Here is a 66,975-nt window from a genome sequence, read left to right on the forward strand (position 1 = left end):
TGTCAGAGAGTGATAGAGAGTGTCAGAGATTGATAGAGAGTGATAGTGAGTTTCAGAGAGTGTCAGAGAGTGTCTGAGAGTGTCAGAGAGTGATAGAGAGTGATAGAGAGTGTCAGAGAGTGTCAGAGAATGTCAGAGAGTGTCAGAGAGTGATAGAGAGTGATAGAGAGTGTCAGAGAGTGTCTGAGAGTGTCAGAGAGTTTCAGAGAGTGATAGAGAGTGTCTGAGAGTGTCAGAGAGTGTCAGAGAGTGACAGAGAGTGATAGAGTGTGTCTGAGAGTGTCAGAGAGTGTCAGAGAGTGATAGAGAGTGTCAGAGAGTGTCAGAGAATGTCAGAGAGTGTCTGAGAGTGTCTGAGAGTGTCAGAGAGTGATAGAGAGTGATAGAGAGTGTCAGAGAGTGTCAGAGAGTGATAGAGAGTGATAGAGAGTGTCAGAGAGTGTCAGAGAGTGATAGAGAGTGTCAGAGAGTGTCAGAGAGTGTCAGAGAGTGTCAGAGAGTGATAGAGAGTGATAGAGAGTTTCAGAGAGTGTCAGAGAGTGTCTGAGAGTGTCAGAGAGTGATAGAGAGTGATAGAGAGTGTCAGAGAGTGTCAGAGAGTGATAGAGAGTGTCAGAGAGTGTAAGAGAGTGATAGAGAGTGATAGAGAGTGTCAGAGAGTGTCAGAGAGTGATAGAGAGTGTCAGAGAGTGATAGAGAGTGTCAGAGAGTGTCAGAGAGTGATAGAGAGTGATAGAGAGTTTCAGAGAGTGTCAGAGAGTGTCAGAGAGTGATAGAGAGTGATAGAGAGTGTCAGAGAGTGTCAGAGAATGTGAGAGAGTGATAGAGAGTGATAGAGAGTGTCAGAGAGTGTCAGAGAGTGATAGAGAGTGTCAGAGAGTGTCAGAGAGTGATAGAGAGTGTCAGAGAGTGTCAGAGAGTGTCAGAGAGTGTCAGAGAGTGATAGAGAGTGATAGAGAGTTTCAGAGAGTGTCAGAGAGTGTCTGAGAGTGTCAGAGAGTGATAGAGAGTGATAGAGAGTGTCAGAGAGTGTCAGAGAGTGATAGAGAGTGTCAGAGAGTGTAAGAGAGTGATAGAGAGTGATAGAGAGTGTCAGAGAGTGTCAGAGAGTGATAGAGAGTGTCAGAGAGTGATAGAGAGTGTCAGAGAGTGTCAGAGAGTGATAGAGAGTGATAGAGAGTTTCAGAGAGTGTCAGAGAGTGATAGAGAGTGTCAGAGAGTGACAGAGAATGTCAGAGAGTGATAGTGAGTGTCTGAGAGTGTCTGAGAGTGTCAGAGAGTGATAGAGAGTGTCAGAGAGTGTCAGAGAATGTCAGAGAGTGATAGAGAGTGTCAGAGAGTGTCAGAGAGTGATAGAGAGTGATAGAGAGTTTCACAGAGTGTCAGAGAGTGTCTGAGAGTGTCAGAGAGTGATAGAGAGTGATAGAGAGTGTCAGAGAGTGTCAGAGAATGTCAGAGAGTGATAGTGAGTGTCTGAGAGTGTCAGAGAGTGTCAGAGAGTGATAGAGAGTGATAGAGAGTGTCAGAGAGTGTCTGAGAGTGTCAGAGAGTGATAGAGAGTGATAGAGAGTGTCAGAGAGTGTCTGAGAGTGTCAGAGAGTGACAGAGAGTGATAGAGTGTGTCTGAGAGTGTCAGAGAGTGTCAGAGATTGATAGAGAGTGTCAGAGAGTGTCAGAGAGTGATAGAGAGTGTCAGAGAGTGTCAGAGAGTGATAGAGAGTGATAGAGAGTGTCAGAGAGTGTCAGGGAGTGATAGAGAGTGATAGAGAGTTTCAGAGAGTGTCAGAGAGTGTCTGAGAGTGTCAGAGAGTGATAGAGAGTGATAGAGAGTGTCAGAGAGTGTCAGAGAGTGATAGAGAGTGATAGAGAGTGTCAGAAAGTGTCAGAGAGTGATAGAGAGTGTCAGAGAGTGTCAGAGAGTGTCAGAGAGTGTCAGAGAGTGATAGAGAGTGATAGAGAGTTTCAGAGAGTGTCAGAGAGTGTCTGAGAGTGTCAGAGAGTGATAGAGAGTGATAGAGAGTGTCAGAGAGTGTCAGAGAGGGATAGAGAGTGTCAGAGAGTGTCAGAGAATGTCAGAGAGTGATAGTGAGTGTCAGAGAGTGTCAGAGAATGTCAGAGAGTGATAGTGAGTGTCTGAGAGTGTCAGAGAGTGTCAGAGAGTGATAGAGAGTGATAGAGAGTGTCAGAGAGTGTCTGAGAGTGTCTGAGAGTGTCAGAGAGCGATAGAGAGTGATAGAGTGTGTCAGAGAGTGTCTGAGAGTGTCAGAGAGTTTCAGAGAGTGATAGAGAGTGTCTGAGAGTGTCAGAGAGTGATAGAGTGTGATAGAGAGTGTAAGAGAGTGTCTGAGAGTGTCAGAGAGTGATAGAGAGTGTCAGAGAGTGTCTGGGAGTGTCAGAGAGTGATAGAGAGTGTCAGAGAGTGATAGAGAGTGTCAGAGAGTGTCTGAGAGTGTCAGAGAGTGATAGTGAGTGTCAGAGAGTGATAGAGAGTGTCAGAGAGTTTCAGAGAGTGATAGAGAGTGTCTGAGAGTGTCAGAGAGTGTCAGAGAGTGACAGAGAGTGATAGAGTGTGTCTGAGAGTGTCAGAGAGTGTCAGAGATTGATAGAGAGTGTCAGAGAGTGTCAGAGAGTGATAGAGAGTGTCAGAGAGTGTCAGAGAGTGATAGAGAGTGATAGAGAGTGTCAGAGAGTGTCAGGGAGTGATAGAGAGTGATAGAGAGTTTCAGAGAGTGTCAGAGAGTGTCTGAGAGTGTCAGAGAGTGATAGAGAGTGATAGAGAGTGTCAGAGAGTGTCAGAGAGTGATAGAGAGTGATAGAGAGTGTCAGAAAGTGTCAGAGAGTGATAGAGAGTGTCAGAGAGTGTCAGAGAGTGTCAGAGAGTGTCAGAGAGTGATAGAGAGTGATAGAGAGTTTCAGAGAGTGTCAGAGAGTGTCTGAGAGTGTCAGAGAGTGATAGAGAGTGATAGAGAGTGTCAGAGAGTGTCAGAGAGGGATAGAGAGTGTCAGAGAGTGTCAGAGAATGTCAGAGAGTGATAGTGAGTGTCAGAGAGTGTCAGAGAATGTCAGAGAGTGATAGTGAGTGTCTGAGAGTGTCAGAGAGTGTCAGAGAGTGATAGAGAGTGATAGAGAGTGTCAGAGAGTGTCTGAGAGTGTCTGAGAGTGTCAGAGAACGATAGAGAGTGATAGAGTGTGTCAGAGAGTGTCTGAGAGTGTCAGAGAGTTTCAGAGAGTGATAGAGAGTGTCTGAGAGTGTCAGAGAGTGATAGAGAGTGATAGAGAGTGTCAGAGAGTGTCTGAGAGTGTCAGAGAGTGATAGAGAGTGTCAGAGAGTGATAGAGAGTGATAGAGAGTGTCAGAGAGTGTCTGAGAGTGTCTGAGAGTGTCAGAGAGCGATAGAGAGTGATAGAGTGTGTCAGAGAGTGTCTGAGAGTGTCAGAGAGTTTCAGAGAGTGATAGAGAGTGTCTGAGAGTGTCAGAGAGTGATAGAGAGTGATAGAGAGTGTCAGAGAGTGTCTGAGAGTGTCAGAGAGTGATAGAGAGTGTCAGAGAGTGTCTGGGAGTGTCAGAGAGTGATAGAGAGTGTCAGAGAGTGATAGAGAGTGTCAGAGAGTGTCTGAGAGTGTCAGAGAGTGATAGTGAGTGTCTGAGAGTGTCAGAGAGTGTCAGAGAGTGACAGAGAGTGATAGAGTGTGTCTGAGAGTGTCAGAGAGTGTCAGAGATTGATAGAGAGTGTCAGAGAGTGTCAGAGAGTGATAGAGAGTGTCAGAGAGTGTCAGAGAGTGATAGAGAGTGATAGAGAGTGATAGAGAGTGTCAGAGAGTGTCAGGGAGTGATAGAGAGTGATAGAGAGTTTCAGAGAGTGTCAGAGAGTGTCTGAGAGTGTCAGAGAGTGATAGAGAGTGATAGAGAGTGTCAGAGAGTGTCAGAGAGTGTCAGAGAGTGATAGAGAGTGTCAGAAAGTGTCAGAGAGTGATAGAGAGTGTCAGAGAGTGTCAGAGAGTGTCAGAGAGTGTCAGAGAGTGATAGAGAGTGATAGAGAGTTTCAGAGAGTGTCAGAGAGTGTCTGAGAGTGTCAGAGAGTGATAGAGAGTGATAGAGAGTGTCAGAGAGTGTCAGAGAGGGATAGAGAGTGTCAGAGAGTGTCAGAGAATGTCAGAGAGTGATAGTGAGTGTCAGAGAGTGTCAGAGAATGTCAGAGAGTGATAGTGAGTGTCTGAGAGTGTCAGAGAGTGTCAGAGAGTGATAGAGAGTGATAGAGAGTGTCAGAGAGTGTCTGAGAGTGTCTGAGAGTGTCAGAGAGCGATAGAGAGTGATAGAGTGTGTCAGAGAGTGTCTGAGAGTGTCAGAGAGTTTCAGAGAGTGATAGAGAGTGTCTGAGAGTGTCAGAGAGTGATAGAGAGTGATAGAGAGTGTCAGAGAGTGTCTGAGAGTGTCAGAGAGTGATAGAGAGTGTCAGAGAGTGATAGAGAGTGATAGAGAGTGTCAGAGAGTGTCTGAGAGTGTCTGAGAGTGTCAGAGAGCGATAGAGAGTGATAGAGTGTGTCAGAGAGTGTCTGAGAGTGTCAGAGAGTTTCAGAGAGTGATAGAGAGTGTCTGAGAGTGTCAGAGAGTGATAGAGAGTGATAGAGAGTGTCAGAGAGTGTCTGAGAGTGTCAGAGAGTGATAGAGAGTGTCAGAGAGTGTCTGGGAGTGTCAGAGAGTGATAGTGAGCGTCAGAGAGTGATAGAGAGTGTCAGAGAGTGTCTGAGAGTGTCAGAGAGTGATAGTGAGTGTCAGAGAGTGATAGTGAGTGTCTGAGAGTGTCAGAGATTGATAGTGAGTGTCAGAGAGTGATAGTGAGTGTCTGAGAGTGTCAGAGATTGATAGTGAGTGTCTGAGAGTGTCAGAGAGTGTCAGAGAGTGACAGAGGGTGATAGAGTGTGTCTGAGAGTGTCAGAGAGTGTCAGAGAGTGACAGAGAGTGATAGAGAGTGATAGAGAGTGACAGAGAGTGTCAGAGAGTGACAGAGAGTGATAGAGAGTGATAGAGAGTGTCAGAGACTGTCAGAGAGTGTCAGAGAGTGATAGTGAGTGTCTGAGAGTGTCAGAGAGTGATAGTGAGTGTCTGAGAGTGTCAGAGAGTGTCCTAGAGTGACAGAGAGTGATAGAGTGTGTCTGAGAGTGTCAGAGAGTGTCAGAGAGTGATAGAGAGTGATAGAGAGTGATAGAGAGTGTAAGAGACTGTCAGAGAGTGTCAGAGAGTGATAGTGAGTGTCTGAGAGTGTCAGAGAGTGATAGAGAGTGATAGAGAGTGTCAGAGAGTGATAGAGAGTGATAGAGAGTGTCAGAGAGTGATAGAGAGTGATAGAGAGTGTCAGAGAGTGTCAGAGAGTGATAGAGAGTGATAGAGAGTGTCAGAAAGTGTCAGAGAGTGATAGAGAGTGTCAGAGAGTGTCAGAGAGTGTCAGAGAGTGTCAGAGAGTGATAGAGAGTGATAGAGAGTTTCAGAGAGTGTCAGAGAGTGTCTGAGAGTGTCAGAGAGTGATAGAGAGTGATAGAGAGTGTCAGAGAGTGTCAGAGAGGGATAGAGAGTGTCAGAGAGTGTCAGAGAATGTCAGAGAGTGATAGTGAGTGTCAGAGAGTGTCAGAGAATGTCAGAGAGTGATAGTGAGTGTCTGAGAGTGTCAGAGAGTGTCAGAGAGTGATAGAGAGGTTGATAGAGAGTGTCAGAGAGTGTCTGAGAGTGTCTGAGAGTGTCAGAGAGCGATAGAGAGTGATAGAGTGTGTCAGAGAGTGTCTGAGAGTGTCAGAGAGTTTCAGAGAGTGATAGAGAGTGTCTGAGAGTGTCAGAGAGTGATGGAGAGTGATAGAGAGTGTCAGAGAGTGTCTGAGAGTGTCAGAGAGTGATAGAGAGTGTCAGAGAGTGATAGAGAGTGATAGAGAGTGTCAGAGAGTGTCTGAGAGTGTCTGAGAGTGTCAGAGAGCGATAGAGAGTGATAGAGTGTGTCAGAGAGTGTCTGAGAGTGTCAGAGAGTTTCAGAGAGTGATAGAGAGTGTCTGAGAGTGTCAGAGAGTGATAGAGAGTGATAGAGAGTGTCAGAGAGTGTCTGAGAGTGTCAGAGAGTGATAGAGAGTGTCAGAGAGTGATAGAGAGTGTCAGAGAGTGTCTGAGAGTGTCAGAGAGTGATAGTGAGTGTCAGAGAGTGATAGTGAGTGTCTGAGAGTGTCAGAGATTGATAGTGAGTGTCTGAGAGTGTCAGAGAGTGTCAGAGAGTGACAGAGGGTGATAGAGTGTGTCTGAGAGTGTCAGAGAGTGTCAGAGAGTGACAGAGAGTGATAGAGAGTGATAGAGAGTGACAGAGAGTGTCAGAGAGTGACAGAGAGTGATAGAGAGTGATAGAGAGTGTCAGAGACTGTCAGAGAGTGTCAGAGAGTGATAGTAAGTGTCTGAGAGTGTCAGAGAGTGATAGTGAGTGTCTGAGAGTGTCAGAGAGTGTCAGAGAGTGACAGAGAGTGATAGAGTGTGTCTGAGAGTGTCAGAGAGTGTCAGAGAGTGATAGAGAGTGATAGAGAGTGATAGAGAGTGTCAGAGACTGTCAGAGAGTGTCAGAGAGTGATAGTGAGTGTCTGAGAGTGTCAGAGAGTGTCAGAGAGTGTCAGAGAGTGATAGAGAGTGATAGAGAGTGATAGAGAGTGTCAGAGACTGTCAGAGAGTGTCAGAGAGTGATAGTGAGTGTCTGAGAGTGTCAGAGAGTGACAGAGAGTGATAGAGAGTGTCAGAGAGTGTCAGAGAGTGATAGAGAGTGATAGAGAGTGTCAGAGAGTGTCAGAGAGTGATAGAGAGTGATAGAGAGTTTCAGAGAGTGTCAGAGAGTGTCTGAGAGTGTCAGAGAGTGATAGAGAGTGATAGAGAGTGTCAGAGAGTGTCAGAGAGTGATAGAGAGTGATAGTGAGTGTCAGAGAGTGTCAGAGAGTGATAGAGAGTGTCAGAGAGTGTCAGAGAGTGTCAGAGAGTGTCAGAGAGTGATAGAGAGTGATAGAGAGTTTCAGAGAGTGTCAGAGAGTGTCTGAGAGTGTCAGAGAGTGATAGAGAGTGATAGAGAGTGTCAGAGAGTGTCAGAGAGTGATAGAGAGTGTCAGAGAGTGTAAGAGAGTGATAGAGAGTGTCAGAGAGTGTCAGAGAGTGTCTGAGAGTGTCAGAGAGTGATAGAGAGTGTCAGAGAGTGTCAGAGAGTGATAGAGAGTGATAGAGAGTTTCAGAGAGTGTCAGAGAGTGTCTGAGAGTGTCAGAGAGTGATAGAGAGTGATAGAGAGTGTCAGAGAGTGTCAGAGAATGTCAGAGAGTGATAGTGAGTGTCAGAGAGTGTCTGAGAGTGTCAGAGAGTGATAGAGAGTGTCAGAGAGTGTCAGAGAGTGATAGAGAGTGATAGAGAGTTTCAGAGAGTGTCAGAGAGTGTCTGAGAGTGTCAGAGAGTGATAGAGAGTGATAGAGAGTGTCAGAGAGTGTCAGAGAATGTCAGAGAGTGATAGTGAGTGTCAGAGAGTGTCAGAGAATGTCAGAGAGTGATAGTGAGTGTCTGAGAGTGTCAGAGAGTGTCAGAGAGTGTCAGAGAGTGATAGAGTGTGTCAGAGAGTGTCAGAGAGTGATAGAGAGTGATAGAGAGTGTCAGAGAGTGTCAGAGAATGTCAGAGAGTGATAGTGAGTGTCTGAGATTGTCAGAGAGTGATAGAGAGTGATAGAGAGTGTCAGAGAGTGTCTGAGAGTGTCAGAGAGTGATAGAGAGTGATAGAGAGTGTCAGAGAGTGTCAGAGAATGTCAGAGAGTGATAGTGAGTGTCTGAGAGTTTCAGAGAGTGATAGAGAGTGATAGAGAGTGTCAGAGAGTGTCTGAGAGTGTCAGAGAGTGATAGAGAGTGTCAGAGAGTGATAGAGAGTGATAGAGAGTTTCAGAGAGTGTCAGAGAGTGTCAGAGAGTGTCTGAGAGTGTCTGAGAGTGATAGAGAGTGATAGAGAATGTCAGAGAGTGTCAGAGAGTGTCAGAGAGTGATAGTGAGTGTCTGAGAGTGATAGAGAGTGTCAGAGAGTGTCAGAGAGTGTCAGAGAGTGATAGAGAGTTTCAGAGAGTGTCAGAGAGTGTCAGAGAGTGATAGTGAGTGTCTGAGAGTGTCAGATAGTGATAGAGAGTGATAGAGAGTGTCAGAGAGTGATAGAGAGTGTCAGAGAGTGTCAGAGAGTGATAGAGAGTTTCAGAGAGGCTCAGAGAGTGTCTGAGAGTGTCAGAGAGTGATAGAGAGTGATAGAGAGTGATAGAGAGTGTCTGAGAGTGATAGAGAGCGATAGAGAGTGTCAGAGAGTGTCTGAGAGTGTCAGAGAGTGTCAGAGAGTGATAGAGAGTGTCAGAGAGTGTCAGAGAGTGATAGAGAGTGATAGAGAGTGTCAGAGAGTGTCAGAGAATGTCAGAGAGTGATAGTGAGTGTCTGAGAGTGTAAGAGAGTGATAGAGAGTGATAGAGAGCGTCAGAGAGTGTCTGAGAGTGTCAGAGAGTGATAGAGAGTGATAGAGAGTGTCAGAGAGTGTCTGAGAATGTCAGAGAGTGATAGTGAGTGTCTGAGAGTTTCAGAGAGTTTCAGAGAGTGTCAGAGAGTGTCAGAGAGTGATAGAGAGTGATAGAGAGTTTCAGAGAGTGTCAGAGAGTGTCAGAGAGTGTCTGAGAGTGTCTGAGAGTGTCTGAGAGTGATAGAGAGTGATAGAGAGTGATAGAGAGTGTCAGAGAGTGTCAGAGAGTGTCAGAGAGTGATAGTGAGTGTCTGAGAGTGATAGCGAGTGTCAGAGAGTGTCAGAGAGTGTCAGAGAGTGATAGAGAGTTTCAGAGAGTGTCAGAGAGTGTCAGAGAGTGATAGTGAGTGTCTGAGAGTGTCAGAGAGTGATAGAGAGTGATAGAGAGTGTCAGAGAGTGTCTGAGAGTGACAGAGAGTGATAGAGTGTGTCTGAGAGTGTCAGAGAGTGACAGAGAGTGACAGAGAGTGATAGAGTGTGTCCGAGAGTGTCAGAGAGTGTCAGAGAGTGATAGAGAGTGATAGAGAGTGTCAGAGAGTGTCAGAGAGTGTCAGAGAGTGATAGTGAGTGTCTGAGAGTGTCAGAGAGTGTCTGAGAGTGTCAGAGAGTGACAGAGAGTGACAGAGAGTGATAGAGTGTGTCCGAGAGTGTCAGAGAGTGTCAGAGAGTGATAGAGAGTGATAGAGAGTGTCAGAGAGTGTCAGAGAGTGTCAGAGAGTGATAGTGAGTGTCTGAGAGTGTCAGAGAGTGTCAGAGAGTGTCAGAGAGTGATAAAGAGTGTCTGAGAGTGTCAGAGAGTGTCAGAGAGTGACAGAGAGTGATAGAGTGTGTCTGAGAGTGTCAGCGAGTGATAGAGAGTGATAGAGAGTGTCAGAGAGTGTCAGAGAGTGTCAGAGAGTGATAGTGAGTGTCAGAGAGTGTCAGAGAGTGTCAGAGAGTGACAGAGAGTGATAGAGTGTGTCTGAGAGTGTCAGAGAGTGTCAGAGAGTGATAGAGAGTGATAGAGAGTGATAGAGAGTGTCAGAGAGTGTCAGAGAGTGTCAGAGAGTGATTGTGAGTGTCAGAGAGTGTCAGAGAGTGTCAGAGAGTGATAGTGAGTGTCTGAGAGTGTCAGAGAGTGTCAGAGAGTGTCAGAGAGTGATAGTGAGTGTCTGAGAGTGTCAGAGAGTGACAGAGAGTGATAGAGTGTGTCTGAGAGTGTCAGAGAGTGTCAGAGAGTGATAGAGAGTGATAGAGAGTGATAGAGAGTGTCTGAGAGTGTCAGAGATTGATAGTGAGTGTCTGAGAGTGTCAGAGAGTGTCAGAGAGTGACAGAGGGTGATAGAGTGTGTCTGAGAGTGTCAGAGAGTGTCAGAGAGTGACAGAGAGTGATAGAGAGTGATAGAGAGTGACAGAGAGTGTCAGAGAGTGACAGAGAGTGATAGAGAGTGATAGAGAGTGTCAGAGACTGTCAGAGAGTGTCAGAGAGTGATAGTGAGTGTCTGAGAGTGTCAGAGAGTGATAGTGAGTGTCTGAGAGTGTCAGAGAGTGTCCTAGAGTGACAGAGAGTGATAGAGTGTGTCTGAGAGTGTCAGAGAGTGTCAGAGAGTGATAGAGAGTGATAGAGAGTGATAGAGAGTGTAAGAGACTGTCAGAGAGTGTCAGAGAGTGATAGTGAGTGTCTGAGAGTGTCAGAGAGTGATAGAGAGTGATAGAGAGTGTCAGAGAGTGATAGAGAGTGATAGAGAGTGTCAGAGAGTGATAGAGAGTGATAGAGAGTGTCAGAGAGTGTCAGAGAGTGATAGAGAGTGATAGAGAGTGTCAGAAAGTGTCAGAGAGTGATAGAGAGTGTCAGAGAGTGTCAGAGAGTGTCAGAGAGTGTCAGAGAGTGATAGAGAGTGATAGAGAGTTTCAGAGAGTGTCAGAGAGTGTCTGAGAGTGTCAGAGAGTGATAGAGAGTGATAGAGAGTGTCAGAGAGTGTCAGAGAGGGATAGAGAGTGTCAGAGAGTGTCAGAGAATGTCAGAGAGTGATAGTGAGTGTCAGAGAGTGTCAGAGAATGTCAGAGAGTGATAGTGAGTGTCTGAGAGTGTCAGAGAGTGTCAGAGAGTGATAGAGAGGTTGATAGAGAGTGTCAGAGAGTGTCTGAGAGTGTCTGAGAGTGTCAGAGAGCGATAGAGAGTGATAGAGTGTGTCAGAGAGTGTCTGAGAGTGTCAGAGAGTTTCAGAGAGTGATAGAGAGTGTCTGAGAGTGTCAGAGAGTGATGGAGAGTGATAGAGAGTGTCAGAGAGTGTCTGAGAGTGTCAGAGAGTGATAGAGAGTGTCAGAGAGTGATAGAGAGTGATAGAGAGTGTCAGAGAGTGTCTGAGAGTGTCTGAGAGTGTCAGAGAGCGATAGAGAGTGATAGAGTGTGTCAGAGAGTGTCTGAGAGTGTCAGAGAGTTTCAGAGAGTGATAGAGAGTGTCTGAGAGTGTCAGAGAGTGATAGAGAGTGATAGAGAGTGTCAGAGAGTGTCTGAGAGTGTCAGAGAGTGATAGAGAGTGTCAGAGAGTGATAGAGAGTGTCAGAGAGTGTCTGAGAGTGTCAGAGAGTGATAGTGAGTGTCAGAGAGTGATAGTGAGTGTCTGAGAGTGTCAGAGATTGATAGTGAGTGTCTGAGAGTGTCAGAGAGTGTCAGAGAGTGACAGAGGGTGATAGAGTGTGTCTGAGAGTGTCAGAGAGTGTCAGAGAGTGACAGAGAGTGATAGAGAGTGATAGAGAGTGACAGAGAGTGTCAGAGAGTGACAGAGAGTGATAGAGAGTGATAGAGAGTGTCAGAGACTGTCAGAGAGTGTCAGAGAGTGATAGTAAGTGTCTGAGAGTGTCAGAGAGTGATAGTGAGTGTCTGAGAGTGTCAGAGAGTGTCAGAGAGTGACAGAGAGTGATAGAGTGTGTCTGAGAGTGTCAGAGAGTGTCAGAGAGTGATAGAGAGTGATAGAGAGTGATAGAGAGTGTCAGAGACTGTCAGAGAGTGTCAGAGAGTGATAGTGAGTGTCTGAGAGTGTCAGAGAGTGTCAGAGAGTGTCAGAGAGTGATAGAGAGTGATAGAGAGTGATAGAGAGTGTCAGAGACTGTCAGAGAGTGTCAGAGAGTGATAGTGAGTGTCTGAGAGTGTCAGAGAGTGACAGAGAGTGATAGAGAGTGTCAGAGAGTGTCAGAGAGTGATAGAGAGTGATAGAGAGTGTCAGAGAGTGTCAGAGAGTGATAGAGAGTGATAGAGAGTTTCAGAGAGTGTCAGAGAGTGTCTGAGAGTGTCAGAGAGTGATAGAGAGTGATAGAGAGTGTCAGAGAGTGTCAGAGAGTGATAGAGAGTGATAGTGAGTGTCAGAGAGTGTCAGAGAGTGATAGAGAGTGTCAGAGAGTGTCAGAGAGTGTCAGAGAGTGTCAGAGAGTGATAGAGAGTGATAGAGAGTTTCAGAGAGTGTCAGAGAGTGTCTGAGAGTGTCAGAGAGTGATAGAGAGTGATAGAGAGTGTCAGAGAGTGTCAGAGAGTGATAGAGAGTGTCAGAGAGTGTAAGAGAGTGATAGAGAGTGTCAGAGAGTGTCAGAGAGTGTCTGAGAGTGTCAGAGAGTGATAGAGAGTGTCAGAGAGTGTCAGAGAGTGATAGAGAGTGATAGAGAGTTTCAGAGAGTGTCAGAGAGTGTCTGAGAGTGTCAGAGAGTGATAGAGAGTGATAGAGAGTGTCAGAGAGTGTCAGAGAATGTCAGAGAGTGATAGTGAGTGTCAGAGAGTGTCTGAGAGTGTCAGAGAGTGATAGAGAGTGTCAGAGAGTGTCAGAGAGTGATAGAGAGTGATAGAGAGTTTCAGAGAGTGTCAGAGAGTGTCTGAGAGTGTCAGAGAGTGATAGAGAGTGATAGAGAGTGTCAGAGAGTGTCAGAGAATGTCAGAGAGTGATAGTGAGTGTCAGAGAGTGTCAGAGAATGTCAGAGAGTGATAGTGAGTGTCTGAGAGTGTCAGAGAGTGTCAGAGAGTGTCAGAGAGTGATAGAGTGTGTCAGAGAGTGTCAGAGAGTGATAGAGAGTGATAGAGAGTGTCAGAGAGTGTCAGAGAATGTCAGAGAGTGATAGTGAGTGTCTGAGATTGTCAGAGAGTGATAGAGAGTGATAGAGAGTGTCAGAGAGTGTCTGAGAGTGTCAGAGAGTGATAGAGAGTGATAGAGAGTGTCAGAGAGTGTCAGAGAATGTCAGAGAGTGATAGTGAGTGTCTGAGAGTTTCAGAGAGTGATAGAGAGTGATAGAGAGTGTCAGAGAGTGTCTGAGAGTGTCAGAGAGTGATAGAGAGTGTCAGAGAGTGATAGAGAGTGATAGAGAGTTTCAGAGAGTGTCAGAGAGTGTCAGAGAGTGTCTGAGAGTGTCTGAGAGTGATAGAGAGTGATAGAGAATGTCAGAGAGTGTCAGAGAGTGTCAGAGAGTGATAGTGAGTGTCTGAGAGTGATAGAGAGTGTCAGAGAGTGTCAGAGAGTGTCAGAGAGTGATAGAGAGTTTCAGAGAGTGTCAGAGAGTGTCAGAGAGTGATAGTGAGTGTCTGAGAGTGTCAGATAGTGATAGAGAGTGATAGAGAGTGTCAGAGAGTGATAGAGAGTGTCAGAGAGTGTCAGAGAGTGATAGAGAGTTTCAGAGAGGCTCAGAGAGTGTCTGAGAGTGTCAGAGAGTGATAGAGAGTGATAGAGAGTGATAGAGAGTGTCTGAGAGTGATAGAGAGCGATAGAGAGTGTCAGAGAGTGTCTGAGAGTGTCAGAGAGTGTCAGAGAGTGATAGAGAGTGTCAGAGAGTGTCAGAGAGTGATAGAGAGTGATAGAGAGTGTCAGAGAGTGTCAGAGAATGTCAGAGAGTGATAGTGAGTGTCTGAGAGTGTAAGAGAGTGATAGAGAGTGATAGAGAGCGTCAGAGAGTGTCTGAGAGTGTCAGAGAGTGATAGAGAGTGATAGAGAGTGTCAGAGAGTGTCTGAGAATGTCAGAGAGTGATAGTGAGTGTCTGAGAGTTTCAGAGAGTTTCAGAGAGTGTCAGAGAGTGTCAGAGAGTGATAGAGAGTGATAGAGAGTTTCAGAGAGTGTCAGAGAGTGTCAGAGAGTGTCTGAGAGTGTCTGAGAGTGTCTGAGAGTGATAGAGAGTGATAGAGAGTGATAGAGAGTGTCAGAGAGTGTCAGAGAGTGTCAGAGAGTGATAGTGAGTGTCTGAGAGTGATAGCGAGTGTCAGAGAGTGTCAGAGAGTGTCAGAGAGTGATAGAGAGTTTCAGAGAGTGTCAGAGAGTGTCAGAGAGTGATAGTGAGTGTCTGAGAGTGTCAGAGAGTGATAGAGAGTGATAGAGAGTGTCAGAGAGTGTCTGAGAGTGACAGAGAGTGATAGAGTGTGTCTGAGAGTGTCAGAGAGTGACAGAGAGTGACAGAGAGTGATAGAGTGTGTCCGAGAGTGTCAGAGAGTGTCAGAGAGTGATAGAGAGTGATAGAGAGTGTCAGAGAGTGTCAGAGAGTGTCAGAGAGTGATAGTGAGTGTCTGAGAGTGTCAGAGAGTGTCTGAGAGTGTCAGAGAGTGACAGAGAGTGACAGAGAGTGATAGAGTGTGTCCGAGAGTGTCAGAGAGTGTCAGAGAGTGATAGAGAGTGATAGAGAGTGTCAGAGAGTGTCAGAGAGTGTCAGAGAGTGATAGTGAGTGTCTGAGAGTGTCAGAGAGTGTCAGAGAGTGTCAGAGAGTGATAAAGAGTGTCTGAGAGTGTCAGAGAGTGTCAGAGAGTGACAGAGAGTGATAGAGTGTGTCTGAGAGTGTCAGCGAGTGATAGAGAGTGATAGAGAGTGTCAGAGAGTGTCAGAGAGTGTCAGAGAGTGATAGTGAGTGTCAGAGAGTGTCAGAGAGTGTCAGAGAGTGACAGAGAGTGATAGAGTGTGTCTGAGAGTGTCAGAGAGTGTCAGAGAGTGATAGAGAGTGATAGAGAGTGATAGAGAGTGTCAGAGAGTGTCAGAGAGTGTCAGAGAGTGATTGTGAGTGTCAGAGAGTGTCAGAGAGTGTCAGAGAGTGATAGTGAGTGTCTGAGAGTGTCAGAGAGTGTCAGAGAGTGTCAGAGAGTGATAGTGAGTGTCTGAGAGTGTCAGAGAGTGACAGAGAGTGATAGAGTGTGTCTGAGAGTGTCAGAGAGTGTCAGAGAGTGATAGAGAGTGATAGAGAGTGATAGAGAGTGTCAGAGAGTGTCAGAGAGTGTCAGAGAGTGATTGTGAGTGTCAGAGAGTGTCAGAGAGTGTCAGAGAGTGATAGTGAGTGTCTGAGAGTGTCAGAGAGTGTCAGAGAGTGTCAGAGAGTGATAGTGAGTGTCTGAGAGTGTCAGAGAGTGTCAGAGAGTGACAGAGAGTGACAGAGTGTGTCTGAGAGTGTCAGAGAGTGATAGAGAGTGATAGAGAGTGTCAGAGAGTGTCAGAGAGTGTCAGAGAGTGATAGTGAGTGTCAGAGAGTGTCAGAGAGTGTCAGAGAGTGACAGAGAGTGATAGAGTGTGTCTGAGAGTGTCAGAGAGTGTCAGAGAGTGTCAGAGAGTGATAGTGAGTGTCTGAGAGTGTCAGAGAGTGTCAGAGAGTGACAGAGAGTGATAGAGTGTGTCTGAGAGTGTCAGAGAGTGATAGAGAGTGATAGAGAGTGTCAGAGAGTGTCAGAGAGTGTCAGAGAGTGATAGTGAGTGTCAGAGAGTGTCAGAGAGTGTCAGAGAGTGACAGAGAGTGATAGAGTGTGTCTGAGAGTGTCAGAGAGTGTCAGAGAGTGATAGAGAGTGATAGAGAGTGATAGAGAGTGTCAGAGAGTGTCAGAGAGTGTCAGAGAGTGATTGTGAGTGTCAGAGAGTGTCAGAGAGTGTCAGAGAGTGATAGTGAGTGTCTGAGAGTGTCAGAGAGTGTCAGAGAGTGTCAGAGAGTGATAGTGAGTGTCTGAGAGTGTCAGAGAGTGTCAGAGAGTGACAGAGAGTGACAGAGTGTGTCTGAGAGTGTCAGAGAGTGATAGAGAGTGATAGAGAGTGTCAGAGAGTGTCAGAGAGTGTCAGAGAGTGATAGTGAGTGTCAGAGAGTGTCAGAGAGTGTCAGAGAGTGACAGAGAGTGATAGAGTGTGTCTGAGAGTGTCAGAGAGTGTCAGAGAGTGATAGAGAGTGATAGAGAGTGATAGAGAGTGTCAGAGAGTGTCAGAGAGTGTCAGAGAGTGATTGTGAGTGTCTGAGAGTGTCAGAGAGTGTCAGAGAGTGATAGAGTGTGTCTGAGAGTGTCAGAGAGTGTCAGAGAGTGATAGAGAGTGTCAGAAAGTGATAGAGAGTGTCAGAGAGTGTCAGAGAGTGATAGAGAGTGTCTGAGAATGTCAGAGAGTGATAGAGAGTGATAGAGAGTGTCAGAGAGTGTCAGAGAGTGATAGAGAGTGTCAGAGAGTGATAGAGAGTTTCAGAGAGTGTCAGAGAGTGTCAGAGAGTGATAGAGAGTGATAGAGAGTGATAGAGATTGTCAGAGAGTGTCAGAGAGTGATAGAGAGTGATGGAGAGTGTCAGAGAGGGATAGAGAGTGATAGAGTGTGTCAGACAGTGTCAGAGAGTGATAGAGAGTGATAGAGAGTGTCAGAGAGTGTCAGAGAGTGTCAGAGAGTGATAGAGAGTGATAGAGAGTTTCAGAGAGTGTCAGAGAGTGTCTGAGAGTGTCAGAGAGTGATAGAGAGTGATAGAGAGTTTCAGAGAGTGTCAGAGAGTGCTAGAGAGTGATAGAGAGTGTGAGAGAGTGTCAGAGAGTGTCAGAGAGTGATAGCGATTGTCAGAGAGTGTCAGAGAGTGATAGAGAGTGATAGAGAGTGTCAGAGAGTGTCAGAGAGTGTCAGAGAGTGATAGAGAGTGTCAGAGAGTGTCAGAGAGTGATAGAGAGTTATAGAGAGTGTCAGAGAGTGTCAGAGTGTGATAGAGAGTGATAGAGAGTGATAGAGAGTGTCAGAGAGTGTCTGAGAGTGTCTGAGAGTGTCAGAGAGTGATAGAGAGTGATAGAGAGTGTCAGAGAGTGTCAGAGTGTGATAGAGAGTGATAGAGAGTGATAGAGTGTCAGTGAGTGTCAGAGAGTGATAGAGAGTGATAGAGAGTGATAGAGAGTGTCAGAGAGTGTCAGAGAGTGATAGTGATTGTCTGAGACTGTCAGAGAGTGATAGAGAGTGTCAGAGAGTGTAAGAGAGTGTCAGAGAGTGTCAGAGAGTGTCAGAGAGTGATAGAGAGTAATAGAGAGTGTCAGAGAGTGTCAGAGAGTGATAGTGAGTGTCTGAGAGTGTCAGAGAGTGTCAGAGAGTGTCTGAGAGTGTCAGAGAGTTACTGATAGAGTCAGAGAGTGTCAGAGAGTGATAGAGAGTGTCAGAGAGTTTCTGAGAGTTTCAGAGAGTGTCAGAGAGTGTCTGAGAGTGTCAGAGAGTGATAGAGAGTGATAGAGAGTGATAGAGAGTGTCAGAGAGTGTCAGAGAGTGATAGAGAGTGATAGAGAGTGATAGAGAGTGTCAGAGAGTGTCAGAGAGTGATAGTGAGTGTCTGAGAGTGATAGAGAGTGATAGAGAGTTTCAGAGAGTGGCAGAGAGTGTCTGAGAGTGTCAGAGAGTGATAGCGAGTGATAGAGAGTGTCAGAGAGTGTCAGAGAGTGTCAGAGAGTGATAGAGAGTGATAGAGAGTGATAGAGAGTGTCAGAGAGTGTCAGAGAGTGATAGAGAGTGATAGAGAGTGATAGAGAGTGTCAGAGAGTGTCAGAGAGTGATAGTGAGTGTCTGAGAGTGATAGAGAGTGATAGAGAGTTTCAGAGAGTGGCAGAGAGTGTCTGAGAGTGTCAGAGAGTGATAGCAAGTGATAGAGAGTGTCAGAGAGTGTCAGAGAGTGATAGAGAGTGATAGAGAGTGTCAGAGAGTGTCTGAGAGTGTCAGAGAGTGATAGAGAGTGATAGAGAGTGTCAGAGAGTGTCTGAGAGTGTCAGAGAGTTTCAGAGAGTGATAGAGAGTGTCTGAGAGTGTCAGAGAGTGTCAGAGAATGACAGAGAGTGATAGAGTGTGTCTGAGAGTGTCAGAGAGTGTCAGAGATTGATAGAGAGTGTCAGAGAGTGTCAGAGAGTGATAGAGAGTGTCAGAGAGTGTCAGAGAGTGATAGAGAGTGATAGAGAGTGTCAGAGAGTGTCAGGGAGTGATAGAGAGTGATAGAGAGTTTCAGAGAGTGTCAGAGAGTGTCTGAGAGTGTCAGAGAGTGATAGAGAGTGATAGAGAGTGTCAGAGAGTGTCAGAGAGTGATAGAGAGTGATAGAGAGTGTCAGAAAGTGTCAGAGAGTGATAGAGAGTGTCAGAGAGTGTCAGAGAGTGTCAGAGAGTGTCAGAGAGTGTCAGAGAGTGATACAGAGTGATAGAGAGTTTCAGAGAGTGTCAGAGAGTGTCTGAGAGTGTCAAATAGTGATAGAGAGTGATAGAGAGTGTCAGAGAGTGTCAGAGAGGGATAGAGAGTGTCAGAGAGTGTCAGAGAATGTCAGAGAGTGATAGTGAGTGTCTGAGAGTGTCTGAGAGTGACAGAGAGTGATAGAGAGTGTCAGAGAGTGTCAGAGAATGTCAGAGAGTGATAGTGAGTGTCTGAGAGTGTCAGAGAGTGTCAGAGAGTGATAGAGAGTGATAGAGAGTGTCAGAGAGTGTCAGAGAGTGATAGAGAGTGATAGAGAGTGATAGAGAGTGATAGAGAGTGTCAGAGAGTGTCAGAGAGTGATAGTGAGTGTCTGAGAGTGATAGAGAGTGATAGAGAGTTTCAGAGAGTGGCAGAGAGTGTCTGAGAGTGTCAGAGAGTGATAGCGAGTGATAGAGAGTGTCAGAGAGTGTCAGAGAGTGTCAGAGAGTGATAGAGAGTGATAGAGAGTGATAGAGAGTGATAGAGAGTGTCAGAGAGTGTCAGAGAGTGATAGAGAGTGATAGAGAGTGATAGAGAGTGTCAGAGAGTGTCAGAGAGTGATAGTGAGTGTCTGAGAGTGATAGAGAGTGATAGAGAGTTTCAGAGAGTGGCAGAGAGTGTCTGAGAGTGTCAGAGAGTGATAGCGAGTGATAGAGAGTGTCAGAGAGTGTCAGAGAGTGATAGAGAGTGATAGAGAGTGTCAGAGAGTGTCTGAGAGTGTCAGAGAGTGATAGAGAGTGATAGAGAGTGTCAGAGAGTGTCTGAGAGTGTCAGAGAGTTTCAGAGAGTGATAGAGAGTGTCTGAGAGTGTCAGAGAGTGTCAGAGAATGACAGAGAGTGATAGAGTGTGTCTGAGAGTGTCAGAGAGTGTCAGAGATTGATAGAGAGTGTCAGAGAGTGTCAGAGAGTGATAGAGAGTGTCAGAGAGTGTCAGAGAGTGATAGAGAGTGATAGAGAGTGTCAGAGAGTGTCAGGGAGTGATAGAGAGTGATAGAGAGTTTCAGAGAGTGTCAGAGAGTGTCTGAGAGTGTCAGAGAGTGATAGAGAGTGATAGAGAGTGTCAGAGAGTGTCAGAGAGTGATAGAGAGTGATAGAGAGTGTCAGAAAGTGTCAGAGAGTGTCAGAGAGTGTCAGAGAGTGTCAGAGAGTGTCAGAGAGTGATAGAGAGTGATAGAGAGTTTCAGAGAGTGTCAGAGAGTGTCTGAGAGTGTCAAATAGTGATAGAGAGTGATAGAGAGTGTCAGAGAGTGTCAGAGAGGGATAGAGAGTGTCAGAGAGTGTCAGAGAATGTCAGAGAGTGATAGTGAGTGTCTGAGAGTGTCTGAGAGTGACAGAGAGTGATAGAGAGTGTCAGAGAGTGTCAGAGAATGTCAGAGAGTGATAGTGAGTGTCTGAGAGTGTCAGAGAGTGTCAGAGAGTGATAGAGAGTGATAGAGAGTGTCAGAGAGTGTCTGAGAGTGTCTGAGAGTGTCAGAGAGTTTCAGAGAGTGATAGAGAGTGTCTGAGAGTGTCAGAGAGTGATAGAGAGTGATAGAGAGTGTCAGAGAGTGTCTGAGAGTGTCATAGAGTGATAGAGAGTGTCAGAGAGTGTCTGGGAGTGTCAGAGAGTGATAGAGAGTGTCAGAGAGTGATAGAGAGTGTCAGAGAGTGTCTGAGAGTGTCAGAGAGTGATAGTGAGTGTCAGAGAGTGATAGTGAGTGTCTGAGAGTGTCAGAGATTGATAGTGAGTGTCTGAGAGTGTCAGAGAGTGTCAGAGAGTGACAGAGAGTGATAGAGTTTGTCTGAGAGTGTCAGAGAGTGTCAGAGAGTGATAGAGAGTGATAGAGAGTGATAGAGAGTGTCAGAGACTGTCAGAGAGTGTCAGAGAGTGATAGTGAGTGTCTGAGAGTGTCAGAGAGTGATAGTGAGTGTCTGAGAGTGTCAGAGAGTGTCAGAGAGTGACAGAGAGTGATAGAGTGTGTCTGAGAGTGTCAGAGAGTGTCAGAGAGTGATAGAGAGTGATAGAGAGTGATAGAGAGTGTCAGAGACTGTCAGAGAGTGTCAGAGAGTGATAGTGAGTGTCTGAGAGTGTCAGAGAGTGTCAGAGAGTGATAGAGAGTGATAGAGAGTGATAGAGAGTGTCAGAGACTGTCAGAGAGTGTCAGAGAGTGATAGTGAGTGTCTGAGAGTGTCAGAGAGTGACAGAGAGTGATAGAGTGTGTCTGAGAGTGTCAGAGAGTGTCAGAGAGTGATATAGAGTGTCAGAGAGTGTCAGAGAGTGATAGAGAGTGTCAGAGAGTGTCAGAGAGTGATAGAGAGTGATAGAGAGTGTCAGAGAGTGTCAGAGAGTGATAGAGAGTGATAGAGAGTTTCAGAGAGTGTCAGAGAGTGTCTGAGAGTGTCAGAGAGTGATAGAGAGTGATAGAGAGTGTCAGAGAGTGTCAGAGAGTGATAGAGAGTGATAGAGAGTGTCAGAGAGTGTCAGAGAGTGATAGAGAGTGTCAGAGAGTGTCAGAGAGTGTCAGAGAGTGTCAGAGAGTGATAGAGAGTGATAGAGAGTTTCAGAGAGTGTCAGAGAGTGTCTGAGAGTGTCAGAGAGTGATAGAGAGTGATAGAGAGTGTCAGAGAGTGTCAGAGAGTGATAGAGAGTGTCAGAGAGTGTAAGAGAGTGATAGAGAGTGATAGAGAGTGTCAGAGAGTGTCAGAGAGTGTCTGAGAGTGTCAGAGAGTGTCAGAGAGTGATAGAGAGTGTCAGAGAGTGTCAGAGAGTGATAGAGAGTGATAGAGAGTGTCAGAGAGTGTCAGAGAGTGTCTGAGAGTGTCAGAGAGTGATAGAGAGTGATAGAGAGTGTCAGAGAGTGTCAGAGAATGTCAGAGAGTGATAGTGAGTGTCAGAGAGTGTCAGAGAATGTCAGAGAGTGATAGTGAGTGTCAGAGAGTGTCAGAGAGTGTCAGAGAGTGTCAGAGAGTGATAGAGAGTGTCAGAGAGTGTCAGAGAATGTCAGAGAGTGATAGTGAGTGTCTGAGAGTGTCAGAGAGTGATAGAGAGTGATAGAGAGTGTCAGAGAGTGTCTGAGAGTGTCAGAGAGTGATAGAGAGTGATAGAGAGTGTCAGAGAGTGTCAGAGAATGTCAGAGAGTGATAGTGAGTGTCTGAGAGTTTCAGAGAGTTTCAGAGAGTGTCTGAGAGTGTCAGAAATTGATAGAGTGTGATAGAGAGTGTCAGAGAGTGTCAGAGAGTGATAGAGAGTGATAGAGAGTTTCAGAGAGTGTCAGAGAGTGTCAGAGAGTGTCTGAGAGTGTCTGAGAGTGATAGAGAGTGATAGAGAGTGTCAGAGAGTGTCAGAGAGTGTCAGAGAGTGATAGTGAGTGTCTGAGAGTGATAGAGAGTGTCAGAGAGTGTCAGAGAGTGTCAGAGAGTGATAGAGAGTTTCAGAGAGTGTCAGAGAGTGTCAGAGAGTGATAGTGAGTGTCTGAGAGTGTCAGAGAGTGATAGAGAGTGTCAGAGAGTGTCAGAGAGTGATAGAGAGTTTCAGAGAGGCTCAGAGAGTGTCTGAGAGTGTCAGAGAGTGATAGAGAGTGATAGAGAGTGATAGAGAGTGTCAGAGAGTCTCAGAGAGTGATAGAGAGTGATAGAGAGTGTCAGAGAGTGTCTGAGAGTGTCAGAGAGTGTCCGAGAGTGATAGAGAGTGTCTGAGAGTGTCAGAGAGTGATAGAGAGCGATAGAGAGTGTCAGAGAGTGTCTGAGAGTGTCAGAGAGTGTCAGAGAGTGATAGAGAGTGTCAGAGAGTGTCAGAGAGTGATAGAGAGTGATAGAGAGTGTCAGAGAGTGTCAGAGAATGTCAGAGAGTGATAGTGAGTGTCTGAGAGTGTAAGAGAGTGATAGAGAGTGATAGAGAGTGTCAGAGAGTGTCTGAGAGTGTCAGAGAGTGATAGAGAGTGATAGAGAGTGTCAGAGAGTGTCTGAGAATGTCAGAGAGTGATAGTGAGTGTCTGAGAGTTTCAGAGAGTTTCAGAGAGTGTCTGAGAGTGTCAGAAATTGATAGAGTGTGATAGAGAGTGTCAGAGAGTGTCAGAGAGTGATAGAGAGTGATAGAGAGTTTCAGAGAGTGTCAGAGAGTGTCAGAGAGTGTCTGAGAGTGTCTGAGAGTGATAGAGAGTGATAGAGAGTGATAGAGAGTGCCAGAGAGTGTCAGAGAGTGTCAGAGAGTGATAGTGAGTGTCTGAGAGTGATAGAGAGTGTCAGAGAGTGTCAGAGAGTGTCAGAGAGTGATAGAGAGTTTCAGAGAGTGTCAGAGAGTGTCAGAGAGTGATAGTGAGTGTCTGAGAGTGTCAGAGAGTGATAGAGAGTGATAGAGAGTGTCAGAGAGTGTCTGAGAGTGACAGAGAGTGATAGAGTGTGTCTGAGAGTGTCAGAGAGTGTCAGAGAGTGATAGAGAGTGATAGAGTGTGTCTGAGAGTGTCAGAGGTTGTCAGAGAGTGATAGAGAGTGATAGAGAGTGTCAGAGAGTGTCTGAGAGTGACAGAGAGTGATAGAGTGTGTCTGGGAGTGTCAGAGAGTGACAGAGAGTGACAGAGAGTGATAGAGTGTGTCCGAGAGTGTCAGAGAGTGTCAGAGAGTGATAGAGAGTGATAGAGAGTGTCAGAGAGTGTCAGAGAGTGTCAGAGAGTGATAGTGAGTGTCTGAGAGTGTCAGAGAGTGTCTGAGAGTGTCAGAGAGTGACAGAGAGTGACAGAGAGTGATAGAATGTGTCCGTGAGTGTCAGAGAGTGTCAGAGAGTGATAGAGAGTGATAGAGAGTGTCAGAGAGTGTCAGAGAGTGATAGTGAGTGTCTGAGAGTGTCAGAGAGTGTCAGAGAGTGTCAGAGAGTGATAGTGAGTGTCTGAGAGTGTCAGAGAGTGTCAGAGAGTGACAGAGAGTGATAGAGTGTGTCTGAGAGTGTCAGAGAGTGATAGAGAGTGATAGAGAGTGTCAGAGAGTGTCAGAGAGTGATAGTGAGTGTCAGAGAGTGTCAGAGAGTGTCAGAGAGTGACAGAGAGTGACAGAGAGTGATAGAGTGTGTCTGAGAGTGTCAGAGAGTGTCAGAGAGTGATAGAGAGTGATAGAGAGTGATAGAGAGTGTCAGAGAGTGTCAGAGAGTGTCAGAGAGTGATTGTGAGTGTCTGAGAGTGTCAGTGAGTGTCAGAGAGTGACAGAGAGTGATAGAGTGTGTCTGAGAGTGTCAGAGAGTGTCAGAGACTGATAGAGACTGTCAGAGAGTGTCAGAGAGTGATAGAGAGTGTCAGAGAGTGTCAGAGAGTGATAGAGAGTGATAGAGAGTGTCAGAGAGTGTCAGAGAGTGATAGAGAGTGTCAGAGAGTGATAGAGAGTTTCAGAGAGTGTCAGAGAGTGTCAGAGAGTGATAGAGAGTGATAGAGAGTGATAGAGAGTGTCAGAGAGTGTCAGAGAGTGATAGAGAGTGATAGAGAGTTTCAGAGAGTGTCTGAGAGTGTCAGAGAGTGATAGAGAGTGATGGAGAGTGTCAGAGAGGGATAGAGAGTGATAGAGTGTGTCAGAGAGTGTCAGAGAGTGATAGAGAGTGATAGAGAGTGTCAGAGAGTGTCAGAGAGTGTCAGGGAGTGATAGAGAGTGATAGAGAGTTTCAGAGAGTGTCAGAGAGTGTCTGAGAGTGTCAGAGAGTGATAGAGAGTGATAGAGAGTGTCAGAGAGTGTCAGAGAGTGATAGAGAGTGATAGAGAGTTTCAGAGAGTGTCAGAGAGTGCTAGAGAGTGATAGAGAGTGTGAGAGAGTGTCAGAGAGTGTCAGAGAGTGATAGCGATTGTCAGAGAGTGTCAGAGAGTGATAGAGAGTGATAGAGAGTGTCAGAGAGTGTCAGAGAGTGTCAGAGAGTGATAGAGAGTGTCAGAGAGTGTCAGAGAGTGATAGAGAGTTATAGAGAGTGTCAAAGAGTGTCAGAGTGTGATAGAGAGTGATAGAGAGTGATAGAGAGTGTCAGAGAGTGTCTGAGAGTGTCTGAGAGTGTCAGAGAGTGATAGAGAGTGATAGAGAGTTTCAGAGAGTGTCAGAGTGTGATAGAGAGTGATAGAGAGTGATAGAGTGTCAGAGAGTGTCAGAGAGTGATAGAGAGTGATAGAGAGTGATAGAGAGTGTCAGAGAGTGTCAGAGAGTGATAGTGATTGTCTGAGACTGTCAGAGAGTGATAGAGAGTGTCAGAGATTGTAAGAGAGTGTCAGAGAGTGTCAGAGAGTGTCAGAGAGTGATAGAGAGTAATAGAGAGTGTCAGAGAGTGATAGTGAGTGTCTGAGAGTGTCAGAGAGTTTCAGAGAGTGTCTGAGAGTGTCAGAGAGTTACTGATAGAGTCAGAGAGTGTCAGAGAGTGATAGAGAGTGTCAGAGAGTTTCTGAGAGTTTCAGAGAGTGTCAGAGAGTGTCTGAGAGTGTCAGAGAGTGATAGAGAGTGATAGAGAGTGATAGAGAGTGTCAGAGAGTGTCAGAGAGTGATAGAGAGTGATAGAGAGTGATAGAGAGTGTCAGAGAGTGTCAGAGAGTGATAGTGAGTGTCTGAGAGTGATAGAGAGTGATAGAGAGTTTCAGAGAGTGGCAGAGAGTGTCTGAGAGTGTCAGAGAGTGATAGCGAGTGATAGAGAGTGTCAGAGAGTGTCAGAGAGTTTCAGAGAGTGATAGAGAGTGATAGAGAGTGATAGAGAGTGATAGAGAGTGTCAGAGAGTGTCAGAGAGTGATAGAGAGTGATAGAGAGTGTCAGAGAGTGTCAGAGAGTGATAGTGAGTGTCTGAGAGTGATAGAGAGTGATAGAGAGTTTCAGAGAGTGGCAGAGAGTGTCTGAGAGTGTCAGAGAGTGATAGCGAGTGATAGAGAGTGTCAGAGAGTGTCAGAGAGTGATAGAGAGTGATAGAGAGTGATAGAGAGTAATAGAGAGTGTCAGAGAGTGTCAGAGAGTGATAGTGAGTGTCTGAGAGTGTCAGAGAGTGTCAGAGAGTGTCTGAGAGTGTCAGAGAGTTAATGATAGAGTCAGAGAGTGTCAGAGAGTGATGGAGAGTGTCAGAGAGTGTCAGAGAGGGATAGAGAGTGATAGAGTGTGTCAGACAGTGTCAGAGAGTGATAGAGAGTGATAGAGAGTGTCAGAGAGTGTCAGAGAGTGTCAGAGAGTGTCTGAGAGTGATAGAGAGTGATAGAGAGTGTCAGAGAGTGTCAGAGAGTGATAGAGAGTTTCAGAGAGTGTCAGAGAGTGATAGAGAGTGATAGAGAGTGTGAGAGAGTGTCAGAGAGTGTCAGAGAGTGATAGCGATTGTCAGAGTGTGTCAGAGAGTGATAGAGAGTGATAGAGAGTGTCAGAGAGTGTCAGAGAGTGTCAGAGAGTGATAGTGAGTGTCTGAGAGTGTCAGAGAGTGTCAGAGAGTGAAAGAGAGTGTCAGAGTGTGTCAGAGAGTGATAGAGAGTGATAGAGAGTGTCAGAGAGTGTCTGAGAGTGTCAGAGAGTGATAGAGAGTGATAGAGAGTGATAGAGAGTGTCAGAGAGTGTCTGAGAGTGTCAGAGAGTGATAGAGAGTGATAGAGAGTGTCAGAGAGTGTCTGAGAGTGTCAGAGAGTTTCAGAGAGTGTCAGAGAGTGTCTGAGAGTGTCAGAGAGTGATAGAGAGTGATAGAGAGTGTCAGAGAGTGTCTGAGAGTGTCAGAGAGTTTCAGAGAGTGATAGAGAGTGTCTGAGAGTGTCAGAGTGTGATAGAGAGTGATAGAGAGTGTCAGAGAGTGTCTGAGAGTGTCAGAGAGTGATAGAGAGTGTCAGAGAGTGTCAGAGAGTGATAGAGAGTGTCAGAGAGTGTCAGAGAGTGTCTGAGAGTGTCAGAGAGTGTCAGAGAGTGATGGAGAGTGTCTGAGAGTGTCAGAGTGTGATAGAGAGTGATAGAGAGTGTCAGAGAGTGTCAGAGAGTGATAGAGAGTGTCAGAGAGTGTCAGAGAGTGATAGAGAGTGATAGAGAGTGTCAGAGAGTGTCAGAGAGTGATAGAGAGTGATAGAGAGTGGCAGAGAGTGTCAGAGAGTGTCAGAGAGTGTCAGAGAGTGATAGAGAGTGATAGAGAGTTTCAGAGAGTGTCTGAGAGTGTCAGAGAGTGTCAGAGAGTGATAGAGAGTGTCTGAGAGTATCAGAGAGTGATAGAGAGTGATAGAGAGTGATAGAGAGTGTCAGAGAGTGTCAGAGAGTGATAGAGAGTTTCAGAGAGTGTCAGAGAGTGATAGAGAGTGTCAGAGAGTGTCAGAGAGTGATAGAGAGTGATAGAGAGTGATAGAGAGTGTCAGAGAGTGTCTGAGAGTGTCAGAGAGTGATAGAGAGTGATAGAGAGTGTCAGAGAGTGTCTGAGAGTGTCAGAGAGTGTCAGAGAGTGATAGAGAGTGTCAGAGAGTGTCAGAGAGTGTCTGAGAGTGTCAGAGAGTGTCAGAGAGTGATAGAGAGTGTCTGAGAGTGTCAGAGAGTGATAGAGAGTGATAGAGAGTGTCAGAGAGTGTCAGAGAGTGATAGAGAGTGTCAGAGAGTGTCAGAGAGTGATAGAGAGTGATAGAGAATGTCAGAGAGTGTCAGAGAGTGTCAGAGAGTGATAGAGAGTGATGGAGAGTGTCAGAGAGGGATAGAGAGTGATAGAGTGTGTCAGACAGTGTCAGAGAGTGATAGAGAGTGATAGAGAGTGTCAGAGAGTGTCAGAGAGTGTCAGAGAGTGATAGAGAGTGATAGAGAGTTTCAGAGAGTGTCAGAGAGTGTCTGAGAGTGTCAGAGAGTGATAGAGAGTGATAGAGAGTGTCAGAGAGTGTCAGAGAGTGATAGAGAGTGATAGAGAGTTTCAGAGAGTGTCAGAGAGTGCTAGAGAGTGATAGAGAGTGTGAGAGAGTGTCAGAGAGTGTCAGAGAGTGATAGCGATTGTCAGAGAGTGTCAGAGAGTGATAGAGAGTGATAGAGAGTGTCAGAGAGTGTCAGAGAGTGTCAGAGAGTGATAGAGAGTGTCAGAGAGTGTCAGAGAGTGATAGAGAGTTATAGAGAGTGTCAGAGAGTGTCAGAGAGTGTCAGAGTGTGATAGAGAGTGATAGAGAGTGATAGAGAGTGTCAGAGAGTGTCTGAGAGTGTCTGAGAGTGTCAGAGAGTGATAGAGAGTGATAGAGAGTGTCAGAGAGTGTCAGAGTGTGATAGAGAGTGATAGAGAGTGATAGAGTGTCAGAGAGTGTCAGAGAGTGATAGAGAGTGATAGAGAGTGATAGAGAGTGTCAGAGAGTGTCAGAGAGTGATAGTGATTGTCTGAGACTGTCAGAGAGTGATAGAGAGTGTCAGAGATTGTAAGAGAGTGTCAGAGAGTGTCAGAGAGTGTCAGAGAGTGATAGAGAGAAATAGAGAGTGTCAGAGAGTGTCAGAGAGTGATAGTGAGTGTCTGAGAGTGTCAGAGAGTGTCAGAGAGTGTCTGAGAGTGTCAGAGAGTTACTGATAGAGTCAGAGAGTGTCAGAGAGTGATAGAGAGTGTCAGAGAGTGTCAGAGAGTTTCAGAGAGTGTCAGAGAGTGTCTGAGAGTGTCAGAGAGTGATAGAGAGTGATAGAGAGTGATAGAGAGTGATAGAGAGTGTCAGAGAGTGTCAGAGAGTGATAGAGAGTGATAGAGAGTGATAGAGAGTGTCAGAGAGTGTCAGAGAGTGATAGTGAGTGTCTGAGAGTGATAGAGAGTGATAGAGAGATTCAGAGAGTGGCAGAGAGTGTCTGAGAGTGTCAGAGAGTGATAGCGAGTGATAGAGAGTGTCAGAGAGTGTCAGAGAGTGTCAGAGAGTGATAGTGAGTGTCTGAGAGTGATAGAGAGTGATAGAGAGTTTCAGAGAGTGGCAGAGAGTGTTTGAGAGTGTCAGAGAGTGATAGCGAGTGATAGAGAGTGTCAGAGAGTGTCAGAGAGTGATAGAGAGTGATAGAGAGTGATAGAGAGTAATAGAGAGTGTCAGAGAGTGATAGAGAGTGATAGAGAGTGATAGAGAGTGATAGAGAGTGTCAGAGAGTGTCAGAGAGTGATAGTGAGTGTCTGAGAGTGATAGAGAGTGATAGAGAGTTTCAGAGAGTGGCAGAGAGTGTCTGAGAGTGTCAGAGAGTGATAGCGAGTGATAGAGAGTGTCAGAGAGTGTCAGAGAGTGATAGAGAGTGATAGAGAGTGATAGAGAGTAATAGAGAGTGTCAGAGAGTGTCAGAGAGTGATAGTGAGTGTCTGAGAGTGTCAGAGAGTGTCAGAGAGTGTCTGAGAGTGTCAGAGAGTTAATGATAGAGTCAGAGAGTGTCAGAGAGTGATGGAGAGTGTCAGAGAGTGTCAGAGAGGGATAGAGAGTGATAGAGTGTGTCAGACAGTGTCAGAGAGTGATAGAGAGTGATAGAGAGTGTCAGAGAGTGTCAGAGAGTGTCTGAGAGTGATAGAGAGTGATAGAGAGTGTCAGAGAGTGTCAGAGAGTGATAGAGAGTGATAGAGAGTTTCAGAGAGTGTCAGAGAGTGATAGAGAGTGATAGAGAGTGTGAGAGAGTGTCAGAGAGTGTCAGAGAGTGATAGCGATTGTCAGAGAGTGTCAGAGAGTGATAGAGAGTGATAGAGAGTGTCAGAGAGTGTCAGAGAGTGTCAGAGAGTGATAGTGAGTGTCTGAGAGTGTCAGAGAGTGTCAGAGAGTGATAGAGAGTGTCAGAGTGTGTCAGAGAGTGATAGAGAGTGATAGAGAGTGTCAGAGAGTGTCTGAGAGTGTCAGAGAGTGATAGAGAGTGATAGAGAGTGATAGAGAGTGTCAGAGAGTGTCTGAGAGTGTCAGAGAGTGATAGAGAGTGATAGAGAGTGTCAGAGAGTGTCTGAGAGTGTCAGAGAGTTTCAGAGAGTGATAGAGAGTGTCTGAGAGTGTCAGAGAGTGATAGAGAGTGATAGAGAGTGTCAGAGAGTGTCTGAGAGTGTCAGAGAGTGATAGAGAGTGTCAGAGAGTGTCAGAGAGTGATAGAGAGTGTCAGAGAGTGTCAGAGAGTGTCTGAGAGTGTCAGAGAGTGTCAGAGAGTGATGGAGAGTGTCTGAGAGTGTCAGAGTGTGATAGAGAGTGATAGAGAGTGTCAGAGAGTGTCAGAGAGTGATAGAGAGTGTCAGAGAGTGTCAGAGAGTGATAGAGAGTGATAGAGAGTGTCAGAGAGTGTCAGAGAGTGATAGAGAGTGATAGAGAGTGGCAGAGAGTGTCAGAGAGTGTCAGAGAGTGTCAGAGAGTGATAGAGAGTGATAGAGAGTTTCAGAGAGTGTCTGAGAGTGTCAGAGAGTGTCAGAGAGTGATAGAGAGTGTCTCAGAGTGTCAGAGAGTGATAGAGAGTGATAGAGAGTGTCAGAGAGTGTCAGAGAGTGATAGAGAGTGTCAGAGAGTGTCAGAGAGTGATAGAGAGTGTCAGAGAGTGTCAGAGAGTGATAGAGAGTGATAGAGAGTGATAGAGAGTGTCAGAGAGTGTCTGAGAGTGTCAGAGAGTGATAGAGAGTGATAGAGAGTGTCAGAGAGTGTCTGAGAGTGTCAGAGAGTGTCAGAGAGTGATAGAGAGTGTCAGAGAGTGTCAGAGAGTGTCTGAGAGTGTCAGAGAGTGTCAGAGAGTGATAGAGAGTGTCTGAGAGTGTCAGAGAGTGATAGAGAGTGATAGAGAGTGTCAGAGAGTGTCAGAGAGTGATAGAGAGTGTCAGAGAGTGTCAGAGAGTGATAGAGAGTGATAGAGAGTGTCAGAGAGTGTCAGAGAGTGTCAGAGAGTGATAGAGAGTGTCAGAGAGTGTCAGAGAGTGATAGAGAGTTTCAGAGAGGCTCAGAGAGTGTCTGAGAGTGTCAGAGAGTGATAGAGAGTGATAGAGAGTGATAGAGAGTGTCAGAGAGTGTCTGAGAGTGTCAGAGAGTGTCAGAGAGTGATAGAGAGTGTCTGAGAGTGTCAGAGAGTGATAGAGAGCGATAGAGAGTGTCAGAGAGTGTCTGAGAGTGTCAGAGAGTGTCAGAGAGTGATAGAGAGTGTCAGAGAGTGTCAGAGAGTGATAGAGAGTGATAGAGAGTGTCAGAGAGTGTCAGAGAGTGATAGAGAGTGATAGAGAGTGTCAGAGAGTGTCAGAGAGTGATAGAGAGTGATAGAGAGTGGCAGAGAGTGTCAGAGAGTGTCAGAGAGTGTCAGAGAGTGATAGAGAGTGATAGAGAGTTTCAGAGAGTGTCTGAGAGTGTCAGAGAGTGTCAGAGAGTGATAGAGAGTGTCAGAGAGTGATAGAGAGTGTCTGAGAGTGTCAGAGAGTGTCTGAGAGTGATAGCGAGTGTCAGAGAGTGTCAGAGAGTGATAGAGAGTGTCAGAGAGTGTCAGAGAGTGATAGAGAGTGTCAGAGAGTGTCAGAGAGTGATAGAGAGTGATAGAGAGTGATAGAGAGTGTCAGAGAGTGTCTGAGAGTGTCAGAGGGTGATAGAGAGTGATAGAGAGTGTCAGAGAGTGTCTGAGAGTGTCAGAGAGTGTCAGAGAGTGATAGAGAGTGTCAGAGAGTGTCAGAGAGTGTCTGAGAGTGTCAGAGAGTGTCAGAGAGTGATAGAGAGTGTCTGAGAGTGTCAGAGAGTGATAGAGAGTGATAGAGAGTGTCAGAGAGGCTCAGAGAGTGTCTGAGAGTGTCAGAGAGTGATAGAGAGTGATAGAGAGTGATAGAGAGTGTCAGAGAGTGTCTGAGAGTGTCAGAGAGTGATAGAGAGTGATAGAGAGTGTCAGAGAGTGTCTGAGAGTGTCAGAGAGTGATAGAGAGTGATAGAGAGTGTCAGAGAGTGTCAGAGAATGTCAGAGAGTGATAGTGAGTGTCTGAGAGTTACAGAGAGTTTCAGAGAGTGTCTGAGAGTGTCAGAGAGTGATATAGAGTGATAGAGAGTGTCAGAGCGTGTCAGAGAGTGTCAGAGAGTGATAGACAGTGTCAGAGAGTGATAGAGAGTGATAGAGAGTTTCAGAGAGTTTCAGAGAGTGTCTGAGAGTGTCAGAGAGTGATAGAGAGTGATAGAGAGTGTCAGAGAGTGTCAGAGAGTGATATAGAGTGATAGAGAGTGTCAGAGCGTGTCAGAGAGTGTCAGAGAGTGATAGACAGTGTCAGAGAGTGATAGAGAGTGATAGAGAGTTTCAGTGAGTTTCAGAGAGTGTCTGAGAGTGTCAGAGAGTGATAGAGAGTGATAGAGAGTGTCAGAGAGTGTCAGAGAGTGTCAGAGAGTGATATAGAGTGATAGAGAGTGTCAGAGAGTGTCTGAGAGTGTCTGAGAGTGTCAGAGAGTGTCAGAGAGTGTCTGAGAGTGTCTGAGAGTGTCAGAGAGTGTCAGAGAGTGATAGTGAGTGTCTGAGAGTGTCAGAGAGTGATAGAGAGTGTCAGAGAGTGATAGAGAGTTTCAGAGAGTGTCTGAGAGTGTCAGAGAGTGATAGAGAGTGTCACAGAGTGTCAGAGAGTGATAGAGAGTGATAGAGTGTGTCAGAGAGTGTCAGAGAGTGTCAGAGAGTGATAGAGAGTGATAGAGAGTTTCAGAGAGTGTCAGAGAGTGTCTGAGAGTGATAGAGAGTGATAGAGAGTGTCAGAGAGTGTCAGAGAGTGTCAGAGAGTGATAGAGAGTGTCTGAGAGTGTCAGAGAGTGTTTGAGAGTGTCAGAGAGTGATAGAGAGTGATAGAGAGTGTCAGAGAGTGTCAGAGAGTGATAGAGTGTGAAAGAGAGTTTCAGAGAGTGTCAGAGAGTGTCTGAGAGTGTCTGAGAGTGTCTGAGAGTGTCAGAGTGTGATAGAGAGTGATAGAGCGTGTCAGAGAGTGTCAGAGAGTGATAGAGAGTGTCAGAGAGTGTCAGAGAGTGATAGAGAGTGATAGAGAGTGATAGAGAGTGTCAGAGCGTGTCAGAGAGTGTCAGAGAGTGATAGTGTCAGAGAGTGTCAGAGAGTGATAGAGAGTGATAGAGAATGTCAGAGCGTGTCAGAGAGTGTCAGAGAGTGATAGAGAGTGTCAGAGAGTGATAGAGATTGATAGAGAGTTTCAGAGAGTTTCAGAGAGTGTCTGAGAGTGTCTGAGAGTGTCAGAGAGCGATAGCGAGGGATAGAGAGTGTCAGAGAGTGTCAGAGAGTGTCAGAGAGTGATAGAGAGTGATAGAGAGTTTCAGAGAGTGTCAGAGAGTGTCTGAGATTGTCTGAGATTGATAGAGAGTTTCAGAGAGTTTCAGAGAGTGTCAGAGAGTGTCTGAGAGTGTCAGAGAGTGATGGAGAGTGATAGAGAGTGATAGAGAGTGTCAGAGAGCGATAGAGAGTGATAGAGACTGTCAGAGAGTGTCAGAGAGAGTCAGAGAGTGATAGAGAGTGCCAGAGAGTGTCAGAGAGTGTCAGAGAGTGATAGAGAGTGATAATGAGTTTCAGAGAGTGTCAGAGAGTGTCTGAGAGTGATAGAGAGTGTCAGAGAGTGTCAGAGAGTGTCAGAGAGTGTCAGAGAGTGATAGAAAGTGATAGAGAGTTTCAGAGAGTGTTAAAGAGTGTCAGAGAGTGTCTGAGAGTGTCAGAGAGTGATAGAGAGTGTCAGAGAGTGTCAGAGAGTGTCAGAGAGTGATAGAGAGTGATAGAGAGTTATAGAGAGTTTCAGAGAGTGTCAGAGAGTGATAGTGAGTGTCTGAGAGTGTCAGAGAGTGATATAGATTGATAGAGCGTGTCAGAGAGTGTCAGAGAGTGATAGAGAGTGATAGAGAGTGTCAGAGCGTGTCAGAGAGTGTCAGAGAGTGATAGAGAGTGTCAGAGAGTGATAGAGAGTGATAGAGAGTTTCAGAGAGTTTCAGAGAGTGTCTGAGAGTGTCTGAGAGTGTCAGAGAGCGATAGAGAGGGATAGAGAGTGTCAGAGAGTGTCAGAGAGTGTCAGAGAGTGTCAGAGAGTGATAGAGAGTGAAAGAGAGTTTCAGAGAGTGTCAGAGAGTGTCTGAGATTGTCTGAGAGTGATAGAGAGTTTCAGAGAGTGTCAGAGAGTGTCTGAGAGTGTCAGAGAGTGATGGAGAGTGATAGAGAGTGATAGAGAGTGTCAGAGAGCAATAGAGAGTGATAGAGACAGTCAGAGAGTGTCAGAGAGAGTCAGAGAGTGATAGAGAGTGCCAGAGAGTGTCAGAGAGTGTCAGAGAGTGATAGAGAGTGATAATGAGTTTCAGAGAGTGTCAGAGAGTGTCTGAGAGTGATAGAGAGTGATAGAGAGTTTCAGAGAGTGTCAGAGAGTGTCAGAGAGTGATAGAAAGTGATAGAGAGTTTCAGAGAGTGTTGAAGAGTGTCAGAGAGTGTCTGAGAGTGTTAGAGAGTGATAGAGAGTGTCAGAGAGTGTCAGAGAGTGTCAGAGAGTGATAGAGAGTGATAGAGAGTGTCAGGGAGTGTCAGAGAGTGTCAGAGAGTGATAGTGAGTGTCAGAGAGTGTCAGAGAGTGATAGAGAGTGATAGAGAGTTTCAGAGAGTGGTAGTGAGTCTCTGAGAGTGTCAGAGAGTGATAGAGAGTGTCAGAGAGTGTCAGAGAGTGATATAGAGTGATAGAGAGTGTCAGTGAGTGTCAGAGAGTGTCAGAGAGTGATAGTGAGTGTCAGAGAGAGTCAGAGAGTGGTAGAGAGTGATAGAGAGTGTCAGAAAGTGATGGAGACTGTCAGAGAGTGATGGAGAGTGATAGAGAGTGTCAGAGAGTGTCAGAGAGTCTCAGAGAGTGATATAGAGTGATAGAGAGTGTCAGAGAGTGTCGGAGAGTGATAGAGAGTGATAGAGAGTTTCAGAGAGTGTCAGAGAGTGTCTGAGAGTGTCAGAGAGTCATAGAGAGTGATAGAGAGTGTCAGAGAGTGATAGAGAGTTTCAGAGAGTGTCAGAGAGTGTCTGAGAGTGTCAGAGAGTGATAGAGAGTGATAGAGAGTGTCAGAGAGTGATAGTGAGTGTCAGAGAGTGTCAGAGAGTGTCTGAGAGTGTCAGAGAGTGATAGAGAGTGATAGAGAGTGTCAGAGAGTGTCGGAGAGTGATAGAGAGTGATAGAGAGTTTCAGAGAGTGTCAGAGAGTGTCTGAGAGTGTCAGAGAGTGTCAGAGAGTGTCGGAGAGTGATAGAGAGTGATAGAGAGTTTCAGAGAGTGTCAGAGAGTGTCAGAGAGTGTCTGAGAGTGTCAGAGAGTGATAGAGAGTGATAGAGAGTGTCAGAGAGTGTCAGAGAGTGTCTGAGTGTGTCAGAGAGTGATAGAGAGTGATAGAGAGTGTCAGAGAGTGTCAGAGAGTGATAGAGAGTGTCAGAGAGTGTCAGAGAGTGTCTGAGAGTGTCAGAGAGTGATAGAGAGTGATAACGAGTGTCAGAGAGTGTCAGAGTGTGTCAGAGAGTGATAGAGAGTGATAGAGAGTGTCAGAGAGTGTCAGAGAGTGTCAGAGAGTAATAGAGAGTGATAGAGAGTTTCAGAGAGTGTCAGAGAGTGTCTGAGAGTGATAGAGAGTGATAGAGAGTGTCAGAGAGTGTCAGAGAGTGTCAGAGAGTGATAGAGAGTGATGGAGAGTGTCTGAGAGTGTCAGAGAGTGTCTGAGAGTGTCAGAGAGTGATAGAGAGTGATAGAGAGTGATAGAGAGTGATAGAGAGTGTCAGAGAGTGTCAGAGAGTGATAGAGAGTGATAGAGAGTTTCAGAGAGTGTCAGAGAGTGTCTGAGAGTGTCTGAGAGTGTCAGAGAGTGATAGAGAGTGTCAGAGAGTGTCAGAGAGTGATAGAGAGTGATAGAGTGTGATAGAGAGTTTCAGAGAGTGTCAGAGAGTGATAGAGAGTGTCAGAGAGTGTCAGAGCGTGTCAGAGAGTGTCAGAGAGTGATAGAGAGTGTCAGAGAGTGATAGAGAGCGATAGAGAGTTTCAGAGAGTTTCGGAGAGTGTCTGAGAGTGTCAGAGAGTGATAGAGAGTGATAGAGAGTGTCAGAGAGTGTCAGAGAGTGTCAGAGAGTGATATAGAGTGATAGAGAGTTTCAGAGAGTGTCAGAGAGTGTCAGAGAGTGTCTGAGAGTGTCTGAGAGTGTCAGAGAGTGTCTGACAGTGTCTGAGAGTGTCAGAGAGTGTCAGAGAGTGATAGAGAGTGATAGAGAGTGTCAGAGAGTGTCAGAGAGTGTCTGAGAGTGTCAGAGAGTGTCAGAGAGTGTCAGAGAGTGTTGGAGAGTGATAGAGAGTGATAGAGAGTTTCAGAGAGTGTCAGAGAGTGTCTCAGAGTGTCAGAGAGTGATAGAGAGTGATAGAGAGTGTCAGAGAGTGATAGAGAGTGTCAGAGAGTGTCAGAGAGTGTCTGAGAGTGTCAGAGAGTGATAGAGAGTGATAGAGAGTGTCAGAGAGTGTCAGAGAGTGGCAGAGAGTGTCAGAGAGTGATAGAGAGTGATAGAGAGTGTCAGAGAGTGTCAGAGAGTAATAGAGAGTGATAGAGAGTTTCAGAGAGTGTCAGAGAGTGTCTGAGAGTGATAGAGAGTGATAGAGAGTGATAGAGAGTGTCAGAGAGTGTCAGAGAGTGATAGCGAGTGATAGAGAGTGTCAGAGAGTGTCAGAGAGTGATAGAGAGTGTCAGAGAGTGTCAGAGAGTGATAGAGAGTGATAGAGTGTGATAGAGAGTTTCAGAGAGTGTCAGAGAGTGATAGAGAGTGTCAGAGAGTGTCAGAGCGTGTCAGAGAGTGTCAGAGAGTGATAGAGAGTGTCAGAGAGTGATAGAGAGTGATAGAGAGTTTCAGAGAGTTTCGGAGAGTGTCTGAGAGTGTCAGAGAGTGATAGAGAGTGATAGAGAGTGTCAGAGAGTGTCAGAGAGTGTCAGAGAGTGATATAGAGTGATAGAGAGTTTCAGAGAGTGTCAGAGAGTGTCAGAGAGTGTCTGAGAGTGTCTGAGAGTGTCAGAGAGTGTCTGACAGTGTCTGAGAGTGTCAGAGAGTGTCAGAGAGTGATAGAGAGTGATAGAGAGTGTCAGAGAGTGTCAGAGAGTGTCTGAGAGTGTCAGAGAGTGTCAGAGAGTGTCAGAGAGTGTTGGAGAGTGATAGAGAGTGATAGAGAGTTTCAGAGAGTGTCAGAGAGTGTCTCAGAGTGTCAGAGAGTGATAGAGAGTGATAGAGAGTGTCAGAGAGTGATAGAGAGTGTCAGAGAGTGTCTGAGAGTGTCAGAGAGTGATAGAGAGTGATAGAGAGTGTCAGAGAGTGTCAGAGAGTGGCAGAGAGTGTCAGAGAGTGATAGAGAGTGATAGAGAGTGTCAGAGAGTGTCAGAGAGTAATAGAGAGTGATAGAGAGTTTCAGAGAGTGTCAGAGAGTGTCTGAGAGTGATAGAGAGTGATAGAGAGTGTCAGAGAGTGTCAGAGAGTGTCAGAGAGTGATAGAGAGTGATAGAGAGTGATGGAGAGTGTCTGAGAGTGTCAGAGAGTGTCAGAGAGTGATAGAGAGTGATAGAGAGTGATAGAGAGTGTCAGAGAGTGTCAGAGAGTGATAGCGAGTGATAGAGAGTGTCAGAGAGTGTCAGAGAGTGATAGAGAGTGATAGAGAGTGATAGAGAGTAATAGAGAGTGTCAGAGAGTGTCAGAGAGTGATAGTGAGTGTCTGAGAGTGTCAGAGAGTGTCAGAGAGTGTCTGAGAGTGTCAGAGAGTTAATGATAGAGTCAGAGAGTGTCAGAGAGTGATGGAGAGTGTCAGAGAGTGTCAGAGAGGGATAGAGAGTGATAGAGTGTGTCAGACAGTGTCAGAGAGTGATAGAGAGTGATAGAGAGTGTCAGAGAGTGTCAGAGAGTGTCAGAGAGTGTCTGAGAGTGATAGAGAGTGATAGAGAGTGTCAGAGAGTGTCAGAGAGTGATAGAGAGTGATAGAGAGTTTCAGAGAGTGTCAGAGAGTGATAGAGAGTGATAGAGAGTGTGAGAGAGTGTCAGAGAGTGTCAGAGAGTGATAGCGATTGTCAGAGAGTGTCAGAGAGTGATAGAGAGTGATAGAGAGTGTCAGAGAGTGTCAGAGAGTGTCAGAGAGTGATAGTGAGTGTCTGAGATTGTCAGAGAGTGTCAGAGAGTGTCAGAGAGTGATAGAGAGTGTCAGAGTGTGTCAGAGAGTGATAGAGAGTGATAGAGAGTGTCAGAGAGTGTCTGAGAGTGTCAGAGAGTGATAGAGAGTGATAGAGAGTGATAGTGAGTGTCAGAGAGTGTCTGAGAGTGTCAGAGAGTGATAGAGAGTGATAGAGAGTGTCAGAGAGTGTCTGAGAGTGTCAGAGAGTTTCAGAGAGTGATAGAGAGTGTCTGAGAGTGTCAGAGAGTGATAGAGAGTGATAGAGAGTGTCAGAGAGTGTCTGAGAGTGTCAGAGAGTGATAGAGAGTGTCAGAGAGTGTCAGAGAGTGATAGAGAGTGTCAGAGAGTGTCAGAGAGTGTCTGAGAGTGTCAGAGAGTGTCAGAGAGTGATGGAGAGTGTCTGAGAGTGTCAGAGTGTGATAGAGAGTGATAGAGAGTGTCAGAGAGTGTCAGAGAGTGATAGAGAGTGTCAGAGAGTGTCAGAGAGTGATAGAGAGTGATAGAGAGTGTCAGAGAGTGTCAGAGAGTGATAGAGAGTGATAGAGAGTGGCAGAGAGTGTCAGAGAGTGTCAGAGAGTGTCAGAGAGTGATAGAGAGTGATAGAGAGTTTCAGAGAGTGTCTGAGAGTGTCAGAGAGTGTCAGAGAGTGATAGAGAGTGTCTGAGAGTGTCAGAGAGTGATAGAGAGTGATAGAGAGTGTCAGAGAGTGTCAGAGAGTGATAGAGAGTGTCAGAGAGTGTCAGAGAGTGTCAGAGAGTGTCAGAGAGTGTCAGAGAGTGATAGAGAGTGATAGAGAGTGATAGAGAGTGTCAGAGAGTGTCTGAGAGTGTCAGAGAGTGATAGAGAGTGATAGAGAGTGTCAGAGAGTGTCTGAGAGTGTCAGAGAGTGTCAGAGAGTGATAGAGAGTGTCAGAGAGTGTCAGAGAGTGTCTGAGAGTGTCAGAGAGTGTCAGAGAGTGATAGAGAGTGTCTGAGAGTGTCAGAGAGTGATAGAGAGTGATAGAGAGTGTCAGAGAGTGTCAGAGAGTGATAGAGAGTGTCAGAGAGTGTCAGAGAGTGATAGAGAGTGATAGACAGTGTCAGAGAGTGTCAGAGAGTGATAGAGAGTGTCAGAGAGTGTCAGAGAGTGATAGAGAGTTTCAGAGAGGCTCAGAGAGTGTCTGAGAGTGTCAGAGAGTGATAGAGAGTGATAGAGAGTGATAGAGAGTGTCAGAGAGTGTCTGAGAGTGTCAGAGAGTGATAGAGAGTGATAGAGAGTGTCAGAGAGTGTCTGAGAGTGTCCGAGAGTGTCAGAGAGTGATAGAGAGTGTCTGAGAGTGTCAGAGAGTGATAGAGAGCGATAGAGAGTGTCAGAGAGTGTCTGAGAGTGTCAGAGAGTGTCAGAGAGTGATAGAGAGTGTCAGAGAGTGTCAGAGAGTGATAGAGAGTGATAGAGAGTGTCAGAGAGTGTCAGAGAATGTCAGAGAGTGATAGTGAGTGTCTGAGAGTGTCAGAGAGTGATAGAGAGTGATAGAGAGTGTCAGAGAGTGTCTGAGAGTGTCAGAGAGTGATAGAGAGTGATAGAGAGTGTCAGAGAGTGTCAGAGAATGTCAGAGAGTGATAGTGAGTGTCTGAGAGTTACAGAGAGTTTCAGAGAGTGTCTGAGAGTGTCAGAAATTGATAGAGTGTGATAGAGAGTGTCAGAGAGTGTCAGAGAGTGTCAGAGAGTGTCTGAGAGTGTCTGAGAGTGATAGAGAGTGATAGATAGTGTCAGAGAGTGTCAGAGAGTGTCAGAGAGTGATAGTGAGTGTCTGAGAGTGATAGAGAGTGTCAGAGAGTGTCAGAGAGGGTCAGAGAGTGATAGAGAGTTTCAGAGAGTGTCAGAGAGTGTCAGAGAGTGATAGTGAGTGTCTGAGAGTGTCAGAGAGTGATAGAGAGTGATAGAGAGTGTCAGAGAGTGTCTGAGAGTGACAGAGAGTGATAGAGTGTGTCTGAGAGTGTCAGAGAGTGATAGAGAGTGATAGAGAGTGTCAGAGAGTGTCAGAGAGTGTCAGAGAGTGTCAGAGAGTGATAGTGAGTGTCTGAGAGTGTCAGAGAGTGACAGAGAGTGACAGAGAGTGATAGAGTGTGTCTGAGAGTGTCAGAGAGTGTCAGAGAGTGATAGAGAGTGATAGAGAGTGTCAGAGAGTGTCAGAGAGTGTCAGAGAGTGTCTGAGAGAGTCAGAGAGTGATAGAGAGTGATAGAGAGTGTCAGAGAGTGATAGAGAGTGTCAAAGAGTGTCAGAGAGTGTCTGAGAGTGTCAGAGAGTGATAGAGAGTGATAGAGAGTGTCAGAGAGTGTCAGAGAGTGTCAGAGACTGTCAGAGAGTGATAGAGAGTGATAGAGAGTGTCAGAGAGTGTAAGAGAGTGATAGAGAGTGATAGAGAGTTTCAGAGAGTGTCAGAGAGTGATAGAGAGTGATGGAGAGTGTCTGAGAGTGTCAGAGAGTGTCTGAGAGTGTCAGAGAGTGATAGAGAGTGATAGAGAGTGATAGAGAGTGTCAGAGAGTGTCAGAGACTGATAGAGAGTGATGGAGAGTTTCAGAGAGTGTCAGAGAGTGTCTGAGAGTGTCTGAGAGTGTCAGAGAGTGATAGAGAGTGTCAGAGAGTGTCAGAGAGTGACAGAGAGTGATAGAGAGTGATAGAGATTTTCAGAGAGTGTCAGAGAGTGATAGAGAGTGTCAGAGAGTGTCAGAGAGTGATATAGAGTGATAGAGAGTGTCAGAGCGTGTCAGAGAGTGTCAGAGAGTGATAGACAGTGTCAGAGAGTGATAGAGAGTGATAGAGAGTTTCAGAGAGTTTCAGAGAGTGTCTGAGAGTGTCAGAGAGTGATAGAGAGTGATAGAGAGTGTCAGAGAGTGTCAGAGAGTGTCAGAGAGTGATATAGAGTGATAGAGAGTGTCAGAGAGTGTCTGAGAGTGTCAGAGAGTGTCAGAGAGTGTCAGAGAGTGTCTGAGAGTGTCTGAGAGTGTCAGAGAGTGTCAGAGAGTGATAGTGAGTGTCTGAGAGTGTCAGAGAGTGATAGAGAGTGTCAGAGAGTGATAGAGAGTTTCAGAGAGTGTCTGAGAGTGTCAGAGAGTGATAGAGAGTGTCAGAGAGTGTCAGAGAGTGATAGAGAGTGATAGAGTGTGTCAGAGAGTGTCAGAGAGTGTCAGAGAGTGATAGAGAGTGATAGAGAGTTTCAGAGAGTGTCAGAGAGTGTCTGAGAGTGATAGAGAGTGATAGAGAGTGTCAGAGAGTGTCAGAGAGTGTCAGAGAGTGATAGAGAGTGTCTGAGAGTGTCAGAGAGTGTTTGAGAGTGTCAGAGAGTGATAGAGAGTGATAGAGAGTGTCAGAGAGTGTCAGAGAGTGATAGAGTGTGAAAGAGAGTTTCAGAGAGTGTCAGAGAGTGTCTGAGAGTGTCTGAGAGTGTCTGAGAGTGTCAGAGTGTGATAGAGAGTGATAGAGCGTGTCAGAGAGTGTCAGAGAGTGATAGAGAGTGTCAGAGAGTGTCAGAGAGTGTTAGAGAGTGATAGAGAGTGATAGAGAGTGTCAGAGCGTGTCAGAGAGTGTCAGAGAGTGATAGTGTCAGAGAGTGTCAGAGAGTGATAGAGAGTGATAGAGAATGTCAGAGCGTGTCAGAGAGTGTCAGAGAGTGATAGAGAGTGTCAGAGAGTGATAGAGATTGATAGAGAGTTTCAGAGAGTTTCAGAGAGTGTCTGAGAGTGTCTGAGAGTGTCAGAGAGCGATAGCGAGGGATAGAGAGTGTCAGAGAGTGTCAGAGAGTGTCAGAGAGTGATAGAGAGTGATAGAGAGTTTCAGAGAGTGTCAGAGAGTGTCTGAGATTGTCTGAGATTGATAGAGAGTTTCAGAGAGTTTCAGAGAGTGTCAGAGAGTGTCTGAGAGTGTCAGAGAGTGATGGAGAGTGATAGAGAGTGATAGAGAGTGTCAGAGAGCGATAGAGAGTGATAGAGACTGTCAGAGAGTGTCAGAGAGAGTCAGAGAGTGATAGAGAGTGCCAGAGAGTGTCAGAGAGTGTCAGAGAGTGATAGAGAGTGATAATGAGTTTCAGAGAGTGTCAGAGAGTGTCTGAGAGTGATAGAGAGTGTCAGAGAGTGTCAGAGAGTGTCAGAGAGTGTCAGAGAGTGATAGAAAGTGATAGAGAGTTTCAGAGAGTGTTAAAGAGTGTCAGAGAGTGTCTGAGAGTGTCAGAGAGTGATAGAGAGTGTCAGAGAGTGTCAGAGAGTGTCAGAGAGTGATAGAGAGTGATAGAGAGTGTCAGAGAGTGTCAGAGAGTGATAGAGAGTTATAGAGAGTTTCAGAGAGTGTCAGAGAGTGATAGTGAGTGTCTGAGAGTGTCAGAGAGTGATATAGATTGATAGAGCGTGTCAGAGAGTGTCAGAGAGTGATAGAGAGTGATAGAGAGTGTCAGAGCGTGTCAGAGAGTGTCAGAGAGTGATAGAGAGTGTCAGAGAGTGATAGAGAGTGATAGAGAGTTTCAGAGAGTTTCAGAGAGTGTCTGAGAGTGTCTGAGAGTGTCAGAGAGCGATAGAGAGGGATAGAGAGTGTCAGAGAGTGTCAGAGAGTGTCAGAGAGTGTCAGAGAGTGATAGAGAGTGAAAGAGAGTTTCAGAGAGTGTCAGAGAGTGTCTGAGATTGTCTGAGAGTGATAGAGAGTTTCAGAGAGTGTCAGAGAGTGTCTGAGAGTGTCAGAGAGTGATGGAGAGTGATAGAGAGTGATAGAGAGTGTCAGAGAGCAATAGAGAGTGATAGAGACAGTCAGAGAGTGTCAGAGAGAGTCAGAGAGTGATAGAGAGTGCCAGAGAGTGTCAGAGAGTGTCAGAGAGTGATAGAGAGTGATAATGAGTTTCAGAGAGTGTCAGAGAGTGTCTGAGAGTGATAGAGAGTGATAGAGAGTTTCAGAGAGTGTCAGAGAGTGTCAGAGAGTGATAGAAAGTGATAGAGAGTTTCAGAGAGTGTTAAAGAGTGTCAGAGAGTGTCTGAGAGTGTTAGAGAGTGATAGAGAGTGTCAGAGAGTGTCAGAGAGTGTCAGAGAGTGATAGAGAGTGATAGAGAGTGTCAGGGAGTGTCAGAGAGTGTCAGAGAGTGATAGTGAGTGTCAGAGAGTGTCAGAGAGTGATAGAGAGTGATAGAGAGTTTCAGAGAGTGGTAGTGAGTGTCTGAGAGTGTCAGAGAGTGATAGAGAGTGTCAGAGAGTGTCAGAGAGTGATATAGAGTGATAGAGAGTGTCAGTGAGTGTCAGAGAGTGTCAGAGAGTGATAGTGAGTGTCAGAGAGAGTCAGAGAGTGGTAGAGAGTGATAGAGAGTGTCAGAGAGTGATGGAGACTGTCAGAGAGTGATGGAGAGTGATAGAGAGTGTCAGAGAGTGTCAGAGAGTCTCAGAGAGTGATATAGAGTGATAGAGAGTGTCAGAGAGTGTCGGAGAGTGATAGAGAGTGATAGAGAGTTTCAGAGAGTGTCAGAGAGTGTCTGAGAGTGTCAGAGAGTCATAGAGTGTGATAGAGAGTGTCAGAGAGTGATAGAGAGTTTCAGAGAGTGTCAGAGAGTGTCTGAGAGTGTCAGAGAGTGATAGAGAGTGATAGAGAGTGTCAGAGAGTGATAGTGAGTGTCAGAGAGTGTCAGAGAGTGTCTGAGAGTGTCAGAGAGTGATAGAGAGTGATAGAGAGTCTCAGAGAGTGTCGGAGAGTGATAGAGAGTGATAGAGAGTTTCAGAGAGTGTCAGAGAGTGTCTGAGAGTGTCAGAGAGTGTCAGAGAGTGTCGGAGAGTGATAGAGATTGATAGAGAGTTTCAGAGAGTGTCAGAGAGTGTCAGAGAGTGTCTGAGAGTGTCAGAGAGTGATAGAGAGTGATAGAGAGTGTCAGAGAGTGTCAGAGAGTGTCTGAGAGTGTCAGAGAGTGATAGAGAGTGATAGAGAGTGTCAGAGAGTGTCAGAGAGTGATAGAGAGTGTCAGAGAGTGTCAGAGAGTGTCTGAGAGTGTCAGAGAGTGATAGAGAGTGATAACGAGTGTCAGAGAGTGTCAGAGTGTGTCAGAGAGTGATAGAGAGTGATAGAGAGTGTCAGAGAGTGTCAGAGAGTGTCAGAGAGTAATAGAGAGTGATAGAGAGTTTCAGAGAGTGTCAGAGAGTGTCTGAGAGTGATAGAGAGTGATAGAGAGTGTCAGAGAGTGTCAGAGAGTGTCAGAGAGTGATAGAGAGTGATGGAGAGTGTCTGAGAGTGTCAGAGAGTGATAGAGAGTGATAGAGAGTGTCAGAGAGTGTCAGAGAGTGTCAGAGAGTGTCTGAGAGTGATAGAGAGTGATAGAGAGTGTCAGAGAGTGTCAGAGAGTGTCAGAGAGTGATAGAGAGTGATGGAGAGTGTCTGAGAGTGTCAGAGAGTGTCTGAGAGTGTCAGAGAGTGATAGAGAGTGATAGAGAGTGATAGAGAGTGATAGAGAGTGTCAGAGAGTGTCAGAGAGTGATAGAGAGTGATAGAGAGTTTCAGAGATTGTCAGAGAGTGTCTGAGAGTGTCTGAGAGTGTCAGAGAGTGATAGAGAGTGTCAGAGAGTGTCAGAGAGTGATAGAGAGTGATAGAGTGTGATAGAGAGTTTCAGAGAGTGTCAGAGAGTGATAGAGAGTGTCAGAGAGTGTCAGAGCGTGTCAGAGAGTGTCAGAGAGTGATAGAGAGTGTCAGAGAGTGATAGAGAGTGATAGAGAGTTTCAGAGAGTTTCGGAGAGTGTCTGAGAGTGTCAGAGAGTGATAGAGAGTGATAGAGAGTGTCAGAGAGTGTCAGAGAGTGTCAGAGAGTGATATAGAGTGATAGAGAGTTTCAGAGAGTGTCAGAGAGTGTCAGAGAGTGTCTGAGAGTGTCAGAGAGTGTCTGACAGTGTCTGAGAGTGTCAGAGAGTGTCAGAGAGTGATAGAGAGTGATAGAGAGTGTCAGAGAGTGTCAGAGAGTGTCTGAGAGTGTCAGAGAGTGTCAGAGAGTGTCGGAGAGTGATAGAGAGTGATAGAGAGTTTCAGAGAGTGTCAGAGAGTGTCTCAGAGTGTCAGAGAGTGATAGAGAGTGATAGAGAGTGTCAGAGAGTGATAGAGAGTGTCAGAGAGTGTCAGAGAGTGTCTGAGAGTGTCAGAGAGTGATAGAGAGTGATAGAGAGTGTCAGAGAGTGTCAGAGAGTGGCAGAGAGTGTCAGAGAGTGATAGAGAGTGATAGAGAGTGTCAGAGAGTGTCAGAGAGTAATAGAGAGTAATAGAGAGTGATAGAGAGTTTCAGAGAGTGTCAGAGAGTGTCTGAGAGTGATAGAGAGTGATAGAGAGTGATAGAGAGTGATAGAGAGTGTCAGAGAGTGATAGAGAGTGATAGAGAGTGATGGAGAGTGTCTGAGAGTGTCAGAGAGTGTCAGAGAGTGATAGAGAGTGATAGAGAGTGATAGAGAGTGTCAGAGAGTGTCAGAGAGTGATAGAGAGTGATAGAGAGTTTCAGAGAGTGTCAGAGAGTGTCTGAGAGTGTCTGAGAGTGTCAGAGAGTGATAGAGAGTGTCAGAGAGCGTCAGAGAGTGATAGAGAGTGATAGAGAGTGTCAGAGAGTGATAGAGAGTGTCAGAGAGTGTCAGAGAGTGATAGAGTGTGATAGAGAGTGTCAGAGCGTGTCAGAGAGTGTCAGAGAGTGATAGAGAGTGTCAGAGAGTGATAGAGAGTGATAGAGAGTTTCAGAGAGTTTCAGAGAGTGTCTGAGAGTGTCAGAGAGTGATAGAGAGTGATAGAGAGTGTCAGAGAGTGTCAGAGAGTGATATAGAGTGATAGAGAGTTTCAGAGAGTGTCAGAGAGTGTCAGAGAGTGTCTGAGAGTGTCTGAGAGTGTCAGGGAGTGTCAGAGAGTGATAGAGAGTGTCAGAGAGTGTCAGAGAGTGATAGAGAGTGATAGAGAGTTTCAGAGAGTGTCAGAGAGTGATAGAGAGTGATAGAGAGTTTCAGAGAGTGTCAGAGAGTGTCTGAGAGTGTCTGAGAGTGTCAGAGAGTGATAGAGAGTGTCAGAGAGTGTCAGAGAGTGATAGAGAGTGATAGAGTGTGATAGAGAGTTTCAGAGAGTGTCAGAGAGTGATAGAGAGTGTCAGAGAGTGTCAGAGAGTGATAGAGAGTGACAGAGAGTGTCAGAGCGTGTCAGAGAGTGTCAGAGAGTGATAGAGAGTGTCAGAGAGTGATAGAGAGTGATAGAGAGTTTCAGAGAGTTTCAGAGAGTGTCTGAGAGTGTCAGAGAGTGATAGAGAGTGATAGAGAGTGTCAGAGAGTGTCAGAGAGTGTCAGAGAGTGATATAGAGTGATAGAGAGTTTCAGAGAGTGTCAGAGAGTGTCAGAGAGTGTCTGAGAGTGTCTGAGAGTGTCAGAGAGTGTCTGACAGTGTCTGAGAGTGTCAGAGAGTGTCAGAGAGTGATAGAGAGTGATAGAGAGTGTCAGAGAGTGTCAGAGATTGTCTGAGAGTGTCAGAGAGTGTCAGAGAGTGTCAGAGAGTGTCGGAGAGTGATAGAGAGTGATAGAGAGTATCAGAGAGTGTCAGAGAGTGTCTCAGAGTGTCAGAGAGTGATAGAGAGTGATAGAGAGTGTCAGAGAGTGATAGAGAGTGTCAGAGAGTGTCAGAGAGTGTCTGAGAGTGTCAGAGAGTGATAGAGAGTGATAGAGAGTGTCAGAGAGTGTCAGAGAGTGGCAGAGAGTGTCAGAGAGTGATAGAGAGTGATAGAGAGTGTCAGAGAGTGTCAGAGAGTAATAGAGAGTGATAGAGAGTTTCAGAGAGTGTCAGAGAGTGTCTGAGAGTGATAGAGAGTGATAGAGAGTGTCAGAGAGTGTCAGAGAGTGTCAGAGAGTGATAGAGAGTGATAGAGAGTGATGGAGAGTGTCTGAGAGTGTCAGAGAGTGATAGAGAGTGATAGAGAGTTTCAGAGAGTGTCAGAGAGTGTCTGAGAGTGTCTGAGAGTGTCAGAGAGTGATAGAGAGTGTCAGAGAGCGTCAGAGAGTGATAGAGAGTGATAGAGAGTGTCAGAGAGTGATAGAGAGTGTCAGAGAGTGTCAGAGAGTGATAGAGTGTGATAGAGAGTGTCAGAGCGTGTCAGAGAGTGTCAGAGAGTGATAGAGAGTGTCAGAGAGTGATAGAGAGTGATAGAGAGTTTCAGAGAGTTTCAGAGAGTGTCTGAGAGTGTCAGAGAGTGATAGAGAGTGATAGAGAGTGTCAGAGAGTGTCAGAGAGTGATATAGAGTGATAGAGAGTTTCAGAGAGTGTCAGAGAGTGTCAGAGAGTGTCAGAGAGTGTCTGAGAGTGTCTGAGAGTGTCAGAGAGTGTCAGAGAGTGTCTGACAGTGTCAGAGAGTGTCAGAGAGTGATAGTGAGTGTCAGAGAGTGTCAGAGAGTGATAGAGAGTGATAGAGAGTTTCAGAGAGTGATAGTGAGTGTCTGAGAGTGTCAGAGAGTGATAGAGAGTGTCAGAGAGTGTCAGCGAGTGATATAGAGTGATAGAGAGTGTCAGTGAGTGTCAGAGAGTGTCAGAGAGTGATAGTGAGTGTCAGAGAGTGTCAGAGAGTGGTAGAGAGTGATAGAGAGTGTCAGAGAGTGATGGAGACTGTCAGAGAGTGATGGAGAGTGATAGAGAGTGTCAGAGAGTGTCAGAGAGTGTCAGAGAGTGATATAGAGTGATAGAGAGTGTCAGAGAGTGTCGGAGAGTGATAGAGAGTGATAGAGAGTTTCAGAGAGTGTCAGAGAGTGTCTGAGAGTGTCAGAGAGTGATAGAGAGTGATAGAGAGTGTCAGAGAGTGATAGAGAGTTTCAGAGTGTGTCAGAGAGTGTATGAGAGTGTCAGAGAGTGATAGAGAGTGATAGAGAGTGTCAGAGAGTGATAGTGAGTGTCAGAGAGTGTCAGAGAGTGTCTGAGAGTGTCAGAGAGTGATAGAGAGTGATAGAGAGTGTCAGAGAGTGTCGGAGAGTGATAGAGAGTGATAGAGAGTTTCAGAGAGTGTCAGAGAGTGTCTGAGAGTGTCAGAGAGTGTCAGAGTGTGTCGGAGAGTGATAGAGAGTGATATAGAGTTTCAGAGAGTGTCAGAGAGTGTCAGAGAGTGTCTGAGAGTGTCAGAGAGTGATAGAGAGTGATAGAGAGTGTCAGAGAGTGTCAGAGAGTGTCTGAGAGTGTCAGAGAGTGTCAGAGAGAGATAGAGAGTGTCAGAGAGTGTCAGAGAGTGTCTGAGAGTGTCAGAGAGTGATAGAGAGTGATAACGAGTGTCAGAGAGTGTCAGAGAGTGATAGAGAGTGATAGAGAGTGTCAGAGAGTGTCAGAGAGTAATAGAGAGTGATAGAGAGTTTCAGAGAGTGTCAGAGAGTGTCTGAGAGTGATAGAGAGTGATAGAGAGTGTCAGAGAGTGTCAGAGAGTGTCAGAGAGTGATAGAGAGTGATGGAGAGTGTCTGAGAGTGTCAGAGAGTGTCTGAGAGTGTCAGAGAGTGATAGAGAGTGATAGAGAGTGATAGAGAGTGATAGAGAGTGTCAGAGAGTGTCAGAGAGTGATAGAGAGTGATAGAGAGTTTCAGAGCGTGTCAGAGACTGTCAGAGAGTGATAGAGAGTGTCAGAGAGTGATAGAGAGTGATAGAGAGTTTCAGAGAGTATCAGAGAGTGATAGAGAGTGTCTGAGAGTGTCAGAGAGTGATAGAGAGTGACAGAGAGTGTCAGAGCGTATCAGAGAGTGTCAGAGAGTGATAGAGAGTGTCAGAGAGTGATAGAGAGTGATAGAGAGTTTCAGAGAGTTTCAGAGAGTGTCTGAGAGTGTCAGAGAGTGATAGAGAGTGATAGAGTGTCAGAGAGTGTCAGAGAGTGTCAGAGAGTGATATAGAGTGATAGAGAGTTTCAGAGAGTGTCAGAGAGTGTCAGAGAGTGTCTGAGAGTGTCTGAGAGTGTCAGAGAGTGTCAGAGAGTGTCTGACAGTGTCTGAGAGTGTCAGAGGGTGTCAGAGAGTGATAGAGAGTGATAGAGAGTGTCAGAGAGTGTCAGAGAGTGTCTGAGAGTGTCAGAGAGTGTCAGAGAGTGTCAGAGAGTTTCGGAGAGTGATAGAGAGTGATAGAGAGTTTCAGAGGTGTCAGAGAGTGTCAGAGAGTGTCTGAGAGTGTCAGAGAGTGATAGGGAGTGATAGAGAGTGTCAGAGAGTGTCAGAGAGTGTCTGAGAGTGTCAGAGAGTGATAGAGAGTGATAGAGAGTGTCAGAGAGTGATAGAGAGTGTCAGAGAGTGTCAGAGAGTGTCTGAGAGTGTCAGAGAGTGTCAGAGAGTGTCAGAGAGTTTCGGAGAGTGATAGAGAGTGATAGAGAGTTTCAGAGGTGTCAGAGAGTGTCAGAGAGTGTCTGAGAGTGTCAGAGAGTGATAGAGAGTGATAGAGAGTGTCAGAGAGTGTCAGAGAGTGTCTCAGAGTGTCAGAGAGTGATAGAGAGTGATAGAGAGTGTCAGAGAGTGATAGAGAGTGTCAGAGAGTGTCAGAGAGTGTCTGACAGTGTCAGAGAGTGTCAGAGAGTGATAGTGAGTGTCAGAGAGTGTCAGAGAGTGATAGAGAGTGATAGAGAGTTTCAGAGAGTGATAGTGAGTGTCTGAGAGTGTCAGAGAGTGATAGAGAGTGTCAGAGAGTGTCAGCGAGTGATATAGAGTGATAGAGAGTGTCAGTGAGTGTCAGAGAGTGTCAGAGAGTGATAGTGAGTGTCAGAGAGTGTCAGAGAGTGGTAGAGAGTGATAGAGAGTGTCAGAGAGTGATGGAGACTGTCAGAGAGTGATGGAGAGTGATAGAGAGTGTCAGAGAGTGTCAGAGAGTGTCAGAGAGTGATATAGAGTGATAGAGAGTGTCAGAGAGTGTCGGAGAGTGATAGAGAGTGATAGAGAGTTTCAGAGAGTGTCAGAGAGTGTCTGAGAGTGTCAGAGAGTGATAGAGAGTGATAGAGAGTGTCAGAGAGTGATAGAGAGTTTCAGAGTGTGTCAGAGAGTGTATGAGAGTGTCAGAGAGTGATAGAGAGTGATAGAGAGTGTCAGAGAGTGATAGTGAGTGTCAGAGAGTGTCAGAGAGTGTCTGAGAGTGTCAGAGAGTGATAGAGAGTGATAGAGAGTGTCAGAGAGTGTCGGAGAGTGATAGAGAGTGATAGAGAGTTTCAGAGAGTGTCAGAGAGTGTCTGAGAGTGTCAGAGAGTGTCAGAGTGTGTCGGAGAGTGATAGAGAGTGATATAGAGTGTCAGAGAGTGTCAGAGAGTGTCAGAGAGTGTCTGAGAGTGTCAGAGAGTGATAGAGAGTGATAGAGAGTGTCAGAGAGTGTCAGAGAGTGTCTGAGAGTGTCAGAGAGTGTCAGAGAGAGATAGAGAGTGTCAGAGAGTGTCAGAGAGTGTCTGAGAGTGTCAGAGAGTGATAGAGAGTGATAACGAGTGTCAGAGAGTGTCAGAGAGTGATAGAGAGTGATAGAGAGTGTCAGAGAGTGTCAGAGAGTAATAGAGAGTGATAGAGAGTTTCAGAGAGTGTCAGAGAGTGTCTGAGAGTGATAGAGAGTGATAGAGAGTGTCAGAGAGTGTCAGAGAGTGTCAGAGAGTGATAGAGAGTGATGGAGAGTGTCTGAGAGTGTCAGAGAGTGTCTGAGAGTGTCAGAGAGTGATAGAGAGTGATAGAGAGTGATAGAGAGTGTCAGAGAGTGTCAGAGAGTGATAGAGAGTGATAGAGAGTTTCAGAGCGTGTCAGAGACTGTCAGAGAGTGATAGAGAGTGTCAGAGAGTGATAGAGAGTGATAGAGAGTTTCAGAGAGTATCAGAGAGTGATAGAGAGTGTCAGAGAGTGTCAGAGAGTGATAGAGAGTGACAGAGAGTGTCAGAGCGTATCAGAGAGTGTCAGAGAGTGATAGAGAGTGTCAGAGAGTGATAGAGAGTGATAGAGAGTTTCAGAGAGTTTCAGAGAGTGTCTGAGAGTGTCAGAGAGTGATAGAGAGTGATAGAGTGTCAGAGAGTGTCAGAGAGTGTCAGAGAGTGATATAGAGTGATAGAGAGTTTCAGAGAGTGTCAGAGAGTGTCAGAGAGTGTCTGAGAGTGTCAGAGAGTGTCAGAGAGTGTCAGAGAGTGTCTTACAGTGTCTGAGAGTGTCAGAGGGTGTCAGAGAGTGATAGAGAGTGATAGAGAGTGTCAGAGAGTGTCAGAGAGTGTCTGAGAGTGTCAGAGAGTGTCAGAGAGTGTCTGAGAGTGTCAGAGAGTGATAGGGAGTGATAGAGAGTGTCAGAGAGTGTCAGAGAGTGTCTGAGAGTGTCAGAGAGTGATAGAGAGTGATAGAGAGTGTCAGAGAGTGATAGAGAGTGTCAGAGAGTGTCAGAGAGTGTCTGAGAGTGTCAGAGAGTGTCAGAGAGTGTCAGAGAGTTTCGGAGAGTGATAGAGAGTGATAGAGAGTTTCAGAGGTGTCAGAGAGTGTCAGAGAGTGTCTGAGAGTGTCAGAGAGTGATAGAGAGTGATAGAGAGTGTCAGAGAGTGTCAGAGAGTGTCTCAGAGTGTCAGAGAGTGATAGAGAGTGATAGAGAGTGTCAGAGAGTGATAGAGAGTGTCAGAGAGTGTCAGAGAGTGTCTGAGAGTGTCAGAGAGTGATAGAGAGTGATAGAGAGTGTCAGAGAGTGTCAGAGAGTGTCAGAGAGTGATAGAGAGTGATAGAGAGTGTCAGAGAGTGTCAGAGAGTAATAGAGAGTGATAGAGAGTTTCAGAGAGCGTCAGAGAGTGTCTGAGAGTGATAGAGAGTGATAGAGAGTGTCAGAGAGTGTCAGAGAGTGTCAGAGAGTGATAGAGAGTGATGGAGAGTGTCTGAGAGTGTCAGAGAGTGTCTGAGAGTGTCAGAGAGTGATAGAGAGTGATAGAGAGTGATAGAGAGTGTCAGAGAGTGTCAGAGATTGATAGAGAGTGATAGAGAGTTTCAGAGAGTGTCAGAGAGTGTCAGAGAGTGTCTGAGAGAGTCAGAGAGTGATAGAGAGTGTCAGAGAGTGTCAGAGAGTGATAGAGAGTGATAGAGAGTGATAGAGAGTGTCAGAGAGTGATAGAGAGTGTCAGAGAGTGTCAGAGAGTGATAGAGAGTGATAGAGATTGTCAGAGCGTGTCAGAGAGTGTCAGAGAGTGATAGAGAGTGTCAGAGAGTGATAGAGAGTGATAGAGAGTTTCAGAGAGTTTCAGAGAGTGTCTGAGAGTGTCAGAGAGTGATAGAGAGTGATAGAGAGTGTCAGAGAGTGTCAGAGAGTGTCAGAGAGTGATATAGAGTGATAGAGAGTTTCAGAGAGTGTCAGAGAGTGTCAGAGAGTGTCTGAGAGTGTCTGAGAGTGTCAGAGAGTGTCTGACAGTGTCTGCGAGTGTCAGAGAGTGTCAGAGAGTGATATAGAGTGACATAGAGTGATGGAGAGTGTCAGAGAGTGATAGAGAGTGATAGAGAGTGATCGAGAGTGTCTGAGAGTGTCAGAGAGTGATAGAGAGTGATAGAGAGTGTCAGTGAGTGATAGAGAGTTTCTGAGAGTGTCAGAGAGTGATAGAGAGTGTCAGAGAGTGTCAGAGAGTGTCAGAGAGTAAAAGAGAGTAAAAGAGAGTGATAGAGAGTGTCAGAGAGTGATAGAGAGTGTCAGAGAGTGTCTGAGAGTGTCAGAGAGTGTCAGAGAGTGATAGAGAGTGTCAGAGAGTGTCAGAGATTGTCAGAGAGTGATAGAGAGTAAAAGAGAGTGATAGAGAGTGTCTGAGAGTGTCTGAGAGTGTCAGAGAGTGTCAGAGAGTGTCAGAGAGTGTCTGACAGTGTCTGAGAGTGTCAGAGAGTGTCAGAGAGTGATATAGAGTGATAGAGAGTTTCAGAGAGTGTCAGAGAGTGTCTGAGAGTGTCAGAGAGTGTCAGAGAGTGTCTGACAGTGTCTGAGTGTGTCAGAGAGTGTCAGAGAGTGATATAGAGTGATAGAGAGTTTCAGAGAGTGTCAGAGAGTGCCTGAGAGTGTCTGAGAGTGTCAGAGAGTGTCTGACAGTGTCTGAGAGTGTCAGAGAGTGTCAGAGAGTGATAGTGAGTGTCTGAGAGTGTCAGAGAGTGATAGAGAGTGTCAGTGAGTGATAGAGAGTTTCAGAGAGTGTCTGAGAGTGTCAGAGAGTGATAGAGAGTGTCAGAGAGTGTCAGAGAGTGTCAGAGAGTAAAAGAGAGTAAAAGAGAGTGATAGAGAGTGTCAGAGAGTGATAGAGAGTGTCAGAGAGTGTCAGAGATTGTCAGAGAGTGATAGAGAGTGATAGAGAGTGATAGAGAGTTTCAGCGAGTGTCTGAGAGTGTCTGAGAGTGTCAGAGAGTGTCTGAGAGTGTCAGAGAGTGATAGAGAGTGATAGAGAGTGTCAGAGAGTGTCAGAGAGTGTCTGAGAGTGTCAGAGAGTGATAGAGAGTGATAGAGAGTGTCAGAGAGTGATAGAGAGTGTCAGAGAGTGTCAGAGAGTGTCTGAGAGTGTCAGAGAGTGATAGAGAGTGATAGAGAGTGTCAGAGAGTGTCAGAGAGTGTCAGAGAGTGATAGAGAGTGATAGAGAGTGTCAGAGAGTGTCAGAGAGTAATAGAGAGTGATAGAGAGTTTCAGACAGCGTCAGAGAGTGTCTGAGAGTGATAGAGAGTGATAGAGAGTGTCAGAGAGTGTCAGAGAGTGTCAGAGAGTGATAGAGAGTGATGGAGACTGTCTGAGAGTGTCAGAGAGTGTCTGAGAGTGTCAGAGAGTGATAGAGAGTGATAGAGAGTGATAGAGAGTGTCAGAGAGTGTCAGAGAGTGTTAGAGAGTGATAGAGAGTTTCAGAGAGTGTCAGAGAGTGTCAGAGAGTGTCTGAGAGTGTCAGAGAGTGATAGAGAGTGTCAGAGAGTGTCAGAGAGTGATAGAGAGTGATAGAGAGTGATAGAGAGTGTCAGAGAGTGATAGAGAGTGTCAGAGAGTGTCAGAGAGTGATAGAGAGTGATAGAGATTGTCAGAGCGTGTCAGAGAGTGTCAGAGAGTGATAGAGAGTGTCAGAGAGTGATAGAGAGTGATAGAGAGTTTCAGAGAGTTTCAGAGAGTGTCTGAGAGTGTCAGAGAGTGATAGAGAGTGATAGAGAGTGTCAGAGAGTGTCAGAGAGTGTCTGAGAGTGTCTGAGAGTGTCAGAGAGTGTCAGAGAGTGTCTGACAGTGTCTGCGAGTGTCAGAGAGTGTCAGAGAGTGATAGAGAGTGATAGAGAGTGATGGAGAGTGTCAGAGAGTGATATAGAGTGATAGAGACTGATCGAGAGTTTCTGAGAGTGTCAGAGAGTGATAGAGAGTGATAGAGAGTGTCAGTGAGTGATAGAGAGTTTCTGAGAGTGTCAGAGAGTGATAGAGAGTGTCAGAGAGTGTCAGAGAGTGTCAGAGAGTAAAAGAGAGTAAAAGAGAGTGATAGAGAGTGTCAGAGAGTGATAGAGAGTGTCAGAGAATGTCTGAGAGTGTCAGAGAGTGTCAGAGAGTGATAGAGAGTGTCAGAGAGTGTCAGAGATTGTCAGAGAGTGATAGAGAGTAAAAGAGAGTGATAGAGAGTGTCAGAGAGTGATGGAGAGTGTCAGAGAGTGTCTGAGAGTGTCTGAGAGTGTCAGAGAGTGTCAGAGAGTGTCAGAGAGTGTCTGACAGTGTCTGAGAGTGTCAGAGAGTGTCAGAGAGTGATATAGAGTGATAGAGAGTTTCAGAGAGTGTCAGAGAGTGTCTGAGAGTGTCTGAGAGTGTCTGAGAGTGTCAGAGAGTTTCAGAGAGTGTCAGAGAGTGTCTGAGAGTGTCTGAGAGTGTCAGAGAGTGTCAGAGAGTGTCTGACAGTGTCTGAGAGTGTCAGAGAGTGTCAGAGAGTGATAGTGAGTGTCTGAGAGTGTCAGAGAGTGATAGTGAGTGTCTGAGAGTGTCAGAGAGTGATAGAGAGTGTAAGTGAGTGATAGAGAGTTTCAGAGAGTGTCTGAGAGTGTCAGAGAGTGATAGAGAGTGTCAGAGAGTGTCAGAGAGTGTCAGAGAGTAAAAGAGAGTAAAAGAGAGTGATAGAGAGTGTCAGAGAGTGATAGAGAGTGTCAGAGAGTGTCAGAGATTGTCAGAGAGTGATAGAGAGTGATAGAGAGTGATAGAGAGTTTCAGCGAGTGGCTGGGAGTGTCAGAGAGTGATAGAGAGTGATAGAGAGTGTCAGAGAGTGTCAGAGAGTGTCAGAGAGTGACAGAGAGTGATAGAGAGTTTCAGAGAGTGTCAGAGAGTGTCTGAGAGTGTCAGAGAGTGTCAGAGAGTGTCAGAGAGTGATAGAGAGTGATAGAGAGTGTCAGAGCGTGTCAGAGAGTGATAGAGAGTGATAGAGAGTTTCAGAGAGTGTCATAGAGTGTCAGAGAGTGTCTGAGAGTGTCAGAGAGTGATAGAGAGTGATAGAGAGTGTCAGAGCGTGTCAGAGAGTGATAGAGAGTGATAGAGAGTGTCAGAGAGTGTCAGAGAGTGTCTGAGAGTGTCAGAGAGTGTCAGAGAGTAAAAGAGAGTAAAAGAGAGTGATAGAGAGTGTCAGAGAGTGATAGAGAGTGTCAGAGAGTGTCAGAGATTGTCAGAGAGTGATAGAGAGTGATAGAGAGTTTCAGAGAGTTTCAGCGAGTGTCTGAGAGTGTCAGAGAGTAATAGAGAGTGATAGAGAGTGTCAGAGTGTGTCAGAGAGTGTCAGAGAGTGTTAGAGAGTGATAGAGAGTTTCAGAGAGTGTCAGAGAGTGTCTGAGAGTGTCTGAGATTGTCAGAGAGTGTCAGAGAGTGATAGAGAGTGATAGAGAGTGTCAGAGCGTGTCAGAGAGTGATAGAGAGTGATAGAGAGTTTCAGAGAGTGTCAGAGAGTGTCTGAGAGTGTCTGAGAGTGTCAGAGAGTGATAGAGAGTGATAGAGCGTGTCAGAGAGTGTCAGAGAGTGATAGAGAGTGATGGAGAGTGTCTGAGAGTGTCAGAGAGTGATAGAGAGTGATCAAGAGTGTCTGAGAGTGTCAGAGAGTGTCAGAGAGTGATAGAGAGTTTCAGAGAGTGTCAGAGAGTGTCAGAGAGTGTCTGAGAGTGTCTGAGAGTGTCAGAGAGTGTCAGAGAGTGTCAGAGAGTGTCTGACAGTGTCTGAGAGTGTCAGAGGGTGTCAGAGAGTGATAGAGAGTGATAGAGAGTGTCAGAGAGTGTCAGAGAGTGTCTGAGAGTGTCAGAGAGTGTCAGAGAGTGTCAGAGAGTGTCTGAGAGTGTCAGAGAGTGATAGAGAGTGATAGAGAGTGTCAGAGAGTGTCAGAGAGTGTCTGAGAGTGTCAGAGAGTGATAGAGAGTGATAGAGAGTGTCAGAGAGTGATAGAGAGTGTCAGAGAGTGACAGAGAGTGTCTGAGAGTGTCAGAGAGTGTCAGAGAGTGTCAGAGAGTTTCGGAGAGTGATAGAGAGTGATAGAGAGTTTCAGAGGTGTCAGAGAGTGTCAGAGAGTGTCTGAGAGTGTCAGAGAGTGATAGAGAGTGATAGAGAGTGTCAGAGAGTGTCAGAGAGTGTCTCAGAGTGTCAGAGAGTGATAGAGAGTGATAGAGAGTGTCAGAGAGTGATAGAGAGTGTCAGAGAGTGTCAGAGAGTGTCTGAGAGTGTCAGAGAGTGATAGAGAGTGATAGAGAGTGTCAGAGAGTGTCAGAGAGTGTCAGAGAGTGATAGAGAGTGATAGAGAGTGTCAGAGAGTGTCAGAGAGTAATAGAGAGTGATAGAGAGTTTCAGAGAGCGTCAGAGAGTGTCTGAGAGTGATAGAGAGTGATAGAGAGTGATGGAGAGTGTCTGAGAGTGTCAGAGAGTGTCTGAGAGTGTCAGAGAGTGATAGAGAGTGTCAGAGAGTGTCAGAGAGTGATAGAGAGTGATAGAGAGTGATAGAGAGTGTCAGAGCGTGATAGAGAGTGTCAGAGAGTGTCAGAGAGTGATAGAGAGTGATAGAGATTGTCAGAGCGTGTCAGAGAGTGTCAGAGAGTGATAGAGAGTGTCAGAGAGTGATAGAGAGTGATAGAGAGTTTCAGAGAGTTTCAGAGAGTGTCTGAGAGTGTCAGAGAGTGATAGAGAGTGATAGAGAGTGTCAGAGAGTGATAGAGAGTGATAGAGAGTGATGGAGAGTGTCTGAGAGTGTCAGAGAGTGTCAGAGAGTGATAGAGAGTGATAGAGAGTGATGGAGAGTGTCTGAGAGTGTCAGAGAGTGTCTGAGAGTGTCAGAGAGTGTCTGAGAGTGTCAGAGAGTGTCAGAGAGTGATAGAGAGTGATAGAGAGTGATAGAGAGTGTCAGAGAGTGATAGAGAGTGTCAGAGAGTGTCAGAGAGTGATAGAGAGTGATAGAGATTGTCAGAGCGTGTCAGAGAGTGTCAGAGAGTGATAGAGAGTGTCAGAGAGTGATAGAGAGTGATAGAGAGTTTCAGAGAGTTTCAGAGAGTGTCTGAGAGTGTCAGAGAGTGATAGAGAGTGATAGAGAGTGTCAGAGAGTGTCAGAGAGTGTCAGAGAGTGATATAGAGTGATAGAGAGTTTCAGAGAGTGTCAGAGAGTGTCAGAGAGTGTCTGAGAGTGTCTGAGAGTGTCAGAGAGTGTCTGACAGTGTCTGCGAGTGTCAGAGAGTGTCAGAGAGTGATATAGAGTGATAGAGAGTGATGGAGAGTGTCAGAGAGTGATAGAGAGTGATAGAGAGTGATCGAGAGTGTCTGAGAGTGTCAGAGAGTGATAGAGAGTGATAGAGAGTGTCAGTGAGTGATAGAGAGTTTCTGAGAGTGTCAGAGAGTGATAGAGAGTGTCAGAGAGTGTCAGAGAGTGTCAGAGAGTAAAAGAGAGTAAAAGAGAGTGATAGAGAGTGTCAGAGAGTGATAGAGAGTGTCAGAGAGTGTCTGAGAGTGTCAGAGAGAGTCAGAGAGTGATAGAGAGTGTCAGAGAGTGTCAGAGATTGTCAGAGAGTGATAGAGAGTAAAAGAGAGTGATAGAGAGTGTCTGAGAGTGTCTGAGAGTGTCAGAGAGTGTCAGAGAGTGTCAGAGAGTGTCTGACAGTGTCTGAGAGTGTCAGAGAGTGTCAGAGAGTGATATAGAGTGATAGAGAGTTTCAGAGAGTGTCAGAGAGTGTCTGAGAGTGTCAGAGAGTGTCAGAGAGTGTCAGAGAGTGTCAGAGAGTGATAGTGAGTGTCTGAGAGTGTCAGAGAGTGATAGAGAGTGTCAGTGAGTGATAGAGAGTTTCAGAGAGTGTCTGAGAGTGTCAGAGAGTGATAGAGAGTGTCAGAGAGTGATAGAGAGTGTCAGAGAGTGTCAGAGAGTGATAGAGAGTGATAGAGATTGTCAGAGCGTGTCAGAGAGTGTCAGAGAGTGATAGAGAGTGTCAGAGAGTGATAGAGAGTGATAGAGAGTTTCAGAGAGACTCAGAGAGTGTCTGAGAGTGTCAGAGAGTGATAGAGAGTGATAGAGAGTGTCAGAGAGTGTCAGAGAGTGTCTGAGAGTGTCTGAGAGTGTCAGAGAGTGTCAGAGAGTGTCTGACAGTGTCTGCGAGTGTCAGAGAGTGTCAGAGAGTGATAGAGAGTGATAGAGAGTGATGGAGAGTGTCAGAGAGTGATATAGAGTGATAGAGACTGATCGAGAGTTTCTGAGAGTGTCAGAGAGTGATAGAGAGTGATAGAGAGTGTCAGTGAGTGATAGAGAGTTTCTGAGAGTGTCAGAGAGTGATAGAGAGTGTCAGAGAGTGTCAGAGAGTGTCAGAGAGTAAAAGAGAGTAAAAGAGAGTGATAGAGAGTGTCAGAGAGTGATAGAGAGTGTCAGAGAATGTCTGAGAGTGTCAGAGAGTGTCAGAGAGTGATAGAGAGTGTCAGAGAGTGTCAGAGATTGTCAGAGAGTGATAGAGAGTAAAAGAGAGTGATAGAGAGTGTCAGAGAGTGATGGAGAGTGTCAGAGAGTGTCTGAGAGTGTCTGAGAGTGTCAGAGAGTGTCAGAGAGTGTCAGAGAGTGTCTGACAGTGTCTGAGAGTGTCAGAGAGTGTCAGAGAGTGATATAGAGTGATAGAGAGTTTCAGAGAGTGTCAGAGAGTGTCTGAGAGTGTCTGAGAGTGTCTGAGAGTGTCAGAGAGTTTCAGAGAGTGTCAGAGAGTGTCTGAGAGTGTCTGAGAGTGTCTGAGAGTGTCAGAGAGTGTCAGAGAGTGTCTGACAGTGTCTGAGAGTGTCAGAGAGTGTCAGAGAGTGATAGTGAGTGTCTGAGAGTGTCAGAGAGTGATAGTGAGTGTCTGAGAGTGTCAGAGAGTGATAGAGAGTGTCAGTGAGTGATAGAGAGTTTCAGAGAGTGTCTGAGAGTGTCAGAGAGTGATAGAGAGTGTCAGAGAGTGTCAGAGAGTGTCAGAGAGTAAAAGAGAGTAAAAGAGAGTGATAGAGAGTGTCAGAGAGTGATAGAGAGTGTCAGAGAGTGTCAGAGATTGTCAGAGAGTGATAGAGAGTGATAGAGAGTGATAGAGAGTTTCAGCGAGTGGCTGGGAGTGTCAGAGAGTGATAGAGAGTGATAGAGAGTGTCAGAGAGTGTCAGAGAGTGTCAGAGAGTGACAGAGAGAGATAGAGAGTTTCAGAGAGTGTCAGAGAGTGTCTGAGAGTGTCAGAGAGTGTCAGAGAGTGTCAGAGAGTGATAGAGAGTGATAGAGAGTGTCAGAGCGTGTCAGAGAGTGATAGAGAGTGATAGAGAGTTTCAGAGAGTGTCATAGAGTGTCAGAGAGTGTCTGAGAGTGTCAGAGAGTGATAGAGAGTGATAGAGAGTGTCAGAGCGTGTCAGAGAGTGATAGAGAGTGATAGAGAGTGTCAGAGAGTGTCAGAGAGTGATAGAGAGTGTCAGAGAGTGTCAGAGAGTGTCTGAGAGTGTCAGAGAGTGATAGAGAGTGATAGAGAGTGTCAGAGAGTGTCAGAGAGTGTCAGAGAGTGATAGAGAGTGATAGAGAGTGTCAGAGAGTGTCAGAGAGTAATAGAGAGTGATAGAGAGTTTCAGAGAGCGTCAGAGAGTGTCTGAGAGTGATAGAGAGTGATAGAGAGTGTCAGAGAGTGTCAGAGAGTGTCAGAGAGTGATAGAGAGTGATGGAGAGTGTCTGAGAGTGTCAGAGAGTGTCTGAGAGTGTCAGAGAGTGATAGAGAGTGATAGAGAGTGATAGAGAGTGTCAGAGAGTGTCAGAGATTGATAGAGAGTGATAGAGAGTTTCAGAGAGTGTCAGAGAGTGTCAGAGAGTGTCTGAGAGAGTCAGAGAGTGATAGAGAGTGTCAGAGAGTGTCAGAGAGTGATAGAGAGTGATAGAGAGTGATAGAGAGTGTCAGAGAGTGATAGAGAGTGTCAGAGAGTGTCAGAGAGTGATAGAGAGTGATAGAGATTGTCAGAGCGTGTCAGAGAGTGTCAGAGAGTGATAGAGAGTGTCAGAGAGTGATAGAGAGTGATAGAGAGTTTCAGAGAGTTTCAGAGAGTGTCTGAGAGTGTCAGAGAGTGATAGAGAGTGATAGAGAGTGTCAGAGAGTGTCAGAGAGTGTCAGAGAGTGATATAGAGTGATAGAGAGTTTCAGAGAGTGTCAGAGAGTGTCAGAGAGTGTCTGAGAGTGTCTGAGAGTGTCAGAGAGTGTCTGACAGTGTCTGCGAGTGTCAGAGAGTGTCAGAGAGTGATATAGAGTGACAGAGAGTGATGGAGAGTGTCAGAGAGTGATAGAGAGTGATAGAGAGTGATCGAGAGTGTCTGAGAGTGTCAGAGAGTGATAGAGAGTGATAGAGAGTGTCAGTGAGTGATAGAGAGTTTCTGAGAGTGTCAGAGAGTGATAGAGAGTGTCAGAGAGTGTCAGAGAGTGTCAGAGAGTAAAAGAGAGTAAAAGAGAGTGATAGAGAGTGTCAGAGAGTGATAGAGAGTGTCAGAGAGTGTCTGAGAGTGTCAGAGAGTGTCAGAGAGTGATAGAGAGTGTCAGAGAGTGTCAGAGATTGTCAGAGAGTGATAGAGAGTAAAAGAGAGTGATAGAGAGTGTCTGAGAGTGTCTGAGAGTGTCAGAGAGTGTCAGAGAGTGTCAGAGAGTGTCTGACAGTGTCTGAGAGTGTCAGAGAGTGTCAGAGAGTGATATAGAGTGATAGAGAGTTTCAGAGAGTGTCAGAGAGTGTCTGAGAGTGTCAGAGAGTGTCAGAGAGTGTCTGACAGTGTCTGAGTGTGTCAGAGAGTGTCAGAGAGTGATATAGAGTGATAGAGAGTTTCAGAGAGTGTCAGAGAGTGCCTGAGAGTGTCTGAGAGTGTCAGAGAGTGTCTGACAGTGTCTGAGAGTGTCAGAGAGTGTCAGAGAGTGATAGTGAGTGTCTGAGAGTGTCAGAGAGTGATAGAGAGTGTCAGTGAGTGATAGAGAGTTTCAGAGAGTGTCTGAGAGTGTCAGAGAGTGATAGAGAGTGTCAGAGAGTGTCAGAGAGTGTCAGAGAGTAAAAGAGAGTAAAAGAGAGTGATAGAGAGTGTCAGAGAGTGATAGAGAGTGTCAGAGAGTGTCAGAGATTGTCAGAGAGTGATAGAGAGTGATAGAGAGTGATAGAGAGTTTCAGCGAGTGTCTGAGAGTGTCTGAGAGTGTCAGAGAGTGTCTGAGAGTGTCAGAGAGTGATAGAGAGTGATAGAGAGTGTCAGAGAGTGTCAGAGAGTGTCTGAGAGTGTCAGAGAGTGATAGAGAGTGATAGAGAGTGTCAGAGAGTGATAGAGAGTGTCAGAGAGTGTCAGAGAGTGTCTGAGAGTGTCAGAGAGTGATAGAGAGTGATAGAGAGTGTCAGAGAGTGTCAGAGAGTGTCAGAGAGTGATAGAGAGTGATAGAGAGTGTCAGAGAGTGTCAGAGAGTAATAGAGAGTGATAGAGAGTTTCAGACAGCGTCAGAGAGTGTCTGAGAGTGATAGAGAGTGATAGAGAGTGTCAGAGAGTGTCAGAGAGTGTCAGAGAGTGATAGAGAGTGATGGAGACTGTCTGAGAGTGTCAGAGAGTGTCTGAGAGTGTCAGAGAGTGATAGAGAGTGATAGAGAGTGATAGAGAGTGTCAGAGAGTGTCAGAGAGTGATAGAGAGTGATAGAGAGTTTCAGAGAGTGTCAGAGAGTGTCAGAGAGTGTCTGAGAGTGTCAGAGAGTGATAGAGATTGTCAGAGAGTGTCAGAGAGTGATAGAGAGTGATAGAGAGTGATAGAGAGTGTCAGAGAGTGATAGAGAGTGTCAGAGAGTGTCAGAGAGTGATAGAGAGTGATAGAGATTGTCAGAGCGTGTCAGAGAGTGATAGAGAGTGTCAGAGAGTGATAGAGAGTGATAGAGAGTTTCAGAGAGTTTCAGAGAGTGTCTGAGAGTGTCAGAGAGTGATAGAGAGTGATAGAGAGTGTCAGAGAGTGTCAGAGAGTGTCTGAGAGTGTCTGAGAGTGTCAGAGAGTGTCAGAGAGTGTCTGACAGTGTCTGCGAGTGTCAGAGAGTGTCAGAGAGTGATAGAGAGTGATAGAGAGTGATGGAGAGTGTCAGAGAGTGATATAGAGTGATAGAGACTGATCGAGAGTTTCTGAGAGTGTCAGAGAGTGATAGAGAGTGATAGAGAGTGTCAGTGAGTGATAGAGAGTTTCTGAGAGTGTCAGAGAGTGATAGAGAGTGTCAGAGAGTGTCAGAGAGTGTCAGAGAGTAAAAGAGAGTAAAAGAGAGTGATAGAGAGTGTCAGAGAGTGATAGAGAGTGTCAGAGAATGTCTGAGAGTGTCAGAGAGTGTCAGAGAGTGATAGAGAGTGTCAGAGAGTGTCAGAGATTGTCAGAGAGTGATAGAGAGTAAAAGAGAGTGATAGAGAGTGTCAGAGAGTGATGGAGAGTGTCAGAGAGTGTCTGAGAGTGTCTGAGAGTGTCAGAGAGTGTCAGAGAGTGTCAGAGAGTGTCTGACAGTGTCTGAGAGTGTCAGAGAGTGTCAGAGAGTGATATAGAGTGATAGAGAGTTTCAGAGAGTGTCAGAGAGTGTCTGAGAGTGTCTGAGAGTGTCTGAGAGTGTCAGAGAGTTTCAGAGAGTGTCAGAGAGTGTCTGAGAGTGTCTGAGAGTGTCAGAGAGTGTCAGAGAGTGTCTGACAGTGTCTGAGAGTGTCAGAGAGTGTCAGAGAGTGATAGTGAGTGTCTGAGAGTGTCAGAGAGTGATAGTGAGTGTCTGAGAGTGTCAGAGAGTGATAGAGAGTGTAAGTGAGTGATAGAGAGTTTCAGAGAGTGTCTGAGAGTGTCAGAGAGTGATAGAGAGTGTCAGAGAGTGTCAGAGAGTGTCAGAGAGTAAAAGAGAGTAAAAGAGAGTGATAGAGAGTGTCAGAGAGTGATAGAGAGTGTCAGAGAGTGTCAGAGATTGTCAGAGAGTGATAGAGAGTGATAGAGAGTGATAGAGAGTTTCAGCGAGTGGCTGGGAGTGTCAGAGAGTGATAGAGAGTGATAGAGAGTGTCAGAGAGTGTCAGAGAGTGTCAGAGAGTGACAGAGAGTGATAGAGAGTTTCAGAGAGTGTCAGAGAGTGTCTGAGAGTGTCAGAGAGTGTCAGAGAGTGTCAGAGAGTGATAGAGAGTGATAGAGAGTGTCAGAGCGTGTCAGAGAGTGATAGAGAGTGATAGAGAGTTTCAGAGAGTGTCATAGAGTGTCAGAGAGTGTCTGAGAGTGTCAGAGAGTGATAGAGAGTGATAGAGAGTGTCAGAGCGTGTCAGAGAGTGATAGAGAGTGATAGAGAGTGTCAGAGAGTGTCAGAGAGTGTCTGAGAGTGTCAGAGAGTGTCAGAGAGTAAAAGAGAGTAAAAGAGAGTGATAGAGAGTGTCAGAGAGTGATAGAGAGTGTCAGAGAGTGTCAGAGATTGTCAGAGAGTGATAGAGAGTGATAGAGAGTTTCAGAGAGTTTCAGCGAGTGTCTGAGAGTGTCAGAGAGTAATAGAGAGTGATAGAGAGTGTCAGAGTGTGTCAGAGAGTGTCAGAGAGTGTTAGAGAGTGATAGAGAGTTTCAGAGAGTGTCAGAGAGTGTCTGAGAGTGTCTGAGATTGTCAGAGAGTGTCAGAGAGTGATAGAGAGTGATAGAGAGTGTCAGAGCGTGTCAGAGAGTGATAGAGAGTGATAGAGAGTTTCAGAGAGTGTCAGAGAGTGTCTGAGAGTGTCTGAGAGTGTCAGAGAGTGATAGAGAGTGATAGAGCGTGTCAGAGAGTGTCAGAGAGTGATAGAGAGTGATGGAGAGTGTCTGAGAGTGTCAGAGAGTGATAGAGAGTGATCAAGAGTGTCTGAGAGTGTCAGAGAGTGTCAGAGAGTGATAGAGAGTTTCAGAGAGTGTCAGAGAGTGTCAGAGAGTGTCTGAGAGTGTCTGAGAGTGTCAGAGAGTGTCAGAGAGTGTCAGAGAGTGTCTGACAGTGTCTGAGAGTGTCAGAGGGTGTCAGAGAGTGATAGAGAGTGATAGAGAGTGTCAGAGAGTGTCAGAGAGTGTCTGAGAGTGTCAGAGAGTGTCAGAGAGTGTCAGAGAGTGTCTGAGAGTGTCAGAGAGTGATAGAGAGTGATAGAGAGTGTCAGAGAGTGTCAGAGAGTGTCTGAGAGTGTCAGAGAGTGATAGAGAGTGATAGAGAGTGTCAGAGAGTGATAGAGAGTGTCAGAGAGTGACAGAGAGTGTCTGAGAGTGTCAGAGAGTGTCAGAGAGTGTCAGAGAGTTTCGGAGAGTGATAGAGAGTGATAGAGAGTTTCAGAGGTGTCAGAGAGTGTCAGAGAGTGTCTGAGAGTGTCAGAGAGTGATAGAGAGTGATAGAGAGTGTCAGAGAGTGTCAGAGAGTGTCTCAGAGTGTCAGAGAGTGATAGAGAGTGATAGAGAGTGTCAGAGAGTGATAGAGAGTGTCAGAGAGTGTCAGAGAGTGTCTGAGAGTGTCAGAGAGTGATAGAGAGTTTTAGAGAGTGTCAGAGAGTGTCAGAGAGTGTCAGAGAGTGATAGAGAGTGATAGAGAGTGTCAGAGAGTGTCAGAGAGTAATAGAGAGTGATAGAGAGTTTCAGAGAGCGTCAGAGAGTGTCTGAGAGTGATAGAGAGTGATAGAGAGTGATGGAGAGTGTCTGAGAGTGTCAGAGAGTGTCTGAGAGTGTCAGAGAGTGATAGAGAGTGTCAGAGAGTGTCAGAGAGTGATAGAGAGTGATAGAGAGTGATAGAGAGTGTCAGAGCGTGATAGAGAGTGTCAGAGAGTGTCAGAGAGTGATAGAGAGTGATAGAGATTGTCAGAGCGTGTCAGAGAGTGTCAGAGAGTGATAGAGAGTGTCAGAGAGTGATAGAGAGTGATAGAGAGTTTCAGAGAGTTTCAGAGAGTGTCTGAGAGTGTCAGAGAGTGATAGAGAGTGATAGAGAGTGTCAGAGAGTGATAGAGAGTGATAGAGAGTGATGGAGAGTGTCTGAGAGTGTCAGAGAGTGTCAGAGAGTGATAGAGAGTGATAGAGAGTGATGGAGAGTGTCTGAGAGTGTCAGAGAGTGTCTGAGAGTGTCAGAGAGTGTCTGAGAGTGTCAGAGAGTGTCAGAGAGTGATAGAGAGTGATAGAGAGTGATAGAGAGTGTCAGAGAGTGATAGAGAGTGTCAGAGAGTGTCAGAGAGTGATAGAGAGTGATAGAGATTGTCAGAGCGTGTCAGAGAGTGTCAGAGAGTGATAGAGAGTGTCAGAGAGTGATAGAGAGTGATAGAGAGTTTCAGAGAGTTTCAGAGAGTGTCTGAGAGTGTCAGAGAGTGATAGAGAGTGATAGAGAGTGTCAGAGAGTGTCAGAGAGTGTCAGAGAGTGATATAGAGTGATAGAGAGTTTCAGAGAGTGTCAGAGAGTGTCAGAGAGTGTCTGAGAGTGTCTGAGAGTGTCAGAGAGTGTCTGACAGTGTCTGCGAGTGTCAGAGAGTGTCAGAGAGTGATATAGAGTGATAGAGAGTGATGGAGAGTGTCAGAGAGTGATAGAGAGTGATAGAGAGTGATCGAGAGTGTCTGAGAGTGTCAGAGAGTGATAGAGAGTGATAGAGAGTGTCAGTGAGTGATAGAGAGTTTCTGAGAGTGTCAGAGAGTGATAGAGAGTGTCAGAGAGTGTCAGAGAGTGTCAGAGAGTAAAAGAGAGTAAAAGAGAGTGATAGAGAGTGTCAGAGAGTGATAGAGAGTGTCAGAGAGTGTCTGAGAGTGTCAGAGAGAGTCAGAGAGTGATAGAGAGTGTCAGAGAGTGTCAGAGATTGTCAGAGAGTGATAGAGAGTAAAAGAGAGTGATAGAGAGTGTCTGAGAGTGTCTGAGAGTGTCAGAGAGTGTCAGAGAGTGTCAGAGAGTGTCTGACAGTGTCTGAGAGTGTCAGAGAGTGTCAGAGAGTGATATAGAGTGATAGAGAGTTTCAGAGAGTGTCAGAGAGTGTCTGAGAGTGTCAGAGAGTGTCAGAGAGTGTCAGAGAGTGTCAGAGAGTGATAGTGAGTGTCTGAGAGTGTCTGAGAGTGTCAGAGAGTGTCAGAGAGTGTCAGAGAGTGTCTGACAGTGTCTGAGAGTGTCAGAGAGTGTCAGAGAGTGTCAGAGAGTGATAGAGAGTTTCAGAGAGTGTCAGAGAGTGTCTGAGAGTGTCAGAGAGTGTCAGAGAGTGTCAGAGAGTGTCAGAGAGTGTCAGAGAGTGATAGTGAGTGTCTGAGAGTGTCAGAGAGTGATAGAGAGTGTCAGTGAGTGATAGAGAGTTTCAGAGAGTGTCTGAGAGTGTCAGAGAGTGATAGAGAGTGTCAGAGAGTGATAGAGAGTGTCAGAGAGTGTCAGAGAGTGATAGAGAGTGATAGAGATTGTCAGAGCGTGTCAGAGAGTGTCAGAGAGTGATAGAGAGTGTCAGAGAGTGATAGAGAGTGATAGAGAGTTTCAGAGAGTTTCAGAGAGTGTCTGAGAGTGTCAGAGAGTGATAGAGAGTGATAGAGAGTGTCAGAGAGTGTCAGAGAGTGTCTGAGAGTGTCTGAGAGTGTCAGAGAGTGTCAGAGAGTGTCTGACAGTGTCTGCGAGTGTCAGAGAGTGTCAGAGAGTGATAGAGAGTGATAGAGAGTGATGGAGAGTGTCAGAGAGTGATATAGAGTGATAGAGACTGATCGAGAGTTTCTGAGAGTGTCAGAGAGTGATAGAGAGTGATAGAGAGTGTCAGTGAGTGATAGAGAGTTTCTGAGAGTGTCAGAGAGTGATAGAGAGTGTCAGAGAGTGTCAGAGAGTGTCAGAGAGTAAAAGAGAGTAAAAGAGAGTGATAGAGAGTGTCAGAGAGTGATAGAGAGTGTCAGAGAATGTCTGAGAGTGTCAGAGAGTGTCAGAGAGTGATAGAGAGTGTCAGAGAGTGTCAGAGATTGTCAGAGAGTGATAGAGAGTAAAAGAGAGTGATAGAGAGTGTCAGAGAGTGATGGAGAGTGTCAGAGAGTGTCTGAGAGTGTCTGAGAGTGTCAGAGAGTGTCAGAGAGTGTCAGAGAGTGTCTGACAGTGTCTGAGAGTGTCAGAGAGTGTCAGAGAGTGATATAGAGTGATAGAGAGTTTCAGAGAGTGTCAGAGAGTGTCTGAGAGTGTCTGAGAGTGTCTGAGAGTGTCAGAGAGTTTCAGAGAGTGTCAGAGAGTGTCTGAGAGTGTCTGAGAGTGTCTGAGAGTGTCAGAGAGTGTCAGAGAGTGTCTGACAGTGTCTGAGAGTGTCAGAGAGTGTCAGAGAGTGATAGTGAGTGTCTGAGAGTGTCAGAGAGTGATAGTGAGTGTCTGAGAGTGTCAGAGAGTGATAGAGAGTGTCAGTGAGTGATAGAGAGTTTCAGAGAGTGTCTGAGAGTGTCAGAGAGTGATAGAGAGTGTCAGAGAGTGTCAGAGAGTGTCAGAGAGTAAAAGAGAGTAAAAGAGAGTGATAGAGAGTGTCAGAGAGTGATAGAGAGTGTCAGAGAGTGTCAGAGATTGTCAGAGAGTGATAGAGAGTGATAGAGAGTGATAGAGAGTTTCAGCGAGTGGCTGGGAGTGTCAGAGAGTGATAGAGAGTGATAGAGAGTGTCAGAGAGTGTCAGAGAGTGTCAGAGAGTGACAGAGAGAGATAGAGAGTTTCAGAGAGTGTC

Source organism: Heterodontus francisci, chromosome 23 (assembly GCF_036365525.1).
Source record: "Heterodontus francisci isolate sHetFra1 chromosome 23, sHetFra1.hap1, whole genome shotgun sequence".
NCBI lineage: Eukaryota > Metazoa > Chordata > Chondrichthyes > Heterodontiformes > Heterodontidae > Heterodontus > Heterodontus francisci.